This window comes from Vicia villosa, linkage group LG2, assembly GCF_029867415.1.
Source record: "Vicia villosa cultivar HV-30 ecotype Madison, WI linkage group LG2, Vvil1.0, whole genome shotgun sequence".
Lineage (NCBI taxonomy): Eukaryota > Viridiplantae > Streptophyta > Magnoliopsida > Fabales > Fabaceae > Vicia > Vicia villosa.
Genome location: NC_081181.1, coordinates 210,214,414 through 210,286,502, shown reverse-complemented (window position 1 = coordinate 210,286,502; position 72,089 = coordinate 210,214,414). Strand labels below are relative to the sequence as shown.

The following is a 72,089-nucleotide window of genomic DNA, read 5'->3' as shown; positions in this document are numbered from 1 at the left end:
CTGGTATAATCTCAACAGCAGAAGGAGTTGTAGCTTCAGAAACTTTGTAGTCTTGAATGAGCAACAAATTTTTGATTCACGAGTATTCTACTAATAACAACAGAAAAGTAAGAACAATGAATAAAATAAGTATTCTATTGTAGAAAATTCTGTTGATATTAACCTAAAAAAATCCATCTTAATTTGTTTCCAATTTAAAGAGAGAATACAAAAATTGAGTGAAGAGAGAATAACCTGAGTTATAAATTTTAGAAGTCTGAAGAGATGAAATCGAATAACAGCAAACAGAGAAGGCAATGTCAAAGCTCTTCCGGGTGTCAAATCCCTACCATGGTGAAATTTTTACACTTTCTATGAAGGTGTGAATACTCCATGGTGAATCGCATACCCAGGTGAATCGGAGACGTGGGTGAATCTCAAAAAGAGTAGAGTAGAAGAGTGAAAAACCATAATCGTAGATACAACTGAACAAATAGGAGAAATTGTTGAACATAGCGGTTTTTTATGAATAAGGAAAAGGAGTCATTCAACTTGTAGGAAGCGGGAAAATTTCACAGAAGATGAATTGGGAGGGAAACAAAATTAATTTGAGGGAAACAAAATTTCCCTAATTTGTTCTTGATTAAAACGTACTTACATGTTTTACAAAAATAAAGTTTGAATAAATAATAATAATAATGATAATAATAATAATAATAATAATAATAAAAGGGGATTTATTATTTATTATTAAAGGTTGAGTAAAAAAATTAATAAATGAGAATTTATTATTAAACGCTGAGTTGAAGAAATAATTAAAGGGTATTCATGTCCTCGATTTGATTCCAGCAAGGGGATTTATTTACACTTAGTTGAGCGTCTTCAATGCATCATTGACATGGTTCACACATAGTTGAACATCATCAGTCGACTGTCTGACATTATTCACACATAGTCGACCGTCTTCAATGCATCCCTGTCACAGTTCATACATAGTAAGACATCAACATTTGACTGTTTGACATGATTTACACATAGTCGACCCTCTTCAATGCATCCCTGACATGTTTCTCACATAGTCAGACATCATTAGTTGTTTGTCTGACATAGTTCACACATAGTTGACCATGTTCAGTGCATCCCTTACATGGTTTACACAAAGTTAACCATCATGAGTTGACTATTTTCCATGGTTCACATATAGTCTACTGTCTTCAATGCATCAGTGACATGGTTCACACATAGTCGGACAACATCGGTTGATTGTCTGACATGGTTCACACATAGTTGACCATCATCAATTGACTATCGTCCATGATTCACACTAAGTTGACCATCTTAAATGCCCCCTGACATGGTTCACACATAGTTAACCATCGTCACTTAACTATCTTCCATGGTTCACACATAATTGACCATCTTCAATGCAAACCCTGACATAGTTCACAGAGTCTGGCATCATCAATTGACTGCCTGACATGATTCACTTTGTCGACTGTCTTCAATGCATCCCTGTCATGGTTCATACATAGTCGGACATCATCATTTGACTGTTTGACATGGTTTACACATAGTCGACCCTCTTCAATGCATCCCTGACATGTTTCTCACATAGTCAGACATCATCAATTGTTTGTCTGACATGGTTAACACATATTTGGCCATGTTGAGTGCATCCCTGACATGGTTCACACATAGTTAACCATCATGAGTTGACTATCTTCCACGGTTCACACATTGTCTATCGTCTTCAATGCATCCCTGACATGGTTCACACATAGTCGCACATAATCAGTTGATTGTCTGACATGGTTTACACATAGTTGACTATCATCAATTGACTATCGTTCATGGTTCACACATAGTTGACCATCTTAACTATATCCCTGACATGGCTCACACATAGTCTGACATCATCAGTTGATTGTCTGACATGGTCCACACATAGTCCGACATCTTCAATGCATCCCTAACATGGTTCACACATAGTCCGACATCATCAGTTGACTTTCTGACATGGTTCACGCATAGCTGACCATCATCAGTTGTCTATCGTCCATGGTTCACACATAGTTAACCATCATGAGTTGACTATCTTCTATGGTTCACACATAGTTTACCGTCTTTAGTGCATCCCTGACATGGTTCACACATAGTCGGACATCATTATTTATTTGTTTGACATGGTTCGCACATAGTTGACCATCATCAATTGACTATCGTTCAAGGTTCACGCATAGTTGTCCATCTTAACTACATCTCTGGCATGGTTCACACATAGTCCGACATCATCAGTTGACTGTCTGACATGGTTCACACATAGTTGATCATCTTCAATGCATCCCTAACATGGTTCACACATAGTCCGACATCATCAGTTGACTGTCTGACATGGTTCACACATAGTTGACCATCATTAGTTGTCTATCGTCCATGTTTCACACATAGTTGACCATCTTTACTGCCCCCTGACATGGTTCACACATAATTAACCATCACCAATGCATCCCTGACATGGTTCACACATAGTTGAACATCATCAGTTGGCTATCTGACATGGTTCAAACATAGTCGGATATCATAAATTCATCCCTGACATTGTTAAAACATAGTTGACCATCATCAATACATCTGTAACATGTTTCACGTATAGTTGATCATCGTTAGTTCATCTGTAACATGCTTCACAAATAGTTGACCACCATCAGTTGACTCCCTGTCATGGTTCACACATAGTTGACCATCTTAACTGCCCCCTAACATGGTTCACAAATAGTTAACCATCATTAATGCATCCCTAACATGGTTCTAACACAGTCGACCATCATAAGTTAACTATCTAACATGGTTCACACATAGTTTATCCCCTTCAGTGCATTACTAACATGGTTCACACATAATCGGACATCATCAGTTGACTGTTTGATATGGTTCACACATAGTTTATCAGCTCTATTGTAACATGCTTCACACACAGTTGACCATCATCTGTTGAATCCCTGACATGGTTAACACATAGTTGACCGTCATAAGTTCATATGTAACATGGTTTACTCATAATTGACCTTCATCAATCGAATCCCTGACATGGTTAACACATAGTTGACTTTCATCAGTTCATCTGTAACACACTTCACACATATATCACCATTATCAGTTGAATCCCTGACATGGTTAACACATAGTCGAACATCTCCAATGCATCCCTGACATGGTTCACACATATTTGACCATGGTCAGTTGACTATCTTATAAGTTTAGCACATATTCGACCATCTTTAATGAATGCTAACATAGTTGAAACATAGTCGACTATCATCAGATGACTATCTTTTATGTTCACACATAGTTGACCATCTTCAATGCATCCCTGAAATGGTTCACAAATAGTTGATTGTCTGGCATAACTCATACAAAGTCAACCATTATCAATGTATCCCTGACATTGTTCAAACATAGTCATACATCATCAATTGACTCTTGACATGGTTAACCCATAGTCGACCGTGATCGATGCATCGCTGACATTATTCACACATAGTCGTACATCATTAGTTGACTCTCTGACATAGTCGTACATCATTGATTAACTCTTGACATGGTTCACACATAGTTAACCACATCAAAGCATCCCTAACATAATTCAAACATAGTCGGACATCATCAATTGGCTATCTGACTCGGTTCACACATGGTTAACCTTCATCAGTGTATCCTTTATATGGTTTACACATAGTCCGACATCATCAATTGACTGTTTGGCATGGGTCACACATAGTTAACTGATCGGTAAAATAGCAAGTGTACTATTTTTGCCTATGTAGTAGTAATGGGAAAATCCCAAGTATCGAATCTCAAGGACTGCTTGACGATATAGAGTTTTATCAGTGTTTCAATTAAACAAAAGTTCAAAAGGTTGTTTTGATTGGTTTTGCAAATAAAGTAAATAAACAGAATAATAGAACGATGAACAGAGATGAGTAGATTGCTAGGGACGGTGAATGATTCTTCATGCAACGAATTTTCTGTCTCAATACAATAACATGCTTTTCATAGTTAATTACCGGTTCTTTAGAGTATCTAATCCTAAGGCCTTAGTGAAAAGATCTTTGACCTCACAACCTAATTACTATGTCCATAGATAATTACGGTTATGATCAAGCATTCCAATAACAAGAAATTCCGGTTACCATATGATATCCCTAGTCCTAGGTGATATAGATATTATATGTTCTTAATCATGTGCACAAATAATATGCCATCCAGCTACACTATTCATTCATATTCAGAATCCGTTCTTCCGACGGATCAAGCATTATTAACGGATGAAGAACAAATTAACAAATACGAAAAGTAAAATAGTTATTGCATCAATTGAATAAATTCATCACAATCAGAATCAGGGTCACCCCCTAGCAATGGGGGGTTTAGCTACTCATAAAAATAACAGAAACAATACTGTAAATTGTAGACATTACAGATAAATGAAGGAAATCCAATCTTCAATGGCAAAAGCTCATAGAATTCTTCAATCCTTGCATAAAATATGAGTTCTCCAGCCTTCTACAATGTATTTTCGCTCCCAAATTCGTCCAACCCTTGTCCAAACGCAATCTGGTTCTTTTATTACTGTCATTCTGGGCTTTTCAGCAAAACAGGCCCAAAAATCACGTGCACACGCGTGTGGGAACGCGTCTGGTGCTGTGACACGCGTCCTGGGACGCGTTTGGGCAGAGGGGAAGTTTTCTTTGCAATTCTGGCAGCTGGGACGCGTGTGGGCACGCGTCTGGTAGCCTGGGACGCGTCTGGACACGCGTGTGGGCTTAGGAAACGCGTCCAGGGACGCGTGTGGGCAGGAGGTGCATTTTTCTCTTGCTGGACGCGTGTGGGCACCCGTGTGGACCTAGGAAACGCGTCTTGGGACGCGTATGACCAGCATATGTGCTTTCTTCAGTTTCTTCACTTTTTTTCACTGATTTTCTCCACTTCATTCATTTGAGTCTACAAACACTTAAACACAAAACCAAAGCATAAAATGACGAATAATGAATTAAAACATAAAATAAAATACTTCAAAGACAACTAAAAATAGCGGTAAAAATACGTGTGAAAACCACTGATCAAACTCCCCCAAACTTAAACTGTTGCTTGACCTCAAGCGACAATTACAAGAGTTAATGACCTTCAAGGCACATCGGTATTCATACGTGAGATATCCAGTTTTATTGATCAAGAAACAGTTGGTCCGACATTCACATGACGCGACAAGTTTCTGCTCCCACTTTAAACCTTAAGCTCCCCTTTTCGATACCTCTCCAACTATGCTTTGCACTTAAGTCTCTTTCTAATTTTCCTCCTCTTTCATTCGGACAATCACATTACGGCACTGTATTTCTCATAATAATCATCACATGCATGAGACAGATCAAGACTTTATATTTTCTTTTTCTGGCACCAAACAAGCAGCATTTGCTACTTTCTTATTACCGATGAAATTTTCAAACTTTACAGTTGTATATTGTCCTTTTGGACGACGTTTGGAGATCAACCTCCTTTGGGCTGAATAACCGGGTAAGGGTTACCCAACTTAGCGAGCCGGTTGCCTTTTACCGCCTTTTCATCATTTGATGCCAACCTTATATCCTTTATTTTTTTTCAACCAATCATCATGCATGTGAATCTGAATTATGCCAGACTGTATCAATAAACTACTCGAGGAGTACTTCTCAGGATACAAGTACTATGGCGCAAATCTACACGTTGGACTCGTATTTCATTTAAGGAACCAAGGGTGTTTAACCAAACCTCTTCTTGTCACATTATTCCGAACTTCCTGTCCTCAAACAATCCTCCCTTCATCTCTATATACTATTCCCGGTCGCTCTTTAAGATCAAAACTCTTCAAAATTTTAAAAATTTCGGTTAAAATTTGGGAGAATGATTTTGTAAGTCTTACACATATTATAGCAGCAATATAAATTAAAATGAAAAGAGTAAAACCTCCCCCAAACTTGAACAAAACATTGACCTCAATGTTTTAGAACAAGCCCGAGAGAGGTGATTCACAGAGGGTAATGCATTCCATAGCTTCCACTTGAAATGCCCCTTTTATTTCCTGAAAATAAAACAAACAAACAGAGAAATTAATTATTAAAACTGTGGGTTGCCTCCCACGAAGCGCTTCGTTTAACTTCGCATGGCTCGACGATCCATTACCCTTTATTATGGAGGGTATTTTCTATTCCACACCTGGTTGCTTTTCACCTCCGTAACCAAAAACTCATGAAGATGAAAGGCATGGACAACTTTTCTCTTCAATTCACTTACCACATTCTTCTTGACTTTCTTAGCCTTCTTCGGACTTTTGATAGCTTCAGGAGTTGTTTCTACCCGAGATGCTATGCTTGAAACTTTTTCTTGGAGCTGCTCAGGCTTTTTGTCTTTTTTCTCACTTTCTGTCTTACCACCAGAATTTTGATCATTTACAACCGCCCTATGTTTCTTAACTCCTAACATCTTCAAGGTTACTTCTTCATCAAAAGATCTCAGCGTTAGTGTCCCATTTTCAATGTCGAGGTTGCAGCGGCCTGTCGACAAAAATGGCCTCCCAAGAAGGATAGGAGATTCTTCGTCTTCCGGAATGTCCATGATGTGGAAGTCCGCGGGGAATACAAACTTATCCACTTCCACCAATACATCTTCTGCTACCCCATATGATTTCTTGATGGTGTGGTCGGCGAACCTTAACTGTGTCTTACTCTCACTAATATTTTGCAACTCAAGCTTTTTAAAAATTGACAAAGGCATTAAACTCACACTAGAACCAGAATCGAGGAGTACCTTTTTAAAAGTTATGTTATTGATAGTGCATGGTATTTGATCGGAAAAATAGCAAGTGTACTATTTTCACCGATGTAGTAATAATGGGTTTTACCCCAAGTATCGATCACGAGGATTGCGTAGGAAATATAAATTCTTGTAAATAGTCAATTAAACAAAAGAGCATATGGGGTTTTTATATTGGAATAATAAAATTCAATTAAATAAGCTGAAAGTAAAATAGCTTTTGTGTATAAATTTAGAGTAATGCCAAGGTAGGTGTATGATCAGCCTTCTAATGACTCTGTAATAAGATCTCTTTAACAAGTTCATATGATGCAACTATTTGTTCTTAAGGGTGTTTTCCTAAGTCCTTAGTGAAAACCTTTTGGTTTGCAATCCTAATGCCTAAGTCCTTAGAAACAAAGGTTTGTAAACCAAAGATGTAAATAATCAAGAATTTTTCAAATAACCTTACGGTATCCCTAGGCCTAGGTGATAACAATAAGATTTAATTGTTTAAAAACCTTAACAACCGTAGTCCTACAGATTGTTAACCGTGGATCAATCTTGTTTTGCCGACAAAGAAAGCAATAAAAACATTAAACAATTAAATTGCAAAATATGAAGCTTGATTAAAGAACAACGATATTCAGAGTCATTACAATGCAAATCAGGGACACCCCCCTGGCATTGGGGGGTTTAGCCTCTCATAATATTCAAGAAACCAAAATCAGAAAGTTTAGACATTTACAAAAGATTAGGAGAACTCTGATCTTCAATGGTTTCCACCGTTGAATCTCTTCGTCTTCCACAACCTTGATAACGCTATCTTGCTCTCTTCTGGAATTCTTTCGTATGATCAAAAGTCCCTTCTCCTTGTCTCTCAATCCTCTTTTAATCCCTCTAGGTTTTCAGATCTCAGCCGGAATACCCAAACTGCCCCTGAACTTTAAAAAGATTGGAAAAACCAAAATTCAGAAATTCTGCCCGCACCGCTGACACGGCCGTGTCCCTTGACACGGGCAGACCGTGTCCGCTTCTGGTCTGGGAGATCAATTCTTCTTGAGGCCTGACACGGCCGTGTCAGGTGACACGGTCAGACCGTGTCCGCCTCTGCCCATATGCTTTTTCCTAGCTTTTTGCTTCTTTCTTCACATCTTTTGGCCACGCGATCTTCCATCACTCTGAAGCTAACCTGAAACCATTACCAAACGAGATCAAAAGCACCTAATTGACAAAGAAAACGACATAAAAATACATTGCTCATAGAATAACTAAAATTAGATGAATTAAAGAAAAACACTTAAAAACAACCACAAAGTGTTACCAAGTATGGCGATCTTATGCCGAATGTATGACGAAATTAAGTAGAAATGGTGACCGATCACAACCCCAAACTTATCTCATTGCTTGTCCTCAAGTGATGCAAGAGATCAAACAGAGGTCACCTTAAACTTTTCTTTTCCACAACATAGTCGATGTCTTTCGCAACTTACTTCCCTTTCTTGATTAAGCTTTTGGACTTATCGAACCTTGTTGTCTATCACACTTCACAACAGAGTGTATTTCACCTGCAAACTTTTCACACTTCTCACATTGTCTCTCAGGGTTAGAGTGTTTTTCGCTCAACATCACGATATGCAATATCAACCCTTGACTTTGCATGCATCCTACTTTCACTACACAAAGAGAATTCACACACTTTTGAGGACTTTTTAGGTTGTAACGGGGCTAAGGTGGAAGGAAGGATAAACAAGAGATTGATATGCAAATGGTTTATGAACTAGCACTTATGTTATTTTTCTTGTCTTTGTGTTCGATTTTGTGTGAGGGGGTTTCTTCTTAGACTCTCCTTTTTACCTAATTACCGGGTAATCAACATCGTTCGAGTCTTTCAAATCTTTTTAGGCAAGTGTTTCAAACTATTTTTTCCCTTTTTTTTTTCTTGTGCTTTACACACTTTTCTTTTTTTTTTTCATATATCACTTGCCCTTTATTTTCTTAAGCACCACCCCAAACTTACAATTTCACACAAGTTCAAAAGAAACAATAATTACACAAGTGCCAAACAAAAATGATAGAATTATGGTTAAGGATGACATGTGTGGGTTTAACAAACAAGGGGGAATGGCTCAACGGGTTTAACGAGGGATAAAACAAAAATAAATGAAGGACGGAAAGGCTCTGGGGAGAACAAACAAGTGCCTCAGTGTGTGTTTTCATAATTGTACTGTGTCGGTAGGACAAACGCAAAATTAGAGAGATAAAGTCATACCTGATTTCACTCTCATGATGATCTTTACATGTATTTGGCATTTTATGTTCCTCACCATGTAGGCTAAGTTTGCAGCTTCAACACACCCTTTATGTCATGTGACTTTCCTTTCCGGCTCGATTTCACCACTTACCTTCTCAGTCCTGTTCTTCAAGTTGCGTCCGACACTTTCGACTATGTCCACTTCCAAAGTACCTCGAGAGATTAAGTTCAGGTTGCACCTTTCATCCACTAACTACCAATCATCATTCATTTGGCATTCATCACTCAATCTATAACATAATGTCAACATAACACACAAACAAAAACAAAAATGGAAAACAACTAAAGGCAAATGCAAAGAACCCCTCCCACACTTGAACTAAACATTGTCCTCAATGTTTTAGAATCAGCCTCAGAGAGGTGGCTCACAGAGGTATTGCATTCCAATGATCACTTCCTAGATTCCACTGGAGATGCTCTCTTTTCTTTCCTGAAAATAAGACAAACAACCAGAAAGATTTATTATTAAAACCGTGGGTTGCCTCCCACGAAGCGCTTCGTTTAACGTCGCATGGCTCGACGGTCCATTACCCTCTTTTATGGAGGGTATTTCCTTTTCCAAACCTTGTTGCTTGCCACTTCCGCAACCGCGAACTCATGAAGATGAAAAGCCTGGATAACTTTTCTCTTCCATTTGCTTCCCACATTTTTCTCGATTTCCTTAGCTTTCTTAGGACTTTTGGCGGCTACATAAGTTGGTTCCAACAGAGAGGCTATGCTTAAAACTTTTTCTTGGAGATTTTTAAGATTTTTGTCTTCTTGTTCACCTTTCGTCATACCAGTTGAAGTTTTCTCATTCACATCTGACCTATGTTTCCTGACTCCTAACATCTTCAAGGTTACTTCTTCATCAAATGATTTCAGCGTTAGCGTCCCTTTTTCAATGTCAAAATTAGAGCGGCCTGTCGACAAAAAGGGTCTCCCAAGAAGGATAGGAGTTTCTTCATCTTCCGGAATGTCCATGATGTGGAAGTCAACAGGGAAAACAAACTTATCAACTTCCACTAGTACATCTTCAGCTACCCCATAGGATTTCTTAACGGTGTGATCGGAGAACCTTAACTGTGTCTTACTTTCATTAATCTTTTCTAATTCAAGCTTTTTGAAAATGGATAACGGCATTAAACTCTCACTAGAACCAGAATCGAGGAGTACCTTTTTAAATGCTATATTCTTGATAGTGCATGGTATCGCCACCGGCCCAGGGTCTTTCCTCTTAATTGGGATCTTTCTTGCTGAAGAGACTATACCACACTTCTCGATTACACTTTTTGGTTCTCCTCCTAGTGATTTCTTTTTCGCCAACACCTCCTTCATAAATTTCTTATACAAAGGCATGTGCTAAAGTGCTTCAAAAAAAGGTAGATTCACCTCTAACCTTTTGAACAATTTAGTGAACTTCTTAAAGTCTTTCTCTTTTGAATTCTTCTTCGTTACTCTTGAAGGGAAGGGTAGTTTAATTTCCGGTTCAGCACTTTTTTTAATTTTTTCTTCATCTGGTTTAACCGGTGGTATCACCACTTCTGGCTCTCTTGGGTTCTCTCTTATTTCCAAATCTACCTCTATCACCATAGGGTCATCTATATCTTCTTTTTCTTTTTCCGATTCTAACACCTTTTTACTCCTTGTTGTAACAGCATTGATCTTCTCTAGATTCTTTTGATCTTTCACAGTTTCGTTCGGAAAGTTTCCTTGTGCCTGTAGAGTGAGATGTTGTGCTATTTGACCCATTTGAACTTCAAGATTTTTGATTGAAGCCGTGGTGTTCCTGAGGTTGGCTCTTGTCTCTTCTTGAAACTGAGAGTTTTGGGTTGCCACTTTTTCAAGAGCGATCTCCCAATCTTCTTTCTTTGGTACCTGTTGTTGAAATTGTTGAGGATGATGTTGGAATTGTTGTTGATATGGAAGTTGTTGTTGTGGAGGTCTGTGTTGTTGTGATTGCGCTGGAGTTTGAAATTGGGTTGATCCTTGCTTTTGAAAGTTTCCTTGTTGGTCCTTCCATGCGAAATTAGGATGATTTTTCCAACCCGGATTATAAGTATTGGCGTAAGGATTATTTTGCCTCAACATATGAATCTGTTCCACCTGTTCCTGCGTTGCCACACAATGCATAGCAAAATGTGGTCCACTACATATTTCACATACAACTGAGTTCGCTGGTTCAACTTGTGCTACCTTTTGTTCACTAAGATTCATCTTCTTCAGTCTTCTTTCTACTTCAGCTGCAATTTGGTCTTCCATTTTAACTACCTGATCAGCAAGCTTCAAATCAATTTTACCTTCAGGTTGGCTCATTGCACGGTCATATAACTCGATGTGCTCATTAGCAGCAATAGCTTCTATGATCTTCTTGATACCCGTGGCTGTTGAAAAATTAGTTGAGCCACCGGCAGCCGTATCAATAAGCTGTTTTGTCTTAATTCGGAGACCATTTACGAAAGTCTGCATTTGCTCGGTTGGGTCCATATTATGAGTAGGACATGCAACCAAACATCTCTTGAATCTTTTGTATGCATCCCCCAACGATTCCCCTTCTTTCTGCTTGAAGTTTACAATGTCATATCTTTTTCGGATGAAAACTGATGCGGGGAAGTATTCGTTCAAGAAAGCGGTTTCCATCTGTTGCCATGTTGTGATGCTTCCCGCTGGAAGTGAGTAAAACCACTCTTCTGCATCTTCAGATAAGGTAAAAGGAAACATTACAAGTCTCTTAGCTTCTTCAGAATGACCTTCAATCTTTAATGACGTTGTCGTGGTGAGGAATCTTTGTAGATGCTTATTTGCATCTTCATTGATTCGTCCTGCAAACGGCTTGCTCTCCAACTGTCGGATAGTTGAAGGATGAAGTTGGAAGTGTGCAACATTGACCGGTTGGTTTACAATGGTCATTCTTCCAAGCGGTGCATTGGCTCTTCCATAATCACCCAAAAGTCTCTCTGGAGGAGGTGGATCAGCTGCCATAGTTTCAGGCTCAGAATCTGACTGCTCGGACTGAATAGATATTACTTCTTCGTCTTCTGATTCTGAAACTACAGGGGAGTCTTCTTTCGATGCCAGTCTTTTTCGCTTGACTTCTCGGAGTCGTGCTCTCAATAGTCTTTCTGGTTCTGCGTTTAAAAGAAGTTCAGCTGAGGCCTTACCTCGCATACAAGATTAGAAATCGATTAGTAGATAAGTAAAAAAAATAAAGTTAAAATAAGCAAATAAAAATTTCAGCAAAAAGAATTTTAATTGCAGAGCAATAAAATTTTAATTGACTAAAATAAAACTTATATTTTGGCAATCCCCGGCAACGGCGCCAAAAACTTGATCGGAAAAATAGCAAGTGTACTATTTTCACCGATGTAGTAATAATGGGTTTTACCCCAAGTATCGATCACGAGGATTGCGTAGGAAATATAAATTCTTGTAAATAGTCAATTAAACAAAAGAGCATATGGGGTTTTTATATTGGAATAATAAAATTCAATTAAATAAGCTGAAAGTAAAATAGCTTTTGTGTATAAATTTAGAGTAATGCCAAGGTAGGTGTATGATCAGCCTTCTAATGACTCTGTAATAAGATCTCTTTAACAAGTTCATATGATGCAACTATTTGTTCTTAAGGGTGTTTTCCTAAGTCCTTAGTGAAAACCTTTTGGTTTGCAATCCTAATGCCTAAGTCCTTAGAAACAAAGGTTTGTAAACCAAAGATGTAAATAATCAAGAATTTTTCAAATAACCTTACGGTATCCCTAGGCCTAGGTGATAACAATAAGATTTAATTGTTTAAAAACCTTAACAACCGTAGTCCTACAGATTGTTAACCGTGGATCAATCTTGTTTTGCCGACAAAGAAAGCAATAAAAACATTAAACAATTAAATTGCAAAATATGAAAGCTTGATTAAAGAACAACGATATTCAGAGTCATTACAATGCAAATCAGGGACACCCCCCTGGCATTGGGGGGTTTAGCCTCTCATAATATTCAAGAAACCAAAATCAGAAAGTTTAGACATTTACAAAAGATTAGGAGAACTCTGATCTTCAATGGTTTCCACCGTTGAATCTCTTCGTCTTCCACAACCTTGATAACGCTATCTTGCTCTCTTCTGGAATTCTTTCGTATGATCAAAAGTCCCTTCTCCTTGTCTCTCAATCCTCTTTTAATCCCTCTAGGTTTTCAGATCTCAACCGGAATACCCAAACTGCCCCTGAACTTTAAAAAGATTGGAAAAACCAAAATTCAGAAATTCTGCCCGCACCGCTGACACGGCCGTGTCCCTTGACACGGGCAGACCGTGTCCGCTTCTGGTCTGGGAGATCAATTCTTCTTGAGGCCTGACACGGCCGTGTCAGGTGACACGGTCAGACCGTGTCCGCCTCTGCCCATATGCTTTTTCCTAGCTTTTTGCTTCTTTCTTCACATCTTTTGGCCACGCGATCTTCCATCACTCTGAAGCTAACCTGAAACCATTACCAAACGAGATCAAAAGCACCTAATTGACAAAGAAAACGACATAAAAATACATTGCTCATAGAATAACTAAAATTAGATGAATTAAAGAAAAACACTTAAAAACAACCACAAAGTGTTACCAAGTATGGCGATCTTATGCCGAATGTATGACGAAATTAAGTAGAAATGGTGACCGATCAGTATTGCCACCGCTCCCGGGTCTTTCCTCTTTATTGGGATCTTTCTTGCTGACGAGACTAAACCGCACTTCTCAGTTGCAATCTTTTGTTCTCCTTCCACTGATCTCTTTTTCGCCATCACCTCCTTCATAAATTTCCTATACAAGGGCATGTGCTCAAGTGCTTCGAAGAATGGTAGATTTACCTCTAACTTTTTGAACAAGGCAGTGAACTTCTCAAAATCTTTCTCTTTTGACTTCTTCTTTGTCACTCTGGAAGGGAAAGGTAGTTTGATCACCGGTTCAGCATCTTTCTTTTTTTTTCTTCAACTGATTTAACCGGTGGTATCACAACTTCTGGTTCTTTCGGATTTTCTCTTATTTCCAAATCCACCTCTATTACCATATGGTCATCTATTTCCTCTTTTTCTTTTTCGGATTCAGCCACTCTTTTGCTCCTTGTTGTAACTGCATTAATCTTCTCTTGGTCTTTCGGATTTTTCACAGTTGAACTCGGAAAGTTACCTTGTGCCTGTAGAGTGAGGTGCTGTGCTATTTGACCCACCTGAACTTCTAGATTTTTGATTGAAGTTGTGGTGTTCCTATGGTTGTTTCTTGTCTCTTCTTGAAATTGAGAGCATTGTCCAGCCAATCTCTCGATAGCTACTTCCCACTCCGCTTTCTGAGGGCCTTGTTGTTGTTGTTGTTGATCTTTCCAAGCGAAGTTGGGATGATTCTTCCACCCAGGATTATAGGTGTTGGAATAAGGATTATTTTGCCTCAAGAATTTGATTTCTTCAATTTTCTTGGGAGTCGCAACACAACAAACAGTTTGATGAGGACCACTGCAAATTTCACAGATTACAGGTTGAGCTTGTTGCACTTGAGCCACCTGTTGTGTACCTATATTCATATCCTTCAATCTTTTTTCAACTTCAGTCGATATCGCATCTTCAACTCGGATTTTTGAGGTTTCCAGCATGAGATCAATGATTCCTTCTGGTTTACTGGCACACCTATCATACAGCTCCAAATGCTCATTTGCAGCTATTGCTTCAATGATCTTGATGATACCAGAGGCTGTTGTGAAATTTGTTGAGCCTCCAACTGCTGTGTCGATTAACTGCTTTGTCTTGATTCTCAGCCCGTTCACAAACATTTGCATCTGTTCAGTTTTGTCCATATTGTGTGTCGGAGAGATTAAAGAATAAAGATAGCGGCACATTTTATTGCTGATTTATCTTCTATTTTTATTTTTGATTAATTTTTAAAATACAAAAACAGTTATTATAAATGCAATTTAAATCTTACTTGCTTAATACTACTAGAATCAATTTTTTTTAGTAAAACTATTAGATAAATCACTTAAGTTATAGATAAAATATTTGATTCTCTTTTGATCTGGCCATTCATAAGGCCAAATATGGGAAAGCACAATAGTGGTGAGCGCACCGGCGGTTTTGCGGCCCAGCCAGTCCGGGCATGCGCCCGGGTTCAACCCCTATATTCTCTGTACTCTTTTCAATTTAATGACCAATTTTTAGATAAAATCAGGGGAAAAATTAATAAAAATAGAGTGTGAAAATTAAAAATGAATAACCAATGATCTAGACCCAACCTAATTAATTATTTATGAAACAAAACAGAAATTTTTATAAAAAAACTCTCTTAAAACTAAACAATAATTACAACAGAGGTTCTTGTTAAGATACTCGATAAAGTTTTTTTTTAATAAAAGTCATTTTAATTTCTAATATATTTAGTCTTTTGTCTAATTTACTTAATTTATTCTAGTGTTTTTTTTAAATAGAGTGGTATCCTTCCTTCCGTGCCGACTAATCCACCCGAGAGGAGTTTTTTAAGCTCCCTCACGTAGCCTCCGAAAGTTGGCCCCTGGCTCCTTCGAACTCAGGACCTCAAGGGAAGCACGCCCTTGAGACCCAAGCTCCACCGCTAGACCAACCCTCTCGAAAAACGAAAAATATTTTCTTTTATTATTATTAGATTATTTATTTTATTAAAAAATAGAAAACATGTAATTTTATTTGATTAGGTTTTTATTATTCAATAAATTTTTTATTTCATTTTGTTTTGCTACTGTTTGTTTCTTTTTTTTAATTACTTAATTTCTAATAGTTTTATATACCCTATATAAATTAATTGATAAAATATTCTACTAAGGATATGAGGTTTGTAAGCACTCCTCAAGTTCTTTCTTAGTTAAGTTTATTATTAAATTTAAGACAATTAAATTCATTCATAAATTAAATAACTCAGAATCTTCTGAGAGTTCAGGTTCACACTCATTTGAACTGCATCAGTCTCTCCTTAAGTACTCTATTAGTCTACAAATTCATTGAGTTGACTTTGATATTACTGGTGTCGACAACATCCGTTGAAAGAGTTTTTTCAGCGATGAGGATTATCAAGTTTGATTTGCTCAACAAGATCAACAATCTGTTGTTCAATGACTTGATGATATGTTACACCGAGTGAGAGATATTCTAGTCAATTAAAGATGTTGATATTATTTGAACATTCACCGCAAAGAGGTCTTGGAGAGGGCACTTACCTCCTAATTTTATTTAGCACAATATTTGCATGTTAGGTTTCATCTCTCTTATGTAGCACATTTTATGACTATTTATATATTATGTCACATGTAATTTGCAGTTAAATTTTTTGCCCAGGCTATTTAAAATTCCTGGCTCCGCCACTGGGTGAGCGATATCATTCGTCACAGAACGGATGGCTCTTTTTATTCGTCGAAGCAAGTAAACTCTTCCGTGAATTCTCTCACACCCCATCACTCGCTTTTCGTTACCAACCAACTCTCTTATTTAAAGAAGAGATCGTGTCATTTCTCAAGTATTCAAATCTTTCGCATTCAAACTTCAATTTTCACTCCCTTACTAACTTCAGCGTTAGAGTGTTAATCTTGCAGGTATGCTCCCTTACTATTGCATCAGAATTCTTGAACCACTGTGATGAATGGGGAATTCATCCTCTTCGATCATCATCAAACTCCAGAGTAGAACATCGGCACCATCTATAGAAATTTGTTTTTGATTCTTGTGATCTCTAGGATCCAATGTTTCTTAATTGAATCAAATTACTTCTGATAGAAATTCTGATCTCCTTTGACCGAAATGCTGATCTCCACCTCAGATTTATTTCATCGAATTCATAATCAAGCTATCTTCCGTCAAATTCGTTAAACCATGAGAGCATCCAAAGCCAATCACTGCACCTTCCAACGGTAAGCCATTATCGTCGCCGAAACAATTAGGAATCCTTCACCTTCTCTTTAGAGGGCGAGTGATCAAATCTTAAAAACCGCTCCTCACGTTCTACTGCCACAGAACTTTGTCCAACTTATATAAGACCGAAGAGAGTTTAAACATCCCTTCTTTGAATTTACTCGGTTTCACCTAGAAAAACCTTCATTCTAACCTCCACAACCACCTACAATGTCCATACAAAAAGCTCTCCCCGGCCTCCAACTCTTCAATACTTATCTTGGTTTGCAAGGAGCCAATAAATTGTTCACAAGCGTATTTTAGATGGTTCACTAGCAAAATTACCATGCCTTCGCAGACAACCCTTAGGCCACCGTATCAGAACTCTTGAACCACTGTAAAAATTTATTATCACAATTTTTCTTTAATATCTATAAAATGTGTAAGGAATCTTATAATAAAGGATGGAGAAAGTAATTATATGAAAGTCATCAAAAAAGAGTATAGTAAAATAATAGAAAAAAGATGGAGAATTTTTTGTATAGATGGAGAATATATATATCAACAAATAGGTGGTGTAATATTCAGTGTTAGTCAGATGCATCATCTAGTTGTCTTTGAAGTTTTTGGTCTCTCTGTTATCGAATATTCTGTGTTTTTACGGTGCCGCTGATGTCATACTCCAAAATTTGCTATGTTGCAATTGCGTCTTATTAATTAGGACGTATTGCAATTCTATAGGGTTTTTTAATTCTAAAGGGGTGTATACCAAACTAGTTGGCTTAACATTTTTAATTGATAGGCCCATTCTTTCAATTCGAATGTGGGGTGTATTTTCCCTTAGAGAATCATGTTGGACTCAATTATACCTTAGGCCCATTAGAGATAGCACTATGATTTATTAGAATATTTTGCTTAAGTTATATGCATGCATCTAACATTTGTTATATTTCATTCTTGTGCATTTTTTCGAAAAAATCATATTGATATTACTATTTTTTTATATAGTTATTTTATACTACTATTAGTTTTTTGTAATATTATCAATTATGTATTTTATCTTATTTTAAAGCATACTATAATTTTTATTTAAAACTAACATTAGAATTATGGGTTAAATTATTATTGTGTTATTAACAAATTATACTAGATTTTGCTATTGTCATTTATTATTATACAACTATTTTTATTAAGAATGTTAATAGTTGTTATTTCTTATTTATTTTTGTTATTTTAGTTTTGATTACGACCATTCCTCTTTATTCAATGCTCATAAATCTATCATATAAGAAAATCAAATGTTCTACCAAATACTATTTTGCCTTTTTTCTCAATATGCCATCCACGTGTATATTCTTAGCTCTCAGCATTCATGTTTCTTTCTTATTCTCCCCCTTTAATAATTCTTATACTATTCTTCTACTATTGTCATATTTTATTCACCTGTTTTCACATCATCTATGTTGGAGCAGACTGCACACCATGTTTTGCTTCAAAATTTGGTTTTCCTTTTTTCAATACAAATCTTATCTTTTCCTAAATTTCCTTCTCTCTTCAATTTCCTTCTACTAAGCTAAATCAACTTTCTTTTCTTTTGGCTCACCTCTCATTTTCCTACCTCCAACTTCATCTTCCTCCGTGAGATTTTCAGTTATTTTACGGTGGTAGGCAGTTTGAGAGTGGTACATATGTGGTTTATCAACAACGTTGGTATGTATTTTTTATTTATTTTTCAATATTTTTGTATTGATTTGTATTTATTACTCAAAAATTCATATTGATTGTTCAGATCTTCAGACCTAAAAAATATTGTTAATATAATATTTTCTTCTTTGAATCTAAAAAAGATTATTGATGACATTTTGGATCTGAAACTAATAACTGATTCAAAGTATCTCAGAACATATATATTTTTTCTACCCACTTCAAAAAAATTGATAAATTTTTTATTTAATGTTTTATTGTTGACTCTTTTTCTCTTATTTTCTTTCTAACTTCATTTTAACTCTCATCCATCTTTTACTTTTTCTTATCAATTTTTTTGTGTGCAGAAAATATTAATTTTTTACATCCAAGAAGAACCAGTGGTAAGAAGATTTCTTAACTTTTTTTTAATTTTCTTCTGCACTGTTTAGTCATATATTTTTTTTGTTTTGATTTTTAATTGATCTTTTCTCTTTTTTTTTTTTATCATGCCATCATGTTCACTAACTGCATTTAATAAATATGAACCGCATGCCGAAATCGGGAAGAATATTGATGGAGAAAAGTATTCATAAAGCATATTGATGAGGAAAAATTATTTGCTAAAATTAAATACACTTAAATATTATTAATTTGTCATAATTTTATTTTTTAATATACTGAGTTTATTTTGATTATAAATATATAAATCTGTTTATGTCATATAAAATATATTTAAAGATGAATATTTGTTGTTTATATAAAAATAACATTGAAGTAAAATTTGTTTTACTTTTAATTCAATTAAAATAACATTGATATTCTGTTTGCTGAAAAAAATATGTTTATTACATTGTTTGTTACTTCTTCATGTAGTATGTGGTTTATCAATTTAAATTCCTATATGGAAAAATATATGAGAAAATGAATGATTGACTAAAATACAATAAATATATGGTTTGTTTCAATAATTTATTTATCATATTTATTAGATAAATTTATTTGTCCCAAATGCACTTTATCAAGAATAGAATTATTGATTAAAATATATATAAAAAATTATGACACAACAAGATTAATACACTAAATATTTTATAATCAATTTTAATATTTACTTTATACAAAAATTCAAGTTGAATATTCTAAGTGATTATTTAAATGGTGTTATTGATAAAACATTGAAATATTATTTAACTCAATAATTGAAACAATGAATCTTTAATTAATTTATCTAAAATTCCAAACATGTATTGAAAAATAGTTTTTACTGTTTATTTTATTTTGTTAATTATATATTTTATTTTTCAAAAAATGGAGACAACTACGTAGAGACAGTGAATCAATGTAAATCTGTACAAATCACATTAAATATCTCTACAAATCACATTAAATATCTCGTCCACATTATTACTTATACTATAATTTTTTATTTTTTTATTTCTTATTTTATTTTATTAAAATAGACAACGAAAGTAGATATTTTTTTCTTAGCTAATATAATCAATTGCAAACCAATACTAATTATTTATCATCATTGTCTCTACTTTACTACTTTGTCAATCAAGACTATCAAATTTAAATTGAATTTCAATCTCATTAACTCATCATTATATTATCCCTACTACCTACCACGTCAATCAACTTATTTCAATATATCTTAAAATTTCAATTTTATTTTCTCCGTTCATTTCTCTTTTCATCTTATATTCATATCTACCAATTAATGTTTTTTAGACATACAAATAGAGAAGAAGAACAACATCACGTGTAAGTAAGCAAAATCAGCTTTATATAGTCATGTTCTATTTTCTTTAACAAATTTTTATAAGAATAAATCTAAATAAAATAATTGTGATAATAATGAGTTTTGAGGGTGAAAAACCGATTCTCCCTATTTTATAAAATGAAAAAAAGAAAAGGAAAATGGATTAAAAAATTAGATATTTAAATATGAAAATTAATCAACTATTTTTTTGGTTAATAATATAAATTTAAAAGTAAATATTTGAAACTTAAATAGAAATTTAATATTTATATAAATTAACAACATTAATATTATATTATTCAAAATATTGAATATAAACGGGAACATGAAGTTACTGATCAAAATATTTTGAAATCAACGAAAACCTGAAGTTACTGATTAAAATATTGAATATTAACAGGAACATGAAATTACTTATCAAAATACAAAATATTAATGGTAATATGAACTTATTGATCACAATATTAAATATTAATGGGAACATAAAGTTACTGATTAAAATATTGAATATTAACAGGAACATGAAATTACTAATCACAATATTGAATATTAATGAGAACTTGAAGTTACTGATTAAAATATTGAATATTAACGGGAACATGAAATTACTAATCACAATATTGAATATTAATGAAAACTTGAAGTTACTGATTAAAATATTGAATATTAACGGGGACATGAAATTACTAATCAAAATATTGAATATTAACGGGAACATGAAGTTACTTATCACAATATTGAATATTAACGAAAACTTGAAGTTACTGATTAAATTACTGGTCAAAATAATGAATATTAACGGAAACATGAAGTTATTGATCATAATATTGAATATTAACGAGAACCTGAAGTTATTGATTAAAAATTTGATATTAACATTAAGTTACTGATAAAAATATTGAATATTAACGGGAACATAAAGTTCCTGATCAAGATATTTTGAAATTAACGGGAACAAAGTTACTGAGCAAAATATTAAATATAAATGGGAACATGAAATTACTGGTCAAAATATTAATTATTAACGGAAATATGAAGTTACAAAATGCTATTTAGACACAATTTCATTTTGGTGCTTTCATTTTTGTTCTTGATTTTTTTAGACACAATTTAATGTTAATTATTCTTATTTTTTTCACAAAATATTAAATACTTTTAATATATATATTTTTTCTATTAAAAATATACTTCTGAAACAAATGCGCGTCCCGTACCAGAACCTGCGAATGCACGGGTTTGTTACTAGTTTTAGTTATAATAAAATAAAAATCATGGGATTTGACCTTCTCAAAATTAAAACAAACAAACTTCCTAAATTTAATCAATATAAAAAATATTTATTAATAATTAAAAAATGTCAAAAAATTATTAGTAGGAAGGGGGGGGGGGGCGCTTGTTGTCCTTCTTTTTAGGCTTGTTTTTTTAATTGTTTTTCTTGTTTTTTATAATAATACAAAAACATGAAAATGAAAATTATGATAATTGTTCACTAATGTTGTGACACTATATTAATTATTATTATTAATATTAAGAGCTTTATGATTAAAAAATATGATAGCATAGGTTTTATATTAATTTATTAATTAACATTAATTAACCTTTAGGAATAATGACTAAGTCAACTAGACCTATTCATCTTCTTCTCCAAGAACGGCCGCCGCACACTACCACAAACCCTAAAAAACTTGTAGCCCAAAATCCAGTTGGATCAATCACAACCAATTTCCAAATATAAAAATTACAAAAAATCAATCAATAAAACATTAAATCGAATTTAGAAAAGGAAAAATATAATTGTTAAATCAAACCAAATTTTACAAACAAAATCAATCTTCAATTTACAATTAATATACAATCAAAACTAAATCAAATATGAAATTACAAATCTGAAAAAGTTATAACACGAATCAAAAGCCTTAAAATCTATTTCCTAATTCATCTAATTCCTAACACTATAAGATTGAAACCTAAATCTACAGAAAAAAACAGAAGAGAAGTAGTACAAGAAGATTTGGTGAAAACCCTTCCGATTTTGTGGCGAAGATCAGAAATCGGAAACCTTAAAGATCCACGACGGAAGAAAGGTACCTCCAACACTTACTATTGATTTTGGGTTAGCGCATATTGATATTGTGGTTTTGATTGGATTTTCTAGATTAAGGGTTTCTGGTTTTTTTTTGTTGGTAAAATTGCAAGAATGTTTTTGTTTTGGGTTTAGGATTGCTAGATTGTTGTTGTTCATCGAGAGAGAGAGAGAGAAATTTTGGAAAATGTAGAGAAATGAAGCGTGAAAGTCATTTTCACATTTTTTTTTTATGTTTGATTTACAGATGTTAAAAAATAAATAATAACCATGTGCTTTTATCTTACCGTACACCCTCAAACAGATTAACATTCAGACCATTGGATCGTCTTATTCTGGATCTACGTCCCAGATCGTAATTCTGTTGGCCATTAGACATGGATCAAACGATCACGATTCTGCAATCCACCGTAAATACCATACGCGCACCCTCATCTTGTCCAAACAGACCTTGAGTCATATTAGACCAGACCTATAATATTGACACCCCATAAAAATTGCTTAATAGTACAAGACACACCCCCTTTTTGTCTTTAATCTAAATTTCTAATATACTTTCTTATTTAATAAATAATTTAATTAATAATTTAATTACTAATAATTTTATATTCTCTAATTTATCTTATAAAAAAATATATTTAAGTAGATAACATAATAATTAATAATATTATTTAATATTTTCCAATATACATTATTCAATAAATTTTAATCTATAACCATTAATAATTTTATTTTCTAATATTATTCTGTCTAATAATTGGTGTAGATTAATAATTTATTTAATCTAATATCTAAAAATATAAAAAAGGATTTATTTTACTATTAACTTATTAAAATGTTCATAATTCAAAATAACGTTGTTTTGTTTTTATTAGTCTTTCTTTTATAAAGTTTCATCATATAACTAATAAAAAAATCTACTTTCTACCATCATACTTCTAATCTATAATGTAACACCCCATACATACATTGCCTAGGATATACTTATATTGCATTAAAATGGTACTCGAAAATCATAAACATAAGCAGCGGAATAGATAATGTATAAGTACAAGTACAAAAGTCCAAACTGTCATGGCCAAAATACAAGAGTTCCAACTGGTACAAATACATATCCATAGTACAAAAGATGGAGATACAAAAGATCATAGACTACAACGGGATGCATCGCCAAGAAACATCAACTCCAAGCTAAGTCATCTTACCCTTGCCTCGATCCTGCCTCGAACCACCTGTAAAAAGAATAATTGGAATGGGGTGAGATTACTAAATCTCAGTGAGTCTCCCTATCTTACGGGTTCACTCATTTCTATAGGGAACATGCAATCAACTGATTCACCGAGAATTCGGGTTACCTCACGGCTAGGTGCAAATACAAACAAGGGTACACCATCAATGGAAGTCCCATAACTATCCAATATGGTCACAAGGATAATCACACAGTCAAAATCACCGTATGCAAACCCGTACCCATGTACGAGGAATCTAGGAGTAAGTTACAGCCCTCTCATTAGGCTACGCGATCCACACCCTCGGTGAGTTACACCCGTGCATCGCATCAAGAGACTTGTACCGGCACACAAAAAGATGGAACCAACGAGTCCTATGTGGCACACCGTTCGTGACGAGTTACCGCGGTGACTTTGCCTATGTGGCGTCACAGCCTCATCAGCCATCAAAACACACGTGTGAGGGACCCAGCCAACTCAGTACAAAACTCCATCTTGACAACACGAGCCCACCGGGGGAAAGCCTAGTGCTTTTGCCTACGTGGCATCACTAGAGGTGAATCGAAAGTAATGTTGCCTACATGGCATTACTTTTCCACCATACCAAGCACGCCGATGTGTAACCGCTAGTGGAGAAACGCCCTATAAGACCTCCACATGCACATCGCAATGGTAGCTCAGGTGTGTAGAACATACCGAGAACGCTGATGTGTACTGCAAGTGTGGAAGTGCCCCCTTACGGCCCACACAAGCACATCGCAACTGTACCAAGTGTTCTATGCGGTTTACCCCCTAATAGCCTAGGCCCACTTCGATTCAAGCATACCACAACACAATCAAGCCACACAGGCAAATGTCTCCGAACGTTCAACCGAAACGAACGAGAAAAGCAATGATCACATCATAACACAATCAACAATTGCATTTCTCAAATATACATGCATACAAATAAGATGGTGATCATTTCATAGTTTCATACACTTAAAACATGTACTAACATATCATACAGGTCATAGGAGGCATTCAGTTCTCGATACGGAACAAAACTGCACTCATATGGGAAGAATTATCAATTCTGTATCAGACTAGTTCGCTACAGTGAACTTCTGTTCGCTACAGCAAACTCAAACAGAAGCTAAACTTCTTCAAACCCAGGTCAGTTCGCTACAGCGAACTCCAGCGAAGCCCCGATTCGCTACAGCGAAGGAAAGTTCGCTACAGCGAATAAATCAATTCAACTCCCAGGTTTATTCGCTACACAGTTCGCTACAGCAAATCATTCGCTACAGCGAATGAAAGTTCGCTGCAGCGAACTCTGCAGAATCAGCAAAAATACAGAACGCGTTTGGGGTCCCCAAACCCCAAAGTTTCACATGCAATCATTCTTGAAGGAGTAAAAAGACATGGCAAATGTACATATACGAATTGCTACTAAAATAGAGTCTAAAAACATGCATGAGTATGAAACATATACTCTCAATCCCTTACTTCCCTCATTAACATAAACCCCAAAATTTCCCCAAGTCTCTATCTATGAGACTCACCTGAAATTGGGGAGAAAGGAAGCTGCAAACAGGTTGCTTGATGATGGATTAGAGCTGAAATGATGATCTTCTAAACATGCAAGGTGGATGATGAAGTTGTGATGTGGGTTCTCTTCTTCCTTCTTCCTTGTTTCACGTTTCCTTCCTCTTCTTTCTCTAAATTCTGTTTTGGTTCACAAGCCAAATGAGTCTTAGTTATTAGGTGCATAGACCAAAACACCCCTCAACTATTCCTTATTTACCAAAGTGCCATTTAGGTACATTCTAACTAAATGAAATTCTTATTATTAAATCTCTTGAAATAAAAATAAGGATATTACATTCTCCCCCCTTAAATAGAATTCGTCCTCGAATTTGAAAACTTACCAGAACAAGTGGGGATACAACTCCCGCATCTCTGATTCGAGCTCCCAAGTGGCTTCGTCAGGACGCGACTCTTCCCACAACACCTTCACAAGAGGTATCTCTTTGCTTCTCAACGACTTACTAGCATACTCCAGAATACGACACGGCTTCGGTTGGAAGGAAAGATCTGGTTCTACTTCAATTGTATCCGATAGGATAGGATGAAACGAATCCGGCACAAACTTCCGCAACTGAGACAAATGGAATACGTCATGCAGCTCGGATAGTGAAGGAGGCAACGCTAACTGGTATGCGACTTCACCTATCCGTCTCATGATCTGATAAGGTCCTACGTATCTCGGGCTAAGCTTGCGCGTCTTAAACGGTCCTTTCAACCTCAACCTCGGAGTCACCTTCAAGAACACATGATCTCCCACATCAAACTCCAACGGTCTCCTTCGTTTGTCCGCATAACTCTTCTGTCGATCTTGAGCTTGTTTCATCTTATCTCGGATTATCTTAACCTTCTCCGTGGTTTCTTGAATTATCTCCGTCCAAGAATTCCCTTCTCACCAACTTCAGACCAACACAATGGCGATCGGCACTTCCTCCCATACAAGGCTTCGTATGGAGCCATACCGATACTCGCATGATAACTGTTGTTATACGCAAATTCTATCAAAGGTAAATTATCTTTCCAACTTCCACCAATTTCCAAGATACATGCCCTCAGCATATCCTCAATGGTCTGAATAGTCCTTTCTGTCTGTCCATCTGATTGAGGGTGGTTAGAAGTGCTCAAATTCAGATTTGTACCCATCTCTTGATGAAAAGCTTTCCAAAATCGGGAAGTGAACTTCGGATCTCTATCCGACACAATGCTAGAAGGTACACCGTGCAATCTCACAATCTCCACTACAAAAAGCCTCGCAAGGTGAGAAACCTTGTGAGTCGTCTTAACCGGTAAGAAATGCACGGACTTAGTCAAACGATCCACTATCACCCATATCGAGTCATGCCCACCTAATACCTGTGGTAGTCCCACGATGAAGTCCATGGATATACTGTCCCATTTCCAAACAGGAATATCCAATGGTTGCAACATACCACCGGGCCTTTGGTGCTCTATCTTCACTTGTTGGCAAATCACGCACTGCTCTACATAATTAGCCACATCTCTCTTCATACCAGGCCACCAAAAATTCCCTTTCAAGTCTTGATACATCTTGGTCAATCCAGGATGAATGGTGAATTTGCTCTTGTGAGCCTCGTCCAGAATTAACCTCCTCAACTCCGCGTCATTTGGCACACACATCCTCCGTCCAAAAAGAATGAGTCCATCAGATGTACGAACGAAATCAGGAAGGTTTGCTTTAGCCTGTAATTCTACATCATTCCACTGTGCTTGACGGATTCTTTCCCGCAACTCATTCTCAATACGCAAGTTACTCATCAACACACCTGTTGGTGCCCACTCAAATTGTAAGTCCAGATTTCTGAACTTCTCCATAAGGCCAAACTCCAACATCATCAGCTCTGCAACTTTTATCTCTTTTCTACTCAAGGCATCCGCTACCTTGTTAGCTTTACCGGGATGGTACTTCAAATCAAAGTCAAAGTCCTTCAAGTACTCCATCCATCTCCTTTGACGCATGTTAAGTTCCTTTTGATCAAAGAGGTACTTCAAACTCTTGTGATCACTAAACATCTCAAAGTGAACTCCATACAAATAATGTCGCCACACCTTGAGCGCGAACACAATTGCAGCGAGTTCAAGGTCATGAGTAGGATAATTCTCTTCATGAGATCTCAACTGCCTAGATGCATAAGCTACAACCTGTCCATCTTGCATCAACACTCCACCCAAGCCTTTCTTAGAAGCATCACAGAACACTTCGTAAGATCGGTTTGGGTCTGGGATCACCAACACTGGAGCGGTAGTCAGTTTCTCCTTGAGTTTCTGAAAACTCTTCTCACATTCTGAATTCCATCTAAACGAAACCTCCTTCCTTGTAAGCCTGGTCAAAGGTAATGCTAGCTTGGAAAACCCCATGATGAACCTCCGATAGTAACCTGCCAAGCCTAGGAAACTACGGACCTCAGTTGCATTCTTGGGTCGTTCCCAATTTATTACTGCTTCTACCTTTGAAGGGTCTACAGCTACGCCGCCGCCAGATATGACATGTCCAAGAAAGTTGACTTCAGACATCCAGAACTCACACTTGCTAAACTTCACAAACAACTGATTTTCTCTGAGAACCGACAACACAATCCTCAAATGCTCCACGTGCTCTTCGATAGTCCGTGAGTATATCAATATGTCGTCTATAAAGATTACCACGAACTGATCCAAATATGGTTGAAACACCCGGTTCATGTAATCCATAAAGACAGCAGGAGCATTGGTTACCCCGAATGGCATAACCAAGAACTCATAATGACCGTATCTCGTCCTAAAAGCAGTCTTAGATACATCCGAACTCTTAACCCGAATCTGATGATATCCCGACCTTAGGTCAATCTTCGAGAACACACAGGCTCATTTCAATTGATCTAGAAGGTCATCAATCCGCGGTAGAGGGTACTTGTTCTTTATGGTTACCTTGTTCAGCTGACGATAGTCGATGCACAAACGCATACTACCATCCTTCTTCTTCACTAACAAGACTGGAGCTCCCCATGGAGAAACACTAGGACGAATGAAGTGTTTCGCCAACAACTCTTCTAGCTGACTCTTCAACTCCCTTAGCTCTACAGGAGACATTCGATAAGGGGCAATAGAAACTGGAGCGGTACCCGGAACAAGATCAATAGAAAATTCAACTTCCCTTTCCGGCGGAAGAGAAGTAACATCCTCAGGAAATACATCGGAAAATTCACACACAACCGGAATCTCCAATACACTCTTCTTGTCCTTGGAGTCCGACGTAAGAACCAAAAGGAAAGACTTCTCTTGAGCAAAAAGGTAGTTGACTACGTTAATCGTACCTTCAAGAAGATGTTCAATGGCATCGGTTGATGTAGTCTCCTCAGCAGGAATGAAGATAGCCTTCTCTTTACAACTGATGTACACCGAGTTAGCTGACAACCAGTCCATACCAAGTACTACATCGATCTTCTTAAGAGGTAGACAAATGAGATCAATCACGAATCTACGACCGTTGAAGGTAATAGAACACTCCTTGCAAATTTCTCGAGCTTCTACTACATCGTCCGTAGCCGATGAGATAATCATAGGATTAGGAAGAAGACTCGTCTCAAAACCAAGCCTCCGAACACAAGGGTAAGAAATAAAAGAATGTGTTGCTCCACAATCAACTAGCACAAACAAGGGCTGATCATTAACATAACATGTACCGGCAACTAGATTAGTGTTTCCTTGGGCCTTCATAGCGTCCAAGGTGTAAACACAACCTTTATTCTTCTGAGGAACATCTGGGGCAGTATAATCCCTCGCATAATGCCCTGGTTGATGGCACCTGTAACAATTTCCAAAATCCGGTCTACAATTCCCATGATGCTTCTTGTTGCACTTGCCACACCAAGGAGGTTGAGTTAAGCTACCACCATGGGTTTGTTTCTTCGCCGCTGGAGGAGTACGGGGTTTCAAATGCTGCCCCGACCTTCCGTGATCCCTACGAACCGGCCTATTCTGTTCTCTTTCCTCTTGGACCAGCTTCAATGTGTTCTCGGCAACATAGCATTGCCTTAAACACTCAGCATAGGTGGTAAACTCCCTTTGAGACACACTGTGCACAATATCAACATTCAGCCCCATGAGGAACTGATCAATCCTCCACAACTCATCTGGTGCATAAGCTGCTTGTCTGGAGTAGGCAGCCATGTCCTCAAACTTCTCAGCATATTCAGACACCGACATGTTGCCTTGTTTGAAGGACTGAAACTCACGCTCCTTCAAAGCACGCACACTGTTGGGGTAGTACTTCTCCAAGAAAGCTGTCTTGAAATGTTGCCAATCCTTTGGAATCCCTCGGTTAGTGAAATACGTAGACTCCGTATTCCACCATCTACCTGCTGGTCCCTTCATTTTCTGAGCAGCAAAGATCACCTTCTCTTCCTCTGTGCACTGAATAGCCTAGAATATCATTTCCATGCCATACAACCAATCATGAGCATTCACGGGATCTAAGCCACCCAAGAACTCTGGTGGATCCATCCGAAAGAAAGCACGAAAGTCAGGCCCTGCTGTAGCCTGAGGAGTAAGAACAGGAGCGGTTGGTTATTGCCATTGCATGCCTTGCATCATTTGCATCATCATTTGATTCTGCTGCTGCATCTGTTGCATTATCTGCACCCAAGGCACACTTGCATTCTCAGTTTCAGGCTCAGTCTCCACATTCCTTGTTCTGGGCCTTCCGGGACCTCTGCGTTGTTTAGCCATCTTCCCGTTTGTCCTACAGACGGAATCAAGTTGATCAGGCTTAATGCCATAAGTAAGACATAAGGAATCATGCCAACACTACACATATGAGGCAGAATTATGCTGACTTATGATGTTTCGTGGCAAAGCCGAGAATCGACCTGCTCTGATACCAACTGTAACACCCCATACATACATTGCCTATGATATACGTATATGGCATTAAAATGGTACTAAAAAATCATAAACATAAGCAGCGGAATAGATAATGTATAAGTACAAGTACAAAAGCCCAAACTGTCATGGCCAAAATACAAGAGTTCCAACTGGTACAAATATATATCCATAGTACAAAAGATGGAGATACAAAAGATCATAGACTACAACAGAATGCATCGCCAAGAAACATCAACTCGAAGCTAAGTCATCTTACCCTTGCCTCGATCCTGCCTCGAACCACCTGTAAAAAGAATAATTGGAATGGGGTGAGATTACTAAATCTCAGTGAGTCTCCCTATCTTACGGGTTCACTCAGTTCTATAGGGGACATGCAATCAACTGATTCACCGAGAATCTGGGTTACCTCACGGTTAGGTGCAAATACAAACAAGGGTACACCATCAATGGAAGTCCCATAACTATCCAATATGGTCACAAGGATAATCACACAGTCAAAACCACCGTATGCAAACCCGTACCCATGTACGAGGAATCTAGGAGTAAGTTACAGCCCGCTTATTAGACTACGCAATCCACACCCTCGGTGAGTTACACCCGTGCATCACATCAAGAGACTTGTACCGGCACAAGGAAAGAGTGGAACAAACGAGTCCTATGTGGCACACCATTCGTGACGAGTTACCGCGGTGACTTTGCCTATGTGGCGTCACAGCCTCATCAACCATCAAAACACACGTGTGAGGGACCCAGCCAGCTCAGTACAAAACGCCATCTTGACAACACGAGCCCACCGGGCGAAAGCCTAGTGATCTTGCCTACGTGGCATCACTAGAGGTGAATCGAAAGTAATGTTGCCTACATGGCATTACTTCTCCACCATACCAAGCACGCCGATGTGTAACCGCTAGTGGAGAAACGCCCTATAAGACCTCCACATGCACATCGCAATGGTAGATCAAGTGTGTAGAACATACCGAGAACGCTGATGTGTACTGCAAGTGTGGAAGTGCCCCCTTACGGCCCACACAAGCACATCGCAACGGTACCAAGTGTTCTATGCGGTTTACCCCCTAATAGCCTAGGCCCACTCCGATTCAAGCATACCACAACACAATCAAGCCACACAGGCAAAAGTCTCCGAACGTTCAACCGAAACGAATGAGAAAAGTAATGATCACATCATAACACAATCAACAGTTGCATTTCTCAAATATACATGCATACAAATAAGATGGTGATCATTTCATAGTTTCATACGCTTAAAACATGTACTAACATATCATACAGGTCATAAGAGGCATTCAGTTCTCGATACGGAACAAAACTGCACTCATATGGGGAGAATTATCAATTCTGTAACAGACTAGTTTGCTATAGCGAACTTCTGTTCGCTACAGCGAACTCAAACAGAAGCTAAACTTCTTCAAACCCAGGTCAGTTCGCTACAGCGAACTCCAGTGAAGCCCCGATTCGCTACAGCGAAGGAAAGTTCGCTACAGCGAATAAATCAATTCAACTCCCAGGTTTATTCGCTACACAGTTCGCTGCAGCGAACTCTGCAAAATCAGCAAAAATGCAGAAACGTATTTGGGGTCCCCAAGCCCCAAATTTCCACATGCATCCATTCTTAAGCGAAAATGAGACGTAGAAACAATATGCAAACGAATTATTCCTACCAAAAGAGTCTAACACATGCATAGATAAGGATTAAAATCATTTACTCAAAAACCCTTAATCCCCAAAGTTCATATAACCCACAATGACTTCCCCAAAGTTTCTAACTAAGAGACCCACCTGATTAAGCTGAGGAAGAAGCTCTGAAAATCAGAAGTGGATGATGAAGATTGATGGATCAAAGGTGCATGCAAGGCTGAAAGTTGAAGTTGGCAATGGGTCTTCCTCTCCTTCCTTCTTGTTTCACGTTTCTTCCTCTTCTACTCTCCATAATTCTGTTTTTGGCTTTTAAAAATCAGAATTGTCCCAAAACCAAACAATCCCTAAGACTTAGATAGAGTGCAAAGACTAAAGTATCCCCCAACTAGACTTTATTTACCACAATGCCATTTGTTTCCATCTCAACTAAATGAAATTCCTATCATTTAATCTCTTAATGAAAAATTAGAATATTACATTCTCCCCCCTTAAATAGAATTCGTCCTCGAATTCGAAAACTTACCAGAATAAGTGAGGATACAACTCCCGCATCTCTGATTCGAGCTCCCAAGTTGCTTCGTCAGGACGCGACTCTTCCCACAACACCTTCACAAGAGGTATCTCTTTGCTTCTCAACGACTTGCTAGCATACTCTAAGATACGACAAGGTTTCGGTTGGAAAGAAAGATCTGGCTCTACTTCAATCGCATCTGGTAGGATAGGATGAAATGAATCCGGCACAAATTTCCGCAACTGAGACACATGGAAAACGTCATGCAGCCCAGATAGTGAAGGAGGCAACGCTAATTGGTATGCGACTTCACATATACGTCTCATGATCTGATAAGGTCCTACGTATCTCGGGCTAAGTTTGCGCGTCTTAAACGGTCCTTTCAACCTCAACCTCGGAGTCACCTTCAAGAACACATGATCTCCCATATCAAACTCCAACGGTCTCCTTCGTTTGTCCGCATAACTCTTCTGTCGATCTTGAGCTTGTTTCATCTTATCTCGAATCATCTTAACCTTCTTCGTGGTTTCTTGAATTATCTCCGGTCCAAGAATTCCCTTCTCGCCAACTTCAGACCAACACAACGGCGATCGACATTTCCTCCCATACAAGGCTTCATATGGGGCCATACCGATGCTCGCATGATAAATGTTGTTATACGCGAATTCTATCAAAGGTAAGTTGTCTTTCCCACTACCACCAATTTCCAATATACATGCCCTCAGCATATCTTCAATGGTTTGAATAGTCCTTTCTATTTGTCCATCTGTGTGGGTGGTTAGAAGTGCTCAAATTCAGATTTGTACCCATTTCTTGATGAAAAGTTTTCCAAAATCGGGAAGTGAACTTCGAATCTCTATCTGACACAATGCTAGAAGGTACACCGTGCAATCTCACAATCTCCACTACAAAAAGCCTCGCAAGGTGAGAAACCTTGTGAGTCGTCTTAACCGGCAAGAAATGCGCGGACTTAGTCAAACGATCCACTATCACCCATATCGAGTCATGCCCACCTAATACCCTTGGTAGTCCCATGATGAAGTCCATGGATATACTGTCCCATTTCCAAACATGAATATCCAATGGTTGCAACATACCACCGGGCCTTTGGTGCTCTATCTTCACTTGTTGGCAAATCACGCACTGCTCTACATAATCAGCCACATCTCTCTTCATACCAGGCCACAAAAAATTCCCTTTCAAGTCTTGATACATCTTGGTCGATCCGGGATGGATGGTGAATTTGCTCTTGTGAGCCTCGTCCAGAATTAACCTCCTTAACTCCGTGTCATTTGGCACACACATCCTCCGTCCAAAAATAATGAGTCCATCAGATGTACGAACGAAATCTAGAAGGTTTGCTTTAGCCTGCAATTCTACACCATTCCACTGTGCTTGACGGATCCTTTCCCGCAACTCATTCTCAATACGCAAGTTACTCATCAACACACCCGTTGGTGCCCACTCAAATTGTAAGTCCAAATTTCTGAACTTCTCCATAAGGCCAAACTCCAACATCATCAGCTCTGCAACCTTTATCTCTTTTCTACTCAAGGCATCCGCTACCTTATTAGCTTTACTGAGATGGTACTTCAAATCAAAGTCAAAGTCCTTCGAGTACTCCATCCATCTCCTTTGACGCATGTTAAGTTCCTTTTGATCAAAGAGGTACTTCAAACTCTTGTGATCACTAAACATCTCAAAGTGAACTCCATACAAATAATGTCGCCACACCTTGAGCGCGAACACAATTGCAGCGAGTTCGAGGTCATGAGTAGGATAATTCTCTTCATGAGATCTTAACTGTCTAGATGCATAAGCTACAACCTGTCCATCTTTCATCAACACTCCACCCAAGCCTTTCTTAGAAGCATCACAGAACACTTCGTATGATCGGTTTGGATCTGGGATCACCAACACTGGAGCGGTAGTCAGTTTTTCCTTGAGTTTCTGAAAACTCTTCTTACATTCTGAATTCCATCTAAACGAAACCTCCTTCCTTGTAAGCCTGGTCAAAGGTAATGCTAGCTTGGAAAACCCCATGATGAACCTCCGATAGTAACCTTCCAAGCCTAGGAAACTACGGACCTCAGTTGCATTCTTGGGTCGTTCCCAATTTATTACTGCTTCTACCTTTGAAGGGTCAACAGCTACGCCGCCGCCAGATATGACATGTCCAAGAAACTTGACTTCAGACATCCAGAACTCACACTTGCTAAACTTTGCAAACAACTGCTTTTCTCTGAGAACCGACAACACAATCCTCAAATGCTCCATGTGCTCTTCGATAGTCCGTGAGTATATCAATATGTCGTCTATAAAGATTACCACGAACTGATCCAAATATGGTTGAAACACCCGGTTCATGTAATCCATAAAGACAGCAGGAGCATTGGTTACCCCGAATGGCATAACCAAGAACTCATAATGACCGTATCTCGTCCTAAAAGCAGTCTTATATACATCCGAACTCTTAACCCGAATCTGATGATATCCCGACCTTAGGTCAATCTTCGAGAACACACGGGCTCCTTTCAATTGATCTAGAAGGTCATCAATCCGCGGTAGAGGGTAATTTTTTTTTACGGTTACCTTGTTCAGCTGACGATAGTCGATGCACAAATGCATACTACCATCCTTCTTCTTCACTAACAAGACTGGTGCTCCCCATGGAGAAACACTAGGACGAATGAAGTGTTTCGCCAACAACTCTTCTAGCTGACTCTTCAACTCCCTTAGCTCTACAGGAGACATTCGATAAGGGGCAATAGAAACTGGAGCGGTACCCGGAACAAGATCAATAGAAAATTCAACTTCCCTTTCCGGCGGAAGAGAAGTAACATCCTCAGGAAATACATCGGAAAATTCACACACAACCGGAATCTCCAATACACTCTTCTTGTCCTTGGAGTCCGACGTAAGAACCAAAAGGAAAGACTTCGCTTGAGTAAAAAGGTAGTTGACTATGTTAATCGTACCTTCAAGAAGATGTTCAATGGCATCGGTTGATGTAGTCTCCTCAGCAGGAATGAAGATAACCTTCTCTTTACAACCGATGTACACCGAGTTAGCTGACAACCAGTCCATACCAAGTACTACATCGATCTTCTTAAGAGGTAGACAAATGAGATCAATCACGAATCTACGACCGTTGAAGGTAATATAACACTCCTTGCAAATTTCTCGAGCTTCTACTACATCGTCCGTAGCCGATGAGATAATCATAGGATTAGGAAGAAGACTCATCTCAAAACCAAGCCTCCGAACACAAGGGTAAGAAATAAAAGAATGTGTTGCTCCACAATCAACTAGCACAAACAAGGGCTGATCATTAACATAACACGTACCGGCAACTAGATTAGTGTTTCCTTGGGCCTTCCTAGCGTCCAAGGTGTAAACACGACCTTTAGTCTTCTCAGGAACATCTGGGGCAGTACAATCCCTCGCACAGTGCCCTGGTTGATGGCTCCTGTAACAATTTCCAAAATCCGGTCTACAATTCCCATGATGCTTCTTGTTGCACTTGCCACACCAAGGAGGTTGAGTTAAGCTACCACCATGGGTCTGTTTCTTCGCTGCTGGAGGAGTATGGGGTTTCAAATGCTGCCCCGACCTTCCGTGATCCCTACGAACCGGCCTGTTCTGCTCTCTTTCCTCTTGGACTCTCTTCAATGTGTTCTCGGCCACATAGCATTGCCTTAAACACTCAGCATAGGTGGTAAACTCCCTTTGAGACACACTGTGCACAATATCAGCATTCAGCCCATGAGGAACTGATCAATCTTCCATAACTCATCTGGTGCATAAGCTGCTTGTCTGGAGTAGGCAGCCATGTCCTCAAACTTCTCAGCATATTCAGACACCGACATGTTGCCTTGTTTGAAGGACTGAAACTCACGCTCCTTCAAAGCACGCACACTGTTGGGGTAGTACTTCTCCAAGAAAGCTGTCTTGAAATGTTGCCAATCCTTTGGAATCCCTCGGTTAGTGAAATACGTAGACTCCGTATTCCACCATCTACCTGCTGGTCCATTCATTTTCTGAGCAGCAAAGATCACCTTCTCTTCCTCTGTGCACTGAATAGCCTGGAATATCATTTCCATGCCATACAACCAATCATGAGCAATCACGGGATCTAATCCATCCAAGAACTCTGGTGGGTCCATCCGAAAGAAAGCACGAAAGTCAGGCCCTGCTGCAGCCCGAGGAGTAGGAACAGGAGCGGTTGGTTGTTGCCCTTGCATGCCTTGCATCATTTGCATCATCATTTGATTCTGCTGCTGCAGCTGTTGCATTATCTGCACCCAAGGCACACCTGCATTCTCAGTTTCAGGCTCAGTCTCCACATTCCTTGTTCTGGGCCTTCCGGGACCTCTGTGTTGTTCAGCCATCTTCCCGTTCGTCCTACACACGGAATCAAGTTGGTCAGGCTTAATGCCATAAGTAAGACATAAGGAATCATGCCAACACTACACATATGAGGCAGAATTATGCTGACTTATGATGTTTCGTGGCAAAGCCGAGCATCGACCTGCTCTGATACCAACTGTAACACCCCATACATACATTGCCTAAGATATACGTATATGGCATTAAAATGGTACTCGAAAATCATAAACATAAGCAGCAGAATAGATAATGTATAAGTACAAGTACAAAAGCCCAAACTGTCATGGCCAAAATACAAGAGTTCCAACTGGTACAAATACATATCCATAGTACAAAAGATGGAGATACAAAAGATCATAGACTACAACGGAATGCATCGCCAAGAAACATCAACTCGAAGCTAAGTCATCTTACCCTTGCCTCGATCCTGCCTCGAACCACCTGTAAAAAGAATAATTGGAATGGGGTGAGATTACTAAATCTCAGTGAGCCTCCCTATCTTACGGGTTCACTCAGTTCTATAGGGGAGATGCAATCAACTGATTTACCGAGAATCTGGGTTACCTCACGGCTAGGTGCAAATACAAACAAGGGTACACCATCAATGGAAGTCCCATAACTATCCAATATGGTCACAAGGATAATCACACAGTCAAAACCACCGTATGCAAACCCGTACCCATGTACGAGGAATCTAGGAGTAAGTTACAGCCCGCTCATTAGACTACGCAATCCACACCCGCAATGAGTTACACCCGTGCATCGCATCAAGAGACTTGTACCGGCACACGGAAAGATGGAACAAACGAGTCCTATGTGGCACACCGTTCGTGACGAGTTACCGCGGTGACTTTGCCTATGTGGCGTCACAGCCTCATCAACCATCAAAACACACGTGTGAGGGACCCAGCCAGCTCAGTACAAAACGCCATCTTGACAACACGAGCCCACAAGGCGAAAGCCTAGTGATCTTGCCTACGTGGCATTACTAGAGGTAAATCAAAAGTAATGTTGCCTACATGGCATTACTTCTCCACCATACCAAGCACGCCGATGTGTAACCGCTAGTGAAGAAACGCCCTATAAGACCTCCACATGCACATCGCAATGGTAGCTCAGGTGTGTAGAACATACCGAGAACGCTGATGTGTACTGCAAGTGTGGAAGTGCCCCCTTACGACCCACACAAGCACATCGCAACGGTACCAAGTGTTCTATGCGGTTTACCCCCTAATAGCCTAGGCCCACTCCGATTCAAGCATACCACAACACAATCAAGCCACACAGGCAAAAGTCTCCGAACGTTCAATCGAAACGAACGAGAAAAGCAATGACACATCATAACACAATCAACAGTTGCATTTCTCAAATATACATGCATAAAAATAAGATGGTGATCATTTCATAGTTTCATACGCTTAAAACATGTACTAACATATCATACAGGTCATAAGAGGCATTCAGTTCTCGATACGGAACAAAACTGCACTCATATGGGGAGAATTATCAATTCTGTAACAGACTAGTTCGCTACAGCGAACTTCTGTTCGCTACAGCGGACTCAAACAAAAGCTAAACTTCTTCAAAACCAGGTCAGTTCGCTACAGCGAACTCCAGCGAAGCCCCGATTCGGTACAGCGAAGGAAAGTTCGCAATAGCGAATAAATCAATTCAACTCCCAGGTTTATTCGCTACACAGTTCGCTACAGCGAATGAAAGTTCGCTGCAGCAAACTCTGCAAAATCAGCAAAAATGCAGAAACGTATTTGGGGTCCCCAAGCCCCAAATTTCCACATGCATCCATTCTTAAGCGAAAATGAAATGTAGAAACAATATGCAAACGAATTATTCGTACCAAAAGAGTCTAACACATGCATAGATAAGGATTAAAATCATTTACTCAAAAACCCTTAATCCCCAAAGTTCATATAACCCACAATGACTTCCCCAAAGTTTCTAACTAAGAGACCCACCTGATTAAGCTGAGGAAGAAGCTCTGAAAATCAGAAGTGGATGATGAAGATTGATGGATCAAAGGTGCATGCAAGGCTGAAAGTTGAAGTTGGCAATGGGTCTTCCTCTCCTTCCTTCTTGTTTCACGTTTCTTCCTCTTCTACTCTCTACAATTCTGTTTTTGGCTTCTAAAAATCAGAATTGTCCCAAAACCAAACAATCCCTAAGACTTAGATAGAGTGCAAAGACTAAAGTATCCCCCAACTAGACTTTATTTACCACAATGCCACTTGGTTCCATCTCAACTAAATGAAATTCCTATCATTTAATCTCTTAATGAAAAATTAGAATATTACATTCTCCCCCCCTTAAATAGAATTCGTCCTCGAATTTGAAAACTTACCAGAATAAGTGAGGATACAACTCCCGCATCTCTGATTCGAGCTCCCAAGTTGCTTCGTCAGGACGCGACTCTTCCCACAACACCTTCACAAGAGGTATCTCTTTGCTTCTCAACGACTTGCTAGCATACTCCAAGATACGACAAGGTTTCGGTTGGAAAGAAAGATCTGGCTCTACTTCAATCGCATCTGGTAGGATAGGATGACATGAATCCGACACAAATTTCTGCAACTGAGACACATGGAAAACGTCATGCAACCCAGATAGTGAAGGAGGCAACGCTAACTGGTATGCGACTTCACCTATCCGTCTCATGATCTGATAAGGTCCTACGTATCTCGGGCTAAGTTTGCGCGTCTTAAACGGTCCTTTCAACCTCAACCTCGGAGTCACCTTCAAGAACACATGATCTCCCATATCAAACTCCAACGGTCTCCTTCGTTTGTCCGCATAACTCTTCTGTCGATCTTAAGCTTGTTTCATCTTATCTCGAATCATCTTAACCTTCTCTGTGGTTTCTTGAATTATCTCCGGTCCAAGAATTCCCTTCTCGCCAACTTCAGACCAACACAACGGCGATCGGCATTTCCTCCCATACAAGGCTTCATATGGGGCCATACCGATGCTCGCATGATAACTGTTGTTGTACGCGAATTCTATCAAAGGTAAGTTGTCTTTCCAACTTCCACCAATTTCCAATATACATGCCCTCAGCATATCTTCAATGGTTTGAATAGTCCTTTCTGTTTGTCCATCTGTCTGGGGGTGGTTAGAAGTGCTCAAATTCAGATTTGTACCCATTTCTTGATGAAAAGTTTTCCAAAATCGGGAAGTGAACTTCGAATCTCTATCTGACACAATGCTAGAAGGTACACCGTGCAATCTCACAATCTCCACTACAAAAAGCTTCACAAGGTGAGAAACCTTGTGAGTCGTCTTAACCGGCAAGAAATGCGCGGACTTAGTCAAACGATCCACTATCACCCATATCGAGTCATGCCCACCTAATACCCTTGGTAGTCCCATGATGAAGTCCATGGATATACTGTCCCATTTCCAAACAGGAATATCCAATGGTTGCAACATACCACCGGGCCTTTGGTGCTCTATCTTCACTTGTTGGCAAATCACGCACTGCTCTACATAATCAGCCACATCTCTCTTCATACCAGGCCACCAAAAATTCCCTTTCAAGTCTTGATACATCTTGGTCGATCCGGGATGGATGGTGAATTTGCTCTTGTGAGCCTCGTCCAGAATTAACCTCCTTAACTCCACGTCATTTGGCACACACATCCTCCGTCCAAAAAGAATGAGTCCATCAGATGTACGAACGAAATCTGGAAGGTTTGCTTTAGCCTGCAATTCTACATCATTCCACTGTGCTTGACGGATCCTTTCCCACAACTCATTCTCAATACGCAAGTTACTCATCAACACACCCGTTGGTGCCCACTCAAATTGTAAGTCCAAATTTCTGAACTTCTCCATAAGGCCAAACTCCAACATCACCAGCTCTGCAACCTTTATCTCTTTTCTACTCAAGGCATCCGCTACCTTATTAGCTTTACCGGGATGGTACTTCAAATCAAAGTCAAAGTCCTTCAAGTACTCCATCCATCTCCTTTGACGCATGTTAAGTTCGTTTTGATCAAAGAGGTACTTCAAACTCTTGTGATCACTAAACATCTCAAAGTGAACTCCATACAAATAATGTCGCCACACCTTGAGCGCGAACACAATTGCATCGAGTTCGAGGTCATGAGTAGGATAATTCTCTTCATGAGATTTCAACTTTCTAGATGCATAAGATACAACCTATCCATCTTGCATCAACACTCCACCCAAGCCTTTCTTAGAAGCATCACAGAACACTTCATAAGATCGGTTTGGATCTGGGATCACCAACACTGGAGCGGTAGTCATTTTCTCCTTGAGTTTTTGAAAACTCTTCTCACATTCTGAATTCCATCTAAACGAAACCTCCTTCCTTGTAAGCCTGGTCAAAGGTAATGCTAGCTTGCAAAACCCCATGATGAACCTCCGATAGTAACCTGCCAAGCCTAGGAAACTACGGACCTCAGTTGCATTCTTGGGTCGTTCCCAATTTATTACTGCTTCTACCTTTGAAGGGTCTACAGCTACGCCGCCGCCAGATATGACATGTCCAAGAAACTTGACTTCAGACATCCAGAACTCACACTTGCTAAAATTCGCAAACAAGTGCTTTTCTCTGAGAACCGACAACACAATCCTCAAATGCTCCATGTGCTCTTCGATAGTCCGTGAGTATATCAATATGTCGTCTATAAAGATTACCACGAACTGATCCAAATATGGTTGAAACACCCGGTTCATGTAATCCATAAAGACAGCAGGAGCATTGGTTACCCCGAATGGCATAACCAAGAACTCATAATGACCGTATCTCGTCCTAAAAGCAGTCTTAGATACATCCGAACTCTTAACCCGAATCTGATGATATCCCGACCTTAGGTCAATCTTCGAGAACACACAGGCTCCTTTCAATTGATCTAGAAGGTCATCAATCCGCGGTAGAGGGTACTTGTTCTTTATGGTTACCTTGTTCAGCTGATGATAGTCGATGCACAAATGCATACTACCATCCTTCTTCTTCACTAACAAGACTGGAGCTCCCCATGGAGAAACACTAGGACGAATGAAGTGTTTCGCCAACAACTCTTCTAGCTGACTCTTCAACTCCCTTAGCTCTACAGGAGACATTCGATAAGGGGCAATAGAAATTGGAGCGGTACCCGGAACAAGATCAATAAAAAATTCAACTTCCCTTTCCGGCGGAAGAGAAGTAACATCCTCAGGAAATACATCAGAAAATTCACACACAACCGGAATCTCCAATACACTCTTCTTGTCCTTGGAGTCCGACGTAAGAACCAAAAGGAAAGACTTCTCTTGAGCAAAAAGGTAGTTGACTACGTTAATCGTACCTTCAAGAAGATGTTCAATGGCATCGGTTGATGTAGTCTCCTCAGCAGGAATGAAGATAGCCTTCTCTTTACAACCGATGTACACCGAGTTAGCTGACAACCAGTCCATACCAAGTACTACATCGATCTTCTTAAGAGGTAGACAAACGAGATCAATCACGAATCTACGACCGTTGAAGGTAATATAACACTCCTTGCAAACTTCTCGAGCATCTACTACATCGTCCGTAGCCGATGAGATAATCATAGGATTAGGAAGAAGACTCGTCTCAAAACCAAGCCTCCGAACACAAGGGTAAGAAATAAAAGAATGTGTTGCTCCACAATCAACTAGCACAAACAAGGGCTGATCATTAACATAACACGTACCGGTAACTAGATTAGTGTTTCCTTGGGCCTTCCTAGCGTCCAAGGTGTAAACACGACCTTTAGTCTTCTCAGGAACATCTGGGGCAGTACAATCCCTCGCATAATGCCCTGGTTGATGGCACCTGTAACAATTTCCAAAATTCGGTCTACAATTCCCATGATGCTTCTTGTTGCACTTGCCACACCAAGGAGGTTGAGTTAAGCTACCACCATGGGTCTGTTTCTTCGCCGCTGGAGGAGTACGGGGTTTCAAATGCTGCCCCGACCTTCCGTGATCCCTACGAATCGGCCTGTTATGCTCTCTTTCCTCTTGGACCCTCTTCAATGTGTTCTCGGCAACATAGCATTGCCTTAAACACTCAGCATAGGTGGTAAACTCCCTTTGAGACACACTGTGCACAATATCAGCATTCAGCCCATGAGGAACTGATCAATCGTCCATAACTCATCTGGTGCATAAGCTGCTTGTCTGGAGTAGGCAGCCATGTCCTCAAACTTCTCAGCATATTCAGACACCGACATGTTGCCTTGTTTGAAGGACTGAAACTCATGCTCCTTCAAAGCACGCACACTGTTGGGGTAGTACTTCTCCAAGAAAGCTGTCTTGAAATGTTGCCAATCCTTTGGAATCCCTCGGTTAGTGAAATACGTAGACTCCGTATTCCACCATCTACCTGCTGGTCCATTCATTTTCTGAGCAGCAAAGATCACCTTCTCTTCCTCTGTGCACTGAATAGCCTGGAATATCATTTCCATGCCATACAACCAATCATGAGCAATCACGGGATCTAAGCCACCCAAGAACTCTGGTGGATCCATCCGAAAGAAAGCACGAAAGTCAGGCCCTGCTGCAGCCTGAGGAGTAGGAACAGGAGCGGTTGGTTGTTGCCCTTGCATGCCTTGCATCATTTGCATCATCATTTGATTCTGCTGTTGCAGCTGTTGCATTATCTGCACCCAAGGCACACCTGCATTCTCAGTTTCAGGCTCAGTCTCCACATTCCTTGTTCTGGGCCTTCCGGGACCTCTGCGTTGTTCAGCCATCTTCCCGTTTGTCCTACACACGGAATCAAGTTGGTCAGGCTTAATGCCATAAGTAAGACATAAGGAATCATGCCAACACTACACATATGAGGCAGAATTATGCTGACTTATGATGTTTCGTGGCAAAGCCGAGAATCGACCTGCTCTGATACAAACTGTAACACCCCATACATACATTGCCTAGGATATACTTAAATGGCATTAAAATGGTACTCGAAAATCATAAACATAAGCAGCGGAATAGATAATGTATAAGTACAAGTACAAAAGCCCAAACTGTCATGGCCAAAATACAAGAGTTCCAACTAGTACAAATACATATCCATAGTACAAAAGATGGAGATACAAAAGATCATAGACTACAACGGAATGCATCGCCAAGAAACATCAACTCGAAGCTAAGTCATCTTACCCTTGCCTCGATCCTGCCTCGAACCACCTGTAAAAAGAATAATTGGAATGGGGTGAGATTACTAAATCTCAGTGAGTCTCCCTATCTTACGGGTTCACTCAGTTCTATAGGGGACATGCAATCAACTGATTTACCGAGAATCTGGGTTACCTCACGGCTAGGTGCAAATACAAACAAGGGTACACCATCAATGGAAGTCCCATAACTATCCAATATGGTCACAAGGATAATCACACAGTCAAAACCACCGTATGCAAACCCGTACCCATGTACGAGGAATCTAGGAGTAAGTTACAGCCCGCTCATTAGACTACGCAATCCACACCCTCGGTGAGTTACACCCGTGCATCGCATCAAGAGACTTGTACCGGCACACGGAAAGATGGAACAAACGAGTCCTATGTGGCACACCGTTCGTGACGAGTTACCGCGGTGACTTTGCCTATGTGGCGTCACAACCTCATCAACCATCAAAACACACATGTGAGTGTAATACGGTGAACTGACTTTTTATAATCGAAAATGTACGGTAAGCAAGAGTCGCTACCGACTTTTATTTTATCCAAATATCAGAAAGGCTAAAAGAAACAGAAAAAACCTTTTAAAAGAAAACGGGTTCGGGGGGTAATTATGCAAAGGGAAGGTGTAAGGCACCCTTTGCATCCATGGTTTCCCATGGGCTCTTAATTGCTTTGCTCGCTTTGAAAAGAAGTGTAGAAGAAAAAGATGTGGACTTTAGCTCGTAAATGAGCGTAGCCATTTTTGAAGAATTATGAAAAAGAATATGAAAAATTTAGAGCAAGGCAAAGCAATTAAGGGCAATTACCTCAAACTTAGATGATAGGTCTCTTTTAGCCTTTCAGGATGAAAGGGTCTATCCTTGCCATGAGAGGGCAGGAAGCCTTTCGTTTGGAGGTTGAAGGGTCATCGAGAGTTCGTTCGCCATAAGACTGTCCCATGCCATAGAGAGGCAGGTAGTCTAAGGGAAGAACCAGAATAGCCTTTTCGTAGGCAGCCAGAGGATACCTCAGCCTTTCGTAGGCAACTTCCGAGGGTCGAGGTCATATTAGCGTATCGAAGGCAGCATCATTAGGGTCGTATGACCTTTATTTATCGAGGCAGCATGGCTGAGGTATCCTCGTATTCGAGGGACATGGCTATTCTGCAAAAAACACAAGGCAACAGGCAACAGAGAGGTTACCCCAAAAGTGTGCGTGGGTGCAACAATCACGTGATTAATTCAGAAATAATAATAATGGGGAAGGGAAATTGTAACCAGCGGAGGAGAGGGGAATTGAAACCAGCGGGATATAATTAAAACAAAAGGTTTAACACAAGTAATAATTGGGATTAGGGTTTAGGGTTACCAATGTTCGTAGCTTTGGCAATTGGCAAACCCTGAAAGAATGGAAAAAATAAACAAAGATAGGGTGAGTGCATTATCGATTCAGCCATGAACAGGGTTAACCCTAATCAATAAAAGAAAAAATATAAGAAAGGGTAAAGACACTTAGCTTCGATTGATGAAGGTTGATGGTCGGAGGTTGCCTGAAGCATTGACTCTAACCCTCGGAGAATTGCCAGATAAATAACAGGAAGCAGTGAGTGTATGGCTAATTCAATGGCAATTAAATTTAACCTTAATTTGATAAAAAAACACAATGAAATAAAATGATTATTTAAAATAAATACGAAATAGGACTTAGCTCTTGATTTGATCTGACATGGTTGGCGATCGGAGGAAGCCTCGGGGTCAACCCTGAAAATGGCAAGGCAAAAGGCAGACAATAGGTGAATGTATGCATAGTTCAAAGAAGGGTTAAAAGGGTAAACCCTAAAAATAACGGGAAACAAAATAGACTTTTAAAATAAATCAAATTCTTAGCTTTGTAAAAGGCGTGGCGCGTAGTCGGAGTGCATTTGAAAAGTAACCCTGAAAAGGCATAGAAAAAGAAAGATTTCAGTGTAGGGAATAATCGTGGCAAACCCTGATTAGGGCACAAGTTAGCCATGGTTAATAGAATCAAAATAAATTAATTGTTGGTTTTCAACCCAATTAATTAAATCGGTAAAAATCGAATTGCGATTAAATATATGACATTCTCATAATTTTTATTAATTAAAAGAAATTAGTTAAGATTTTATAAAACATTTAACTAAATAAATCAAATTAAATCAAAATGATTAACATAATTGAAACAAAATCAAATAAAGATTTTGTATAAAAAAAATTATAAAAATAATTTTATTAAGAAAAATATTATAGAGAAAAAAAAGAATGATAAAAACAAATATATATATATATATATATATAATAAAATAAATAAACTATATAGTTAAAAGTAAAAGGAAAGTTAAAAAAAACTCAGCTTGATTCTGCGTGGCTGGCGTTTGAACATCCACCGTATACCTGCAGACGTGTGGCCGTCTGATCGTGCTTCACGGAGATCAATGGCCGGTTGACAGCTCATCGTCTTCTTCCCCAACCGTCGTTTTAGCCTATACTTCTACCTATGGGTACCAGTGCGTCGCCATAGATTCTGCACCATGAAAACAACATAATACGCCACAAAAATAAAAGGTAAGGCCATAGATCGACTGGGTTCGATCCCCTGAACACGATGGTATCCTTGATATACCCTGATTTTGCCTCAATCATAAAAGCCCCAATTGAAGGTTTGAAAACCTAACCATGGCACACTCTGATTCCTGCATCAAAACTTAAGTCCAACGAACCAGAAAGATTCTACGCATCTATGTGAATATAAATATGCAACGAACAAGTGCTCATGGTGTATGAATCAATGAATCCGAACTAGAAAAAAAAGGATGCAAACCGTGGCTTTTTTATTGATGACTCTGAACGTCTTCGACCTTGCTAGCAATCGAGATAGCTTCAATGATGATCCAGAAACGCGTTTGAATAGCCAAAAACTCTTGAATCAGTATGCAATCTTGAATTTAACTTCTCACCTTTTTTGAAAGTTTGCAGACTCTAATGGCCCTTGGCTGCGAAATTTTCCAACCCCTTCTCATCAGGATTTGTCCAGTATATATAATGGATGAATTTTAGGTTATAACTTGGAGCAAATTTCTACTAAATCTTTAATTGCAATTTGAGAAATTTGATTGAGAATTGGTATTGAATCTTTCTATTTTTGCCCACTATTTGATTCAATTTGTTTCAATCATGATCTGGCCAATTAAGGGAATATATTTGATTGATCTTTTTGACTTAATATTAAAGCAAATAATATCTTATTTACTTTACTATTTTTATATAACTAAATTATGAAAAAAATCATAAAATAATTAACAAAAAATAATAAAATATGGGGAAATACTTTTTTGATCGCATATGGGCTTAAATTGAATATTGGATGGGAAGAATATAGGCCCATTTGGAAATATTTGGAGTTTTGGACCTTTTCTTCTCACATTTTTTCTCAAAAATAGTTCAACTTTGACAAGGCATATCTCCCTCAATTTTTGAGGTATGGAGGTGTTCTAGGACTTTTTAGAAACCTTAGAGAGTCCTCAAACCGGTGTCTTTTGTCTCATATCAAAATTCTTTTCCATGCTCATTTTATGTCCTTTTGAAAAAAGTGTCTTTTTGTTGACTTTTGAAAAGGACCTATAATGTTTTGGTCCATATCTCTCAAATGAAGCATTTTTGGACTTGGCATGTGAGAGACAATTTTGTAGAGAATCAAATTTCCTTCAAAATGAGCTTTGGATGGAAAATTTCTGATGTTCCATGTGAGAGTTATGGCTGGTCAAAGTTCAGTTGACTTTTCATATACAAAACCCTAATTTAGAAACTTTTTGAATTGTTGATTTTTGATCTTTCCTTGATGAACCATGATCAATTCTTGATCAAATGGTGAATGATACTTCAATATGAAGATCTTGACAAAAATCAAGAGTTTTGACTTTACTTTGACCACAGTTGACTTTTAGGTCAACCCAGTCGACTGTTGACTTTCTGAACAATTGAGTGCCCAATCCTTTGAGTTGAGACTTGATACTTGTCATGGAGATGGTGTGTCTAGGAGCTTTGTGTATTGATTTGTATTTGTATAAGAGAAATAGTATGGGCAAATTTTGGGGTATGACAACTGCCCCTGTTCAATTTTCTTAAACCTGAGGATGTAGACTGGCATGTGTACCTGTCGGAATCTGAGGGTAGAAGATGATTGAACACTAGAATACCAAGAAATTTGCCCTAGCTGAAGTAGGGACTTTTGTCGGAGATGGGCTTAAAGATGCTATACAGGCCTTGAGAGAAAGTTTATTGGAGACTGACTTAGATCTAAGTCTTTTGATCTATCCATGGAGGATATTCGAAACTAAGTATCAGAACTAAATCGTCATTTTGATTATCTCTGAACTATCTTCGAAATAATTGTCACAATTAAATCTCTATCTTGATTATCTCTGAACTATCTTTGGAGGATATCCAAAATTAAGTGTCAGAAGTAGATCTCTGTCTTAATTATCTCTGAGCTATCTTTGGAAGATATCCAAAATTAAGTGTCAGAAGTAAATCTCTGTCTTGATTATCTCTGAGCTATCTTTGGAAGATATCCAAAATTAAGTGTCAGAATTAAATAACTATCTTGATTATCTCTGAACTGTTAAGTATCAGAATTAAATCTCTGTCTTGATTATCTCTGAACTATCTTTGGAAGATACCCAAAATTAAGTGTCAGAATTAAATAACTATCTTGATTATCTCTGAACTGTTAAGTATCAGAATTAAATCTCTGTCTTGATCATTTCTGAACTATCCCTGGAAGATATCCAAAATTAAGTGTTAGAACTAAATCTTTGTCTTGATCATTTCTGAACTATCTCTGGAGAATATCCGAAACTAAGTATCAGAATTTAGATATATGTTTTGATTATCTCTGAGCTATCTTTGGAAGATATCCAAAATTAAGTATCAGAACTAAATCTCCATCTTGAATGAGCGTCAGAATTAAATCTTTGATTTGATTATCTCTGCACTATATCTAGAAGACAATGTTTATTTGATTGTAGAAGTAGGCTGAAAAAGGAACATTAGTTTTATGCAATGTTGTGATGCATGTATTGTAACGCTTATGAATGAAAGTGTTATGCATAGGCAATGAGGCGTATGTATGTTATGTATGAATTTACTATGACACATGATGTATGAAAATGATTTATGCTATTTGGAGTATCTTGAGAAAATAAATATCTGTATCATTGTGATTTTGTCGTTTGATTTTGTCTTGAAGAAGTACAGCTGGGGATTTATGATTCTTGCTTGGGGATGATCAGTAACTTGATGTACCCTGATTGGGAATAAAGACATTAATAAACCATGTTGGCGAAGAGCAAAGTGTTGGAGAAACGAAAGTGTTGAAGATGTAAACTCTGTTGGGGATCCATATCTGTGTCGGGACGAAAACCTTTGAAGATATCTTCTTAATGATTACTTTGTGGGGATATGATCTTATGAACCTGGCTCTGTGGGGAGATGTGGGTGTCTTGAAAGTTGCCCCCAGTATCATAGTAACTTACTACTCGATTCAGGACACGCCACTGAGTATTGATCAAGATGTTGAACTGGACTTGCATAGATTTGCCCGAGTTAGTAGGAACTTTGGAAAGATTCGCCTCGCGAGGATTTTATGAGATGTTCACTATGGGCGATATGCCCCCAGTAATCATAGGCTCATGACAATGTCTCACGTTGATTGGGGAGTAGCTTTAGATATACTTGGATGCATGCCCCTGATTGTTCGAGCATCCATGAGATATTCTTGGAATCTTGACTTGATTGCCCCAGATTGATTGGGCAAAACATGTCATTCCCCTTGTATACGTCATAGACATGGCTTCTTGGAATAATAGTGTCTTTCGGGATAACTTTCAGTCATTAGTTGTACCCTGTGCAAATTCTTTCTGTTGCTGACATTTGAAATTATGTAGCAGAATATGTTTAATAATGCATCCATAACATGCAATGCATACGTTGGTCTTGAGTTTTTTTTTTGAAAAACATTAAAACATGAGATGTAAAAACATGTCCTTTGTAAAAACATGATATTTGTAACAACGTGATATTTGTAAAACATGATATTTGTAAAACATGATATTTGTAAAAAACAAAATATCAACTCAGCATTTTTGGTAAACCTTAAGGAGTCAGGATACCTTTCTGGTGACAGTATGCTTTCGAACTAACCATGCTTCAATTAGGACTTTCAAGGGTTGTAACGTGGCTTGGTTCACGGTTTAAGAAACAAAGGATAAAGGCTTAGAATTTGATTGTATCCACCCCTCTTCATGATGATCTTCAATCCTAAGCTCAGTTGATTCAACTTATGCATTCAGGTTCCAAGGGACTTTTGGATTTGCACCTTTGATAATGATGATGGTTCACAAGCAGAGGGAACTATTGAGATGGCAGTCACTTCTTCCTTTTGGTAGTCACAACTTTGAGTTGTTCAAGAATTTATTGACTTCTTTTTTTTCATCTTTTTGATATCCCTAACTTTTGCTTGAACTGTCTATTTTGAGCTTACAGTCAGCGGGATGCCTTGATTTTTTGCCTAAGTCATCTTTTGATTTTTTGACTTAGCAGGCTTTTCTTTGTATATATGTTTTTTTTTCATTTTTTCTTCTTTTGAAAGATATTGACTGCCTTGTTTGATGATTGATGGACCATCATTGTCTTTTGATTGACATCTCCAACACTTCTTTGATGTGTGCGGATGAACGCTTGTGATTGAAACCTTTGTTGGAAGGTGTACGGAATGATTCTCTTGAAATAGAATGCACAGCCAAATTAACTAAGAACTACCCTGCCCCAGGTTATGATCAAGAGTTTTAATTAGTACAAGAAAGAAACTTCTACTTCTTAGGCTCAAAAGGGTTGACGAGGGATTATCATCCTTATATCTCCAGTGTTTAGGAATTGAAACAATGCCTGTACATCATCAGCATAGTCCATTCAAAAGCATATTGTATGAGGTTGCGGTATCATTTTCGTCATCCTCCCTCAAAAGGCTTACAGCTTAGCAAGAGTTGAATAAACATAAAACATGTGCAAAGTAAATACGCAATTTAAAATGAGTGATAACGAAATAATGTACTCAAGACAATCATATGCAATGCACTGATGATAATTATTAAAACAGATAGTGTCTATCATAAGTCGATTGTTTAAACAAATAGAATAGAAATTGCAAATGGAAGTAAATCTAATGATCTAAATAGTTCATCCTTCTAGCCATCCATAGCATTAGCAATCTTGTTGTGATTAGGCGTGGGAGCAATAATCACATTAGGAGTTGCAGGGGTGTCGAACTCAATTTCGCCAGCGTCGAACATATCTTGGATCTTGTTCTTCAACGACCAACAATTCTCTGTGTCATGTCCAGGACTATTAGAATGATATGCGCATCTCGCATTGGGCTTGTAACTAGGAGCAGAGGTGTTAGGATTCTTAAGAGGATCCCTAAGGGTGATCAAATTTTCCTTTAGCAGATGTTGTAAGGCTTGAGCTAGCGACATATTGATCTTTGTGAATTGACGTCTGGGTGTATCTTGTTTGTTTTGACGACCTTGTTGAGGCGCCGGTGTGGAGCTCAGAACTGCCCCAATAGATTGATCGTGGTTTATCCTTTTCTGCCCATACACAGCATTGGAATCTGACCTCCCATTGAAATGCTTCTTTGTAGTACTTGAGGATGTAGCCACTTGAATCTTACCACTTCGGATGCCATTCTCGACACGTTCCCCAGTCAGTATAAGCTCAGTGAATCCAGATGATGAACTTCCCAGCAAATGACTATAGAAAGGGCCAGTCAGTGTATTCATGAACATATCTACCATCTCTCTGTCAGCCAAGGAAGGTTTGACTCTTCCAGCTAGATCTCTCCATTTCTGAGCATACTCCTTGAAACTTTCCTTAGGTCCCATAGACATGCTTTGTAGTTGCATGCGAGTTGGTGCGAGATCGGAATTATATTGGTATTGCTTATAGAAAGCAACAACTAAATATTCCCAGGTATGAATGTTGGTACTTTCCAGTTGATAGTACCATTCGAGTTGAGTTCCAAATAAGCTTTCCTGAAAGAAATGGATCCAGAGCCTCTTATCAGCAGTGTGAGACTGAATCTTCCTTACATAAGACCTCAAGTGTAGTTTAGGACAAGAGACTCCATCATACTTAGCAAAGGCGGGAGTTTTGAATTTTGGAGGAATAACGACCCCAGGAACAAGTCCAAGCTCTTCAAAATCCAGCCCAGGTATCTTCTGAATTTCCACGCTTCTCAGACGCTCTTCTAACATCTTGTATTTGTCATCGGGAAGTTCGTCCTCATGGTAATAGTCCTCTTCTTCTTCAGAGAGTTTGGCAGACTCGTGGTTACTTTTTGCATCAGTTTTGACACTAGCATCATCATCTTGCTCATCCTCATCACTGTCTTCAGAGGTTTCAGCATCCTTGAGTTGCAAGATCGGTCTAAGCTTTTTCACTCGAGTCTTCTTACCCTCTTTGGGAGTTTCAGCTTCTTCAACCTTTTTGAGAGGGCCTTTGAACCTTCTTCCCAGATTGAGAACACCTTTAGGTTTCTTGGTCTTCTTTTCCTTCTTAGTCAGAAGGGATTTCAACCCATCTTGCCCCTTAGACAAATTCAGAATCAAGGCTTGGAACTCAGTGTTTTGAGCTTGGAGATCCTTAACTGATTGTTCGAGATCCATGATGCTGAAATAAACAGCGAGGAAAGATGAGAGACCTATTGTAAGAAACCTGTTATGCGATGTTATGAATGCAAATGCAGTGCTTTCAAGGATCTATAGGAAATTTAGTTTGCAACGTTTAGACATTGAATCAAACACAGCTATGTCTAGAGAATTCTGGCTTTCGTCTTTGGACGTCCTTCTTTGAGAATCAAGCTCACCATATCGAGTGGGTCATCGCCTCTGATTCGGGATACTTCTGAATTTGAAAGTATATGGCTAGAGGAAAATAAATCCTCTTTCCCCTTGATAGGTACTGTGTCTCTGAATCGGAGGGTATGCGGCCAGAGGAAAATAAATCCTCTTGCCCTTTGATAGGGATCCAGTCTTTGATAAGGGCACCTGAAAATAGTGCACCCTAAATCCCTAAGATCCTTGAAAGGGTCAGTTAAATCATGTTATGCTTATGATGTCATGATGTCATGAATGTTATGCGAATGCAGTTCATTAGACTTAGTGTGAGATAGTAAGGACAAATGAGTCCATTCAACAGAACCTGCGAAGAAATGAAGGTTAGTAGCAAACACAAACAAGTCACACAAGTCACGCAAGTCACACAATTCACACAATTTTGCCTTAAGGTTAGGCTTGCATGTAGTCCAGAGGTGCGTACCCTCCCCCTGAAGTTCAGTCGGTTCAAACCTGTCCTATATAAAGATTGGGTTCTAGGGAGCTCATATCATTGACCTTTCTCGAAGGCGCTTATCTCATTTCGGCAATCGAATCGCCAACCGAAAAGGTCCTGAAAGTTTAGTCCATATGAGTGTAGCTTCGAGTATCAACCAACTTCAGTCGGAACCAAAGCCAGCCATCTCGCTACTTTCTAAAAGGCCAAAGTCGAGTTCGACTAAGGTTCTAAGGGCGAATTAGTGCTTAATGACACCACGCGGCAGCCAAGCATTTCCTCAGGTCGGACCCCAAGGAACACCAGGACAAACCAATGTGTCACACTAACGATGGCCATCAGATCAACCACATCAGTATACGCTGTGCAGTCTCCTTGATCTCATGCCATATACCTAAGGTACTCAGATCCGGGTTAAGATCTTTCACACAACAAAATACCCAAAATAGCCCTGCAAAATTAAAGCAAACAAAGCAAACAATAGAAAACATTTAAGGTGAATCCTAAACTTTTAAGGTAACCCCTCTTTTATCGAAATTTATCCCCAGCAGAGTCGCCAGTTCTGTAATACGGTGAACTGACTTTTTATAATCGAAAATGTACGGTAAGCAAGAGTCGCCACCGAATTTTATTTTATCCAAATATTGGAAAGGCTAAAAGAAACAGAAAAAACCTTTTAAAAGAAAACGGGTTCGGGGGGTAATTATGCAAAGGGAAGGTGTAAGGCACCCTTTGCATCCATGGTTTCCCATGGGCTCTTAATTGCTTTGCTCGCTTTGAAAAGAAGTGTAGAAGAAAAAGATGTGGACTTTAGCTCGTAAATGAGCGTAGCCATTTTTGAAGAATTATGAAAAAGAATATGAAAAATTTAGAGCAAGGCAAAGCAATTAAGGGCAATTACCTCAAACTTAGATGATAGGTCTCTTTTAGCCTTTCAGGATGAAAGGGTCTATCCTTGCCATGAGAGGGCAGGAAGCCTTTCGTTTGGAGGTTGAAGGGTCATCGAGAGTTCGTTCGCCATAAGACTGTCCCATGCCATAGAGAGGCAGGTAGTCTAAGGGAAGAACCAGAATAGCCTTTTCGTAGGCAGCCAGAGGATACCTCAGCCTTTCGTAGGCAACTTCCGAGGGTCGAGGTCATATTAGCGTATCGAAGGCAGCATCATTAGGGTCGTATGACCTTTATTTATCGAGGCAGCATGGCTGAGGTATCCTCGTATTCGAGGGACATGGCTATTCCGCAAAAAACACAAGGCAACAGGCAACAGAGAGGTTACCCCAAAAGTGTGCGTGGGTGCAACAATCACGTGATTAATTCAGAAATTTTATCTTGTAATTAATTATCTAAATTAATTTAAAGGCTTACACTCCCTAAGATTACTAACCACACAATAACATAAACAATAATAATGGGGAAGGGAAATTGTAACCAGCGGAGGAGAGGGGAATTGAAACCAGCGGGATATAATTAAAACAAAATGTTTAACACAAGTAATAATTGAGAATAGGGTTTAGGGTTACCAATGTTCGTAGCTTTGGCAATTGGCAAACCCTGAAATAATGGAAAAAATAAACAAAGATAGGGTGAGTGCATTATCGATTCAGCCATGAACAGGGTTACCCCTAATCAATAAAAGTAAAAATATAAGAAAGGGTAAAGACACTTAGCTTTGATTGATGAAGGTTGATGGTCGGAGGTTGCCTGAAGCATTGACTCTAACCCTCGGAGAATTGCCAGAAAAATAACAGGAAGCAGTGAGTGTATGGCTAATTCAATGGCAATTAAATTTAACCTTAATTTGATAAAAAAAACACAATGAAATAAAATGATTATTTAAAATAAATACGAAATAGGACTTAGCTTTTGATTTGATCTGACATGGTTGGCGATCGGAGGAAGCCTCGGGGTCAACCCTGAAAGTGGCAAGGCAAAAGGCAGACAATAGGTGAATGTATGCATAGTTCAAAGAAGGGTTAAAAGGGTAAACCCTAAAAATAACGGGAAACAAAATAGACTTTTAAAATAAATCAAATTCTTAGCTTTGTAAAGGGCGTGGCGCGTAGTCGGAGTGCATTTGAAAAGTAACCCTGAAAAGGCATAGAAAAAGAAAGATTTCAGTGTAGGGAATAATCGTGGCAAACCTTGATTAGGGCATAAGTTAGCCATGGTTAATAGAATCAAAATAAATTAATTGTTGGTTTTCAACCCAATTAATTAAATCGTTAAAAATCGAATTGCGATTAAATATATGACATTCTCATAATTTTTATTAATTAAAAGAAATTAGTTAAGATTTTATAAAACATTTAACTAAATAAATCAAATTAAATCAAAATAATTAACATAATTGAAACAAAATCAAATAAAGATTTTGTATAAAAAAAAATTATAAAAATAATTTTATTAAGAAAAATATTATAGAGAAAAAAAAGAATGATAAAAACAAATATATATATATATATATATATATATATAATAAAATAAATAAACTATATAGTTAAAAGTAAAAGGAAAGTTAAAAAAAACTCAGCTTGATTCAGCGTGGCTGGCGTTTGAACATCCACCGTATGCCTGCAGACGTGTGGCCGTCTGATTGTGCTTCACGGAGATCAATGGCCGGTTGACAGCTCATCGTCTTCTTCCCCAACCGTCGTTTTAGCCTATACTTCTACCTACGGGTACCAGTGCGTCGCCATAGATTCTGCACCATGAAAACAACATAATACGCCAAAAAAATAAAAGGTAAGGCCATATATCGACTGGGTTCGATCCCCTGAACACGATGGTATCCTTGTTATACCCTGATTTTGCCTCAATCATAAAAGCCCCAATTGAAGGTTTGAAAACCTAACCATGGCACACTCTGATTCCTGCATCAAAACTTAAGTCCAACGAACCAGAAAGATTCTACGCACCTATGTGAATATAAATATGCAACGAACAAGTGCTCATGGTGTATGAATCAATGAATCCGAACTAGAAAAAAAAGGATGCAAACCGTGGCTTTTTTATTGATGACTCTGGACGTCTTCGACATTGCTAGCAATCGAGATAGCTTCAATGATGATCCAGAAACGCGTTTGAATAGCCAAAAACTCTTGAATCAGTATGCAATCTTGAATTCAACTTCTCACCTTTTTTGAAATTTTGCAGACTCTAATGGCCCTTGGCTGCGAAATTTTCCAACCCCTTCTCATCAGGTTTTGTCCAGTATATATAATGGATGAATTTTAGGTTATAACTTGGAGCAACTTTCTACTAAATCTTTGATTGCAATTTGAGAAATTTGATTGAGAATTGGTATTGAATCTTTCTATTTTTGCCCACTATTTGATTCAATTTGTTTCAATCATGATCTGGCCAATTAAGGGAATATATTTGATTGATCTTTTTGACTTAATAGTAAAGCAAATAATATCTTATTTACTTTACTATTTTTATATAACTAAATTATGAAAAAATCATAAAATAATTAACAAAAAATAATAAAATATGGGGAAATACTTTTTTGATCGCATATGGGCTTAAATTGAATATTGGATGGGAAGAATATAGGCCCATTTGGAAATATTTGGAGTTTTGGACCTTTTCTTCTCACATTTTTTCTCAAAAATAGTCCAACTTTGACAAGGCATATCTCCCTCAATTTTTGAGGTATGGAGGTGTTCTAGGACTTTTTAGAAACCTTAGAGAGTCCTCAAACAGGTGTCTTTGGTCTCATATCAAAATTCTTTTCCATGCTCATTTTATGTCCTTTGGAAAAAAGTGTCTTTTTGTTGACTTTTGAAAAGGACCTATAATGTTTTGGTCCATATCTCTCAAATGAAGCATTTTTGGACTTGGCATGTGAGAGACAATTTTGTAGAGAATCAAATTTCCTTCAAAATGAGCTTTGGATGGAAAATTTCTGATGTTCCATGTGAGAGTTATGGCTGGTCAAAGTTCAGTTGACTTTTCATATACAAAACCCTAATTTAGAAACTTTTTGAATTGTTGATTTTTGATCTTTCCTTGATGAACCATGATCAATTCTTGATCAAATGGTGAATGATACTTCAATATGAAGATCTTGACAAAAATCAAGAGTTTTGACTTTACTTTGACCACAGTTGACTTTTAGGTCAACCCAGTCGACTGTTGACTTTCTGAACAATTGAGTGCCCAATCCTTTGAGTTGAGACTTGATACTTGTCATGGAGATGGTGTGTCTAGGAGCTTTGTGTATTGATTTGTATTTGTATAAGAGAAATAGTATGGGCAAATTTTGGGGTATGACAGCTGCCCCTGTTCAATTTTCTTAAACCTGAGGATGTAGACTGGCATGTGTACCTGTCGGAATCTGAGGGTAGAAGATGATTGAACACTAGAATACCAAGAAATTTGCCCTAGCTGAAGTAGGGACTTTTGTCGGAGATGGGCTTAAAGATGCTATACAGGCCTTGAGAGAAAGTTTATTGGAGACTGACTTAGATCTAAGTCTTTTGATCTATCCATGGAGGATATTCGAAACTAAGTATCAGAACTAAATCGTCATTTTGATTATCTCTGAACTATCTTCGAAATAATTGTCACAATTAAATCTCTATCTTGATTATCTCTGAACTATCTTTGGAGGATATCCAAAATTAAGTGTCAGAAGTAGATCCCTGTCTTAATTATCTCTGAGCTATCTTTGGAAGATATCCAAAATTAAGTGTCAGAAGTAAATCTCTGTCTTGATTATCTCTGAGCTATCTTTGGAAGATATCCAAAATTAAGTGTCAGAATTAAATAACTATCTTGATTATCTCTGAACTGTTAAGTATCAGAATTAAATCTCTGTCTTGATTATCTCTGAACTATCTTTGGAAGATACCCAAAATTAAGTGTCAGAATTAAATAACTATCTTGATTATCTCTGAACTGTTAAGTATCAGAATTAAATCTCTGTCTTGATCATTTCTGAACTATCCCTGGAAGATATCCAAAATTAAGTGTTAGAACTAAATCTTTGTCTTGATCATTTCTGAACTATCTCTGGAGAATATCCGAAACTAAGTATCAGAATTTAGATATATGTTTTGATTATCTCTGAGCTATCTTTGGAAGATATCCAAAATTAAGTATCAGAACTAAATCTCCATCTTGAATGAGCGTCAGAATTAAATCTTTGATTTGATTATCTCTGCACTATATCTAGAAGACAATGTTTATTTGATTGTAGAAGTAGGCTGAAAAAGGAACATTAGTTTTATGCAATGTTGTGATGCATGTATTGTAACGCTTATGAATGAAAGTGTTATGCATAGGCAATGAGGCGTATGTATGTTATGTATGAATTTACTATGACACATGATGTATGAAAATGATTTATGCTATTTGGAGTATCTTGAGAAAATAAATATCTGTATCATTGTGATTTTGTCGTTTGATTTTGTCTTGAAGAAGTACAGCTGGGGATTTATGATTCTTGCTTGGGGATGATCAGTAACTTGATGTACCCTGATTGGGAATAAAGACATTAATAAACCATGTTGGCGAAGAGCAAAGTGTTGGAGAAACGAAAGTGTTGAAGATGTAAACTCTGTTGGGGATCCATATCTGTGTCGGTGTTCTAGGACTTTTTAGAAACCTTAGAGAGTCCTCTAACCGGTGTCTTTGGTCTCATATCAAAATTCTTTTCCATGCTCATTTTATGTCCTTTTGAAAAAAGTGTCTTTTTGTTAACTTTTGAAAAGGACCTATAATGTTTTGGTCCATATCTCTCAAATGAAGCATTTTTGGACTTGGCATGTGAGAGACAATTTTGTAGAGAATCAAATTTCCTTCAAAATGAGATTTGGATGGAAAATTTATGATGTTCCATGTGAGAGTTATGGCTGGTCAAAATTCAATTGACTTTTCCTATACAAAACCCTAATTTAGAAACTTTTTGAATTGTTGATTTTTGATCTTTCCTTGATGAACCATGATCAATTCTTGATCAAATGGTGAATGATACTTCAATATGAAGATCTTGACAAAAATCAAGAGTTTTGACTTTACTTTGACCACAGTTGACTTTTAGGTCAACCCAGTCGACTGTTGACTTTCTGAACAATTGAGTGCCCAATCCTTTGAGTTGAAACTTGATACTTGTCATGGAGATGGTGTGTCTAGGAGCTTTGTGTATTGATTTTTATTTGTATAAGAGAAATAGTATGGGCAAATTTTGGGGTATGACAGTGAGGGACCCAGCCTGCTCAGTACAAAACGCCATCTTGACAACACGAGCCCACCGGGCGAATGCCTAGTGATCTTGCCTACGTGGCATCACTAGAGGTGAATCGAAAGTAATGTTGCCTACATGGCATTACTTCTCCACCATACCAAGCACGCCGATGTGTAACCGCTAGTGGAGAAACGCCCTATAAGACCTCCACATGCACATCACAATGGTAGCTCAGGTGTGTAGAACATACCGAGAACGATGATGTGTACTGCAAGTGTGGAAGTGCCCCCTTACAGCCCACACAAGCACATCGCAACGGTACCAAGTGTTCTATGCGGTTTACCCCCTAATAGCCTAGGCCCACTCCGATTCAAGCATACCACAACACAATCAAGCCACACAGGCAAAAGTCTCCGAACGTTCAATCGAAACGAACGAGAAAAGCAATGATCACATCATAACACAATCAACATTTGCATTTCTAAAATATACATGCATACAAATAAGATGTTGATCATTTCATAGTTTCATACGCTTAAAACATGTACTAACATATCATACAGGTCATAAGAGGCATTCAGTTCTCGATACGGAACAAAACTGCACTCATATGGGGAGAATTATCAATTCTGTAACAGACTAGTTCGCTACAGCGAACTCAAACAGAAGCTAAACTTCTTCAAACCCATGTCAGTTCGCTACAGCGAACTCCAGCGAAGCCCCGATTCGCTACAACGAAGGAAAGTTCGCTACAGCGAATAAATCAATTCAACTCCCAGATTTATTCGCTACACAGTTCGCTACAGCGAATCATTCGCTACAGCGAACTCTGCAAAATCAGCAAAAATGCAGAAACGTATTTGGGGTCCCCAAGCCCCAAATTTCCACATGCATAGATGAGGATTAAAATCATTTACTCAAAAACCCTTAATCCCCAAAGTTCATATAACCCACAATGACTTCCCCAAAGTTTCTAACTAAGAGACCCACCTGATTAAGCTGAGGAAGAAGCTCTGAAAATCAGAAGGGGATGATGAAGATTGATGGATCAAAGGTGCATGCAAGGCTGAAAGTTGAAGTTGGCAATGGGTCTTCCTCTCCTTCCTTCTTGTTTCACGTTTCTTCCTCTTCTACTCTCCACAATTCTGTTTTTGGCTTCTAAAAATCAGAATTGTCCCAAAACCAAACAATCCCTAAGACTTAGATAGAGTGCAAAGACTAAAGTATCCCCCAACTAGACTTTATTTACCACAATGCCATTTGTTTCCATCTCAACTAAATGAAATTCCTATCATTTAATCTCTTAATGAAAAATTAGAATATTACATTCTCCCCCCTTAAATAGAATTCGTCCTCGAATTCGAAAACTTACCAGAATAAGTGAGGATACAACTCCCGCATCTCTGATTCGAGCTCCCAAGTTGCTTCGTCGGGACGCGACTCTTCCCACAACACCTTCACAAGAGGTATCTCTTTGCTTCTCAACGACTTGCTAGCATACTCCAAGATACGACAAGGTTTCGGTTGGAAAGAAAGATCTGGCTCTACTTCAATCGCATCTGGTAGGATAGGATGAAATGAATCCGGCACAAATTTCCGCAACTGAGACACATGGAAAACGTCATGCAGCCCAGATAGTGAAGGAGGCAAAGCTAACTGGTATGCGACTTCACCTATCCGTCTCATGATCTGATAAGGTCCTACGTATCTCGGGCTAAGTTTGCGCGTCTTAAACGGTCCTTTCAACCTCAACCTCGGAGTCACCTTCAAGAACACATGATCTCCCACATCAAACTCCAACGGTCTCCTTCGTTTGTCCATATAACTCTTCTGTCGATCTTGAGCTTGTTTCATCTTATCTCGAATCATCTTAACCTTCTCCATGGTTTCTTGAATTATCTCCGGTCCAAGAATTCCCTTCTCGCCAACTTCAGACCAACACAACAGCGATCGGCATTTCCTCCCATACAAGGCTTCATATGGGGCCATACCGATGCTCGCATGATAACTGTTGATATACGCGAATTCTGTCAAAGGTAAGTTATCTTTCCAACTTCCACCAATTTCCAATATACATGCCCTCAGCATATCTTCAATGGTTTGAATAGTCCTTTCTGTTTGTCCATCTGTCTGGGGGTGGTTAGAAGTGCTCAAATTCAGATTTGTACCCATTTCTTGATGAAAAGTTTTCTAAAATCGGGAAGTGAACTTCGGATCTCTATCTGACACAATGCTAGAAGGTACACCGTGCAATCTCACAATCTCCACTACAAAAAGCCTCGCAAGGTGAGAAACCTTGTGAGTCGTCTTAACCGGCAAGAAATGCGCGGACTTAGTCAAACGATCCACTATCACCCATATCGAGTCATGCCCACCTAATACCCTTGGTAGTCCCACGATGAAGTCCATGGATATACTGTCCCATTTCCAAACAGGAATATCCAATGGTTGCAACATACCACCGGGCCTTTGGTGCTCTATCTTCACTTGTTGGCAAATCACGCACTGCTCTACATAATCAGCCACATCTCTCTTTATACCAGGCCACCAAAAATTCCCTTTCAAGTCTTGATACATCTTGGTCGATCCGGGATGGATGGTGAATTTGCTCTTGTGAGCCTCGTCCAGAATTAACCTCCTTAACTCCGCGTCATTTGGCACACACATCCTCCGTCCAAAAAGAATGAGTCCATCAGATGTACGAACGAAATCTGGAAGGTTTGCTTTAGCTTGCAATTCTACATCATTCCACTGTGCTTGACGGATCCTTTCCCGCAACTCATTCTCAATACGCAAGTTACTCATCAACACACCCGTTGGTGCCAACTCAAATTGTAAGTCCAAATTTATGAACTTCTCCATAAGGCCAAACTCCAACATCATCAGCTCTGCAACCTTTATCTCTTTTCTACTCAAGGCATCCGCTACCTTATTAGCTTTACTGGGATGGTACTTCAAATCAAAGTCAAAGTCCTTCAAGTACTCCATCCATCTCCTTTGACGCATGTTAAGTTCCTTTTAATCAAAGAGGTACTTCAAACTCTTGTGATCACTAAACATCTCAAAGTGAACTCCATACAAATAATGTCGCCACACCTTGAGCGCGAACACAATTGCAGCGAGTTCAAGGTCATGAGTAGGATAATTCTCTTCATGAGATCTCAACTGTCTAGATGCATGCATAAGCTACAACCTATCCATCTTGCATCAACACTCCACCCAAGCCTTTCTTAGAAGCATCACAGAACACTTCGTAAGATCGGTTTGGATCTGGGATCACCAACACTGGAGCGATAGTCAGTTTCTCCTTGAGTTTCTGAAAACTCTTCTCACATTCTGAAATCCATCTAAACGAAACCTCCTTCCTTGTAAGCCTGGTCAAAGGTAATGCTAGCTTGGAAAACCCCATGATGAACCTCCGATAGTAACCCCAATTTATTACTGCTTCTACCTTTGAAGGGTCTACAGCTACGCCGCCGCCAGATATGACATGTCCAAGAAACTTGACTTCAGACATCCAGAACTCACACTTGCTAAACTTCGCAAACAACTGCTTTTCTCTGAGAACCGACAACACAATCCTCAAATGCTCCATGTGCTCTTCGATAGTCCGTGAGTATATCAATATGTCGTCTATAAAGATTACCACGAACTGATCCAAATATGGTTGAAACACCCGGTTCATGTAATCCATAAAGACAGCAGGAGCATTGGTTACCCCGAATGGCATAACCAAGAACTCATAATGACCGTATCTCGTCCTAAAAGCAGTCTTAGATACATCCGAACTCTTAACCCGAATCTGATGATATCCCGACCTTAGGTCAATCTTCGAGAACACACAGGCCCCTTTCAATTGATCTAGAAGGTCATCAATCCGCGGTAGAGGGTACTTGTTCTTTATGGTTACCTTGTTCAGCTGACGATAGTCGATGCACAAACACATACTACCATCCTTCTTCTTCACTAACAAGACTGGAGCTCCCCATGGAGAAACACTAGGACGAATGAAGTGTTTCGCCAACAACTCTTCTAGCTGACTCTTCAACTCCCTTAGCTCTACAGGAGACATTCGATAAGGGGCAATAGAAACTGGAGCGGTACCCGGAACAAGATCAATAGAAAATTTAACTTTCCTTTCCGGCGGAAGAGAAGTAGCATCCTCAGGAAATACATCGGAAAATTCACACACAACCGGAATCTCCAATACACTCTTCTTGTCCTTGGAGTCCGACGTAAGAACCAAAAGGAAAGACTTCTCTTGAGCAAAAAGGTAGTTGACTACGTTAATCGTACCTTCAAGAATATGTTCAATGGCATCGGTTGATGTAGTCTCCTCAGCAGGAATGAAGATAGCCTTCTCTTTACAACCGATGTACACCGAGTTAGCTGACAACCAGTCCATACCAAGTACTACATCGATCTTCTTAAGAGGTAGACAAATGAGATCAATCACGAATCTACGATCGTTGAAGGTAATAGAACACTCCTTGCAAATTTCTCGAGCTTCTACTACATCGTTCGTAGACAAATGACTTTATTTTGTGCTTGGTGATTGAGTTTATTGATACTACCCCTTTATTGTTTATGTACCACTGACTTTATTGAATGTATTTCTCACCCCTTTGCTATTTTATTGTGATATTGTGCACTCTTTTGGAGTGCAGATAATCAAGTACAAGGGTAGTTGCCATGTGAGTTGGAGGATGGCGTTGAGGCCTCCTTCTTTCGTTTATCACTTTGAGCTATATTAATTTTGCGTCAATGTGATACTGTAACATCATGAGGGATAAAGTTTTTATGTTTTATTTTTCATTTAAGTTTTTATGTGTTATATTTCTTATGTTAAATCGAAGTTTTATCCAAATAAAATTATTTATTACAAGACTAAAATAAGTTGTTTGAGAATTATATAAATTCTGCTGCGTGAGTATAATATTGATGAACAAGTGACAATGAAGTGAATCTGTGACACCCTATGTGATGTGTCATTTATGCATGTATCATTTAAATTACGAGTCATGTTTTTAGATTGTTACACCTGACACCCTCCAATTTTTCATATTACCCAAAATATCCTTGTTAAATTTTTATTAAAAAATAACGCATGAAAAATTTGGTAGTGTAAAGAAAAAATCTGGTAGTAACGTAAAAATTCGTTAGGCTCTGGTAATGTCCAATATGTATTTTAAATTCTTTTTATTTAAAATATTGGTGCATGGAAAAACATACCGGTTTTTAAAAAACAACATAGATTATCGGATTTTTCCCAAAATAATGAAAAATTTAGACGAGTGAAATTAGAGATTTTTTTTAAAAGCTCGTGCAATTACTAAATATTTAGAAGGTTTAGCTTCTATTGACAATTTTCCACAGCTGAGTTTGCACCGACAATTGTGTGATGTCCATAATGAATTGAAAGTTGTATATATTTATAAGGATAATATGTTGTTAAAAACACATTTTAGAAAGTCACAATATTCTTATATGGTAGTTGTGTAGATCAACGACATGAAATCCTCTATCGATTTTCAGCTCCCCCAAGACATAAATGCCTGGTTGACTTTTGTCTCCCTAGAAAACCATCTATCTCGCTGTTTTGACATCTAAATTGGATAATCTGTTGCCCCACACTAAAAATAGAAAGGCGAGTAAGATCCAATTTCTTGCACCGTGGATTGATAATGAAGAAAAGGTGAAATACTACAACATTGAGTTGAAGAATGATGAAGATTTAAAGGTTATACGGAGAACATATCACAGTAGGCCAACGAAGGGACATATATCGTGTCATAAGATAAATGCTAGATTTATCGACGATATAATCAACATGTTGAAACATCCATAATCATCTACTAGTGTCTAAGTTTGGTTCTTTATTATTATTTTGTTAAGTTATATAATTGTTTGTGTAAAGTTATGTTAATTACACAATCAATGGTAGATCTTATGGTAAAATCATCAATAAACCTACAAAAATAAGCAAACAAATATTTTAATAAATTCTAAAATTTTGAAATAATTTGAAGTGCAATTCCAAACAAACATGAAGAAAGATATTAAACCTAAATTTGTATTTTTCAAAATAGAGACGGAAAAGTAAATGAGAAAAACAAACATTAACAACAAATACGTGAATAGAAAGATAAAAATCTATGTTCAAAGCTATTATTATTATTAATATTGTTATTATTATTATTATTATTATTATTATTATTATTATTATTATTATTATTATTATTATTATTATTATTATTATTATTATTATTATTATTATTATTACGGGGTGAGTTGGGGTAACTCCACTAGCAATTTGTAATATCCCACATTAATCCCTAATTGAGAAGTGGTTAATTAAAGTGGAAAGAGTTTGGTTGGAAACCAACTAGATGGCAAACTAGTAATTTTGGCATGGTTAAAGGGCACATTGGTCATTAAACATGGGTGCATGAACTTAAGACATTGTTTGGCTTGCAAATCAGAATTGGGAACAAGAAAGGAAGAAGAACTCATGAAGCAAATTCCATTTTCGTTTTCCATGGACAGCTCTCACTAATTTGATCATAACTCTCTGCTCACAACTCCGATTCAGGTAATTCTCGAAGATTTGGATTCTACACGGAATTCTCTTCGATTTGGTATATTATTTCGTTCTAATAACTTGTTTATTTGTGGAGAAAAACAAGCTTGAAGTTGAGACATACATGCTGAATGTGAAGAAGAGTGGGCTACGGATTTGATGAAGATGAAGTGAAACTTTGACTATGGTGGGAGTTCAATGGCAGCGAAGAACATCTTTCTAAACCTCTATTAATCCAAGGTGAGTCCTTAGATAGAAGCTTTGGGGTTTTGCATGTTGGGGTTTCTATTTGGGGTTTAGGGATTGTGAGCAATTATGAATCATTGATGCTAACTATGTTTGATTGCTTAATCCTTGCATGTTAATGTTCCTAAATGTGTTTAGTTGATGCAATTCGTTGGCACTGTGTTGAGATGCATCGGTTTGATTGTTGGACATTTGAGACTGGTTTAGAACCCTTAAAATGCAGAATTTTTGGGACTGTCAGTCATGTAACCGGTTACATGGTTGATGTAACCGGTTACATGTGTGAAAAAGGGTGAAAAACGCAGTTTTACAGTGATGTAACTGGTTACATGATTCATGTAACCCGTTACATTGCTGTTGGGCAGATTTTCCAAAACTTCGGAAATTCATAACTTTTGCGTCGTAAGTCCGTTTCGCGCAAACTTTATATCGTTGGAAAGCTAGTAACATGTACTATCTAATGAAATAGGTCCCCAAACCAGAATGTTTGATTTGATAATAGTGGAACCCCACTTAGTGAATCAACGAATTAGTATTAGAATTTATATCTCTATCATTCGATTAATAATTCACATGTTATGCGTGGCATATATTATCTATTACTTATTATGAATGTGACATCCATATTGAGAATGTTATGCCATTATGTTTTATACATGAAAATCAATGGACTCCATCGTTTTGGTTAAACGATTGGATTGATTGCATTGTTTGTGACCTTGACTTTATGTCATATTTTGTATGCTTGAATCGAAGTGGCCGGCAGGCTAGATTGGGACGTTGCTCTGACCGTGTAGTCTATGAGCCCTCCCGGACCGTGTAGTCCAATGGAATAACCTGTTCATGTGTATTGTTCGATATGGTGTGCATCTGAGCTACCCTTGTAGTGTGCTCGTGAGTTTCCGTACAGGGTTTTACTCACCTGGCATTAACACACGTGCGTGCTCGGTATGGTGGGGTTATGCGGCTATGTAGGCTAATGCATAATGTGATAACTCACCTCTAGTGAAGTTACGTAGACTAACACTAGGCTTTCGCCCGATGGGCTCAGGCGTCAAGGTGGCGGTTTGTACTCGGCGTAACTCACTAGCGTGAAGGAGGTTAACGGGATAATGACGCCAATTAGGCCAGGTCATCGCACGGCCATTTAGGCTTGTGTGGACTCGTTTAACCATCCTGCAGTGTGCTTGTACAAGTCCCTTGACAAATAGGCAGGAGGTTACTCATCGAGGATGCATTTATTCCATAATCCTAGCCGGGGTTGTTTACACTTCTAGATTCCCCGTATGTGGATGCGGGTTTGCATACTTGTTTGCTATACAATGTGTATTTGCTTGAGACAAGTCCAATGGTGGATAAGTCACTTGTTTTCTCCGTACTTGTACCGGATGTGAGGTTGAACCCCGGATCAATGGTGGATTCGGTTTTGTTGATGCATGTACCCAGTAGAACCGAGTGGACCCATAGGATAGGAGGACTCACTGAGATTTAGTAATCTCACCCCAATCAACTTATATTTTTTTCAGGTGCAGTTTAGTAGTGTTTGGTCAGTAGCAGGTTTGGACTGAAGACTTGGAAGTGGTGTTGGCTTGAAGACCTCGTTGGTTTTGACATTCCGCTGTGCAAGATCCATTGAAGACTCATGTATTATGCTTCTTAGTAGAATTTCATGTTGTATTTTATATGGATCTTTCTATAACTATAGCTTTTGTATGTACTCAATATCAATTGTAATGTTTCATGCATAATATACTAGTCAGTTATGTATGGGGTGTTACAGTTGGTATCAGAGCAGGTCGATTCTCGGCCGAGCCATGAGACATCACTAGCAATTCCTTTTCCTCCTCTCAAGTGTGCGTTGCTAGCCTGATTTTACTGAAATCTCATTCAGTTGTTGAACTTGATCAACTCATCGACTGAGTGTGAGACAGTAGAATTATGGCAGAGCCGCCACGAGGACTCGTAAAACCTGCAAGGTTGTGAACCTAAGTTGTTGGAGTGGGATGAGTAATGAATTGTTGGACGTTTTAAGTGGATGATATTGGAGTCATCAAGATTAAGGAGAGCGTTCGACACAAAGTAGTAATATCCAAACTGTCAAGGTGTGGATGGAGACAGCTAGAATCCCCAGGATTTTGATTGGACGATGTGAAGATTTCTCTAAGTCTTGGTAATAGCAAGGGAAATCCAAATAGGGATGAGTAGGAGCCTTGTAAGTGGGATTCTCCGAAGGTGTTGAGCTGAGAATTAGTAGGATTTAGTAATGATGATGCTGCTGGTGTTGAGTGCGACTGATGAGCTGATAGGACAGAATAACCTTTGGAAATGCGGACAATGGAGTCAGACCTTTCTGTTTGTGCTAGTACGGACAGTAATTGGATATATGAAGTAATAGATCCTGATCCAACTTGAAGTACCCTAATCGAGAGTAGTTACCTAGTAGATGTTGGTGGAATGTATGAGTGTGGTAACTTAAGATTGGCGAAGCTTGAATACCTTGTCGGTGGAAGAGGGCATGCATTTCCGTTCTTATCATTTTGTATTTAAGTTCTAGAACTACGCTAGATGGAATATGAAATGATGTAGAAGCGTGAAATGCAGTGACCTAAGTTCTTGTTAGTTGTTGTTTGTCTGACCACGAGTGAAGCCATAGAACTACGCTTGGCGTTGGGCGTTCAGGCGAGTAAGAACTAAGATCTATCCGGAACGTCAGTAGGATGATCGCAGTTATGTTGGTTGTTAGGAACCATAGTATTCCTATCTGAACTGAATTATCCTTGGAATCTCATGCATGCGTGGGACGAGTGGGTACGCGCACTGCATGGTGATCCGAAGTTGAACTTCGAATCTTCATGCTTGGCGCTTTGGCTTTCTGAGTAAGTAAACCTTGATGTGTAGTACTCTCAGGTTTTAGCATCCTGAGGAGTATGATTCTAAGGACTTGAGGAACGACGAACCTATTGGAGGCCTGTTAAGACACTTGCCGGTTGTGACTTTAGGATACGCGTGGAGATCATTATACGCCACTGAGGTAGGTTACCTAGATACATGGCCTCGGAGTTGGACCACCATGTTGGTACTACCAGACGGGTATAATGCCACAGTATCGCTATCGTGCACAAGATGCGTGAGTAATCCTTTTTCTGACATGTGTGGGACAAAGGTGATCTGAAGCTCAAGGTAGAATTTTGATTTGGCACTCGTGAGACACAGATCCAGACTCTCATAAGGTATGTGGGATGAGGATCCATACGTCACGCTCAATAGTAGAGGAATAACTAGACAGTCGATGGTGAAATGGATCAAGATCCAATACTATACTTATAGAGACCCTGAGTGATCGTTGTCATACCCTAATTTTTGACCCCCCTGAGATGACATATCCTCAGGATTTTCATCAAGTCAAAGTAAGTACCCAGAGCAGTCTGACATTTAATCAAGGGTGTTCAAAGACAAGAGAACTCAGGCAAAGGATCAATCAATAGGAGGATTAGTCTCTAACACAATCATGAGACTTAAAAGCTTCATTATTCCACTTATGATTGATTAGACACCCAGTCATCTAAGTACAGAATTACTCAGATCAACAGACTAGGGTTTGGAGCCTTATCAAGGACTAAAATCAGGGATCACCTTTGGGAAACCCTAAAAAGCCCTAGGGGATCATTCAAAGACATCAATCATCTTCAAATAACTCATATGACAAGATCCACTGGACATCACACCTCAATTCAAAGTCCACAGTCATCATTTTCATCTGGTCGACAATTAGGGTTTTTGACCTAATTCACCAAGATAGTTGACTTTTAATCAGGGCATGAATCCAAAACTCAAGACATGATCCAAGAGTCTCTATTACCTCAATATAATCCCTTTACATCATTCATCTGAGGAAAAGATCTTGATTCTACACAAAAGTCCAAAATTTCACCTTATCTGGAAAAAGTCAACTGTATGGGATCACCATTGAATTTTGAGATCTTTGGTCAAAAAATGACTTTCAAGGATCAATATCATCAATATATGGATATTAAAGTCATTTGACCAAAGAAATTCAAAGAAATTCATCAAGGAGCGAAAAGTCGGGAATTAGGGTTTTTTAAGGCATGGTGAGAACTCAAAATTTCACCTACTCAACTCAAAAAACTCCCAACATGAAAGTTGTAGATCTTGCAAGATAAAACAACATCTTACAAAGGAACTTTTTTCAAAAGATCAATCATTTAAGAGTTTTGGAAATTTTGGAGTTTTAGATCATAAACACTTAGAAATTTTTCTAAGTGTTTTAACCTAGTTTTTTTCCAACTTTGGCCTCATTTTTCACAAATTTGCCAAAGGATTCTGAAGAAACTCCAAACTAATGATTTGAAGTAGATGTTTAGGGCTTTCCAAATTGTGTTCAACCTTCTCCAAATTCATTTTGAGCTAAGAGTTATGCTTGTTCAAAGTTGGCCTCATGAAGTGAAATTATAGGTCATGTACAATTTGAAACTTTGCAATTTTGTGCATTTTGCTTCACTAAGTGATGCTACACGACCTCTAATACATCTGAAACCATACCACACATCCAAATTCATCATTGCATAAGGATTAGAGAAGATTCCCAAAAACAAAGGCATGTGATTATGTAATGATTGCATTTTTGAATTTATGGCAAATGATGAATCATCAAGGAATCTTGTTCTAAGCCAATTAGAACTCTCCTCTGAATCAGAGATGTTCCCTTGGATCATACAAGATCAATGGTTGGGGAAGCTAGCCCGAAAATGCATCATTGCATTTAGGATCTTTTCAAATTTTCTTCTTGGCTAAGAAACCAAAACTCTCTCATTAAGCAAGCTCACTCTCTCAATCAGTACTGAACCATTTACCTATAAATAGGGGAGCATACTTCAGTGAAAAAACACACCAAAGCAACTCGATTCCTTGCTTTCTCTTTCTCTTCTCATGCTTATTGTTTTTCAAAGTTCTTTGGCAAGAAGAATCGTTTTCTTCAAACCAGAGCTCATCTTTGGAAAGTAAGCATTCTAACATCTCAAGGGAGGTCATTTGAGGTGATCCAAGCACCTGGATCACTTCTGTAAGTGGAGGAACTCCATTGTTGCTCTCACTTTGGAGCAGTTGCAGTTGGAGGTCCATAGTGCAATTCAGAAGGTTTCCAATCAAGCTAAGCATCCAGGCACGTTCCATAGGAGGTAGTGAAGCTGTTCAGATGGCTGCAGCTCATCTGTAACTCAAGAATCATCACCCTCCATGTTCACTTGAAGCTCAAATCGAGGGAGGTCCATAGAACAATTCAGGAGGATTGAGGTTACAACAAGCATTCAGTTAGCATCACTGAACCACAAGGAAGCTTTTGGGATCATTCATACAAGCCCAGGTGCTCTCTATCATCCTCACGACCTCCATTTTCAGAGGTAAGTTTCTGAACTCTACCTCTTTAAATTAAGCACTCTTTGTGATAAAGCTCGATTCTATCTTGTTAAGCATCATCAGAGGATTGAAAACCCTCTATCATCATTCATTTATCTTTCAGTATAGTCATTTAATTTGATTTTCAAAATTTAGGGTTCTTCACGATTTCTGGTAAATTAGTTAGATATAGTTGATATAAATTTATGTTAGTTACATATTTAGAATCGTGAGTGAATTTAGAACAAGTTTCATCTTTACATCTTTGCAAATGGTTGAGAAATGAGCAAGTTCATAAATTCAAAAATCTGAGAACTTGAGGTTGAAGATGACAATGGTGGTGGCGCGCAAATTTCAAATTCAGGGTTAAG

At 38.5% G+C, this 72,089-nt stretch overlaps 2 protein-coding genes across 2 annotated transcripts; both read right to left on the bottom strand.

Annotated features, from left to right (window-relative positions):
* Positions 1 to 25,641: 25,641 nt before the first annotated feature.
* Positions 25,642 to 25,959, bottom strand: LOC131651225 (uncharacterized). Its single transcript, XM_058920891.1, has one exon. The coding sequence runs from the start codon at positions 25,957 to 25,959 to the stop codon at positions 25,642 to 25,644; it is 318 nt and encodes a 105-aa protein (XP_058776874.1).
* Positions 25,960 to 40,911: 14,952 nt separating this feature from the next.
* LOC131651224 (uncharacterized) lies at positions 40,912 to 61,652 on the bottom strand. Its single transcript, XM_058920890.1, has 5 exons — positions 61,245 to 61,652; positions 60,853 to 61,082; positions 42,877 to 43,488; positions 41,795 to 42,823; positions 40,912 to 41,527 (listed from the first exon to the last, which is right to left on the bottom strand). The coding sequence occupies exons 1-5, from the start codon at positions 61,650 to 61,652 to the stop codon at positions 40,912 to 40,914; spliced, it is 2,895 nt and encodes a 964-aa protein (XP_058776873.1).
* Between the last annotated feature and the right edge of the window lie 10,437 nt (positions 61,653 to 72,089).

Coding starts and splice junctions, on each gene's coding strand:
- LOC131651224 (XM_058920890.1), bottom strand. CDS start 61,652: ATGGGTACAAATCTGAATTTGAGCACTTCTAACCACCCCCAGACAGAT. Junction 61,083..61,244: donor GAGATCATGTGTTCTTGAAG/GTGACTCCGAGG, acceptor CATGTGTCTCAG/TTGCGGAAATTTGTGCCGGA. Junction 42,824..42,876: donor GCAGCTTATGCACCAGATGA/GTTATGGACGAT, acceptor TATTGTGCACAG/TGTGTCTCAAAGGGAGTTTA.
- LOC131651225 (XM_058920891.1), bottom strand. CDS start 25,959: ATGAGACGGATAGGTGAAGTCGCATACCAGTTAGCGTTGCCTCCTTCA.